Below are 72,089 nucleotides of genomic sequence, written 5' to 3' on the forward strand. Positions count from 1 at the left end.
CTGGAAGGACCTCCAGAATTATTCTGGCTAAGCAGGACCTGTTCCCTGGTGCTGGGATCAATCTTCTCTGAAGTACATTCCTTCATGGAGGAGGGAGAAAGCCAAAATGAAATTCTGTTTGAGAGGAATGGGGTGGGGAGATGGGGTTTGAGTGTGTTACAGCCTCTAATTGGATTCTCTTTTTGCTTCTATTTTTTCACTGCATATTTGACTTTGCTGCCATTCATCCAGAGAACATTTGTTGAGTATCTACTCTGTGCCAGTTACTGATGGATGAATTTTCCTAAGACGCAAATCTGAACATATTCTCATTCAGTCTGAAAGCTTCAGTGTTTCCACTTTGTTGCCTAATTAAAGATCCACTTGTAGCTTGTCATTCAAGGTCCTAATCCTGTATTCTTTCTGACTCACACTGTGTTCAGCCAAGATGCACTCAGTGTTTTCAGAGCCTTAACATTTTCTGATTCCACCTTTGCTTATCATGTTTCCCCTGCCTTGACCACTTCCATCTACCATGCCCATCTCCTCCTGTCAAAAGTTGAGTTCATCTTTCAAAGAGTAAAATGCCACCTACTACATAACAATCAACCAAATTTTTCACAGCAACAATATTGGCTATTCCCTATTTTGTCTGGTAGATTACTAGGTATTTTATATGTTGTCATTTATTCCACACAAAGAGCACAGGAAGTGAGTATAATTTTCTCCATTTTCTAACCAAGAAACAATCCAAGATGCTTACCTGAGACTCACATTCCCAGCAAGTTGGTGAGCTTGGACTTGCACCTGAGATGTTATTTGCAAACTAAAGTTATGTATCATAATGTTTAAACACACATACCTGAGAGGCAGACAGATCTAGTTTCCAAACTCCATTTTCCTTAGCTGGGTGGCTTTGAAAAATCACTGAACCCTGTTGCTTATCGGTAGCCCATTGGTTCTCTGTGCCCTAGCCAAACTGGAATTCTTTTTTTTTTTTTTTTTTTTTTTTTTTTTGAGAAAGGAGGATTTTATTTCCTTGCTTCATTCATATCTACTTGCTCTACATAAATTTTAAAAAATAACAAAGATTAAAAAAATAAAACATCTTAATAACAAAACATTGAAGTATATGGTTTGCTGTAATGGACATAGAAACACCTACTATGTGTATGTACTCAGTTTACAAACAAATGGGAGAGAGAAATGGGAACACACAGTATACGCATATGTTGTAAAGGTTGCAACAGACATGAGTTTGAGGGTATTTGGGAGAACTTGATAACATAAATCACTATGTTGAGAGACAGGCATACATTCTAAATCTTGTAAAACTCTAGAAATAGTCTCCAATAGATTTTCAGGATTTTCAGTTTTAAGAAAAAGAATATTAATGAACCAAGGGACTGAAAGGCATAGGAGATTACTTCAGGGACAAGTGCATGGTTCACTTATGCTTAGTGATACTGACGAGTCTCTAGGATTCTCAGGTATAGGTGTCAGGGAAGGAAAGATAAAAGATGGCTGAAGTAACTCAAAGTTTTAGGCCGGAATAACTGTAGTAAACATTGCTATAATGGAGCAAAAATAAGCATACATGAAGACTATGAATAAAAATCTATGACATACATGTATGTTTGACATAAATAAGAAAAAATTTGTATCTGCTCAATGGATAGCCTTATTGAATTAAAAATAGAGGAAAAACACTTCAGATTTATAAACAGTGATGCTTATTCTAAGTACCACCACCTTGATGATATATCTTCCCTATTGTGGTCTCTCTATAAGAGTATCCTAGAGTTCTTGAACTTGCAACTTTATGAATCATTGTGTAATGAGAATTTTATGCATTTCACTCACGTGTATTTATTAAATAAACTATGATAGTGCCTGAGTTTAGATATCAATCTCACTTTTCTTTCCACTAAACATAGTGTGATTCAATGCAGTTTTCCCTAACATCGCCTTATGGTAAGATTTAGTAAGGGTACTTTTTTTTTTTTTCACACACACACACTGTATTTTATTTTTACAAGAGATAAATAGACTGACACCAAGCATTGTAAATGGATGAACACAACAAAAGCAACAATGATTGCAATTACCAAACACGAAACACACTCATACTATTGTCATAATATTGACATTCAGTCCAGTAATCCTCCACTGTAACAGCTCCTTAACTTTGCAGTGAAAATTGATTTGTATATTTTTTGCCTCTGAGTCCTTGTGGGATTTTTTTTTTTTTAAACATCTTTATTGGAGTATAATTGCATTACAATGGTGTGTTAGTTTCTGCTTTATAACAAAGTGGGATTTTTTTTTTTATTCAAACAGAAAGTCACAAAAATTATAATCATCCTCATCAGTTCACTCAGTCCCACGTAATTAATTTTTTTTTTCATCTTGATCTTTTGTTAGCACTTTTATGACTTCATCAGTTTTCCGTTAGAGTTCTGAAAATGCTTATTCATTCAGTTCAGCAGTATAGTCAGTTACCAGAAACCTGTACTTGTCAGAGTCTTTTCCATGAATTCCTTGAAGATGAAACCCTTTTATAGGAACATATTTGCAAAAGCATCAGAGTACACCCAGAACTGTCTGTAAATGACAAAAGACTTAAAAATGACCACAGTTAAAGATTTGATGAAAGTTCATAATAATGCAATTGACAAGGAAATTCAGTTATTTCTGAGATATACATTATAAAGTAATAACTAGAATTATGACTTATAACATTATACCAGAACATATAAGATTTTTAGAAATTTCATGTAATGTCTGAAACATTTATATTAACATATTCCATACAAATAACACAAAGAAAGTTTAGTATTAGTTGTTTTGTTTGTTTGTTTTTTTATACTGCAGGTTCTTATTAGTCATCAATTTTATACACATCAGTGTATACATGTCAATCCCAATCGCCCAATTCAGCACACCACCATCCCCACCCCATCGCGGTTTTCCCCCCTTTGGTGTCCATATGTCTGTCCTCTACATCTGTGTCTCAACTTCTGCCCTGCAAACAGGCTCATCCGTACCACTTTTCTAGGTTCCACATACATGCGTTAATATATGATATTTGTTTTTCTCTTTCTGACTTACTTCACTCTGTATGACAGTCTCTAGATCCGTCCACGTCTCAACAAATGACTCAGTTTCATTCCTTTTTATGGCTGAGTAATATTCCATTGTATATATGTAACAGAACTTCTTTATCCATTCGTCTGTTGATGGGCATTTAGGTTGCTGCCAAGACTGGGCTATTGTATATAGTGCTGCAATGAGCATTGGGGTGCCTATGTCTTTTGGGATTATGGTTTTCTCTGGGTATATGCCCAGTAGTGGGATTGCTGAATCATATGGTAATTCTATTTTTAGTTTTTTAAGGAACCTCCATACTGTTCTCCATAGTGGCTGTATCAATTTACATTCCCACCAACAGTGCAAGAGGGTTCCCTTTTCTCCACACCCTCTCCAACATTTGTTGTTTGTAGATTTTCTGATGATGCCCATTCTAACTGGTGTGAGGTGATACCTCATTGTAGTTTTGATTTGCATTTCTCTAATAATTAGTGATGTTGAGCAGCTTTTCATGTGCCTCTTGGCCGTCTGTATGTCTTCTTTGGAGAAATGTCTATTTAGGTCTTTTGCCCATTTTTGGATTGGGTTGTTTGTTTCTTTAATATTGAGCTGCATGAACTGTTTATATATTTTGGAGATTAATCCTTTGTCCATTGATTTGTTGGCAAATATTTTCTCCCATTCTGAGGGTTTTCTTTTCGTCTTGTTTATGGTTTCCTTTGCTGTGCAAAAGCTTTGAAGTTTCATTAGGTCTCATTTGTTTATTTTTGTTTTTATTTCCGTTACTCTAGGAGGTGGATCAAAAAAGATCTTGCTGTGATTTATGTCAAAGAGTGTTCTTCCTATGTTTTCCTCTAAGAGTTTTATAGTGTCTGGTCTTACATTTAGGTCTCTAATCCATTTTGAGTTTATTTTTGTGTATGGTGTTAGGGAGTGTTCTAATTTCATTCTTTTACATGTAGCTGTCCAGTCTTCCCAGCACCACTTATTGAAGAACTGTCTTTTCTCCATTGTATATCTTTGCCTCCTGTGTCACGGATTAGTTGACCATAGGTGCATGGGTTTATCTCTGGGCTTTCTATCTTGTTCCATTGATCTATGTTTCTGTTTTTGTGCCAGTACCATATTGTCTTGATTACTGTAGCTTTGTAGTATAGTGTGAAGTCAGGGAGTCTGATTCCTCCAGCTCCGTTTTTTTCCCTCAAGACTGCTTTGCTATTCGGGGTCTTTTGTGTCTCCATAGAAATTTTAAGATGATTTGTTCTAGTTCCGTAAAAAATGCCATTGGTAACTTGATAGGGATTGCATTGAATCTGTAGATTGCTTTGGGTAGTATAGTCATTTTCACAGTGTTGATTCTTCCAATCCAAGAACATGGTATATCTCTCCACCTGTTGGTATCATCTTTAATTTCTTTCATCAGTGTCTTATAGTTTTCTGCATACAGGTCTTTTGTCTCCCTAGGTAGGTTTATTCCTAGGTATTTTATTCTTTTTGTTGCAATGGTAAATGAGAGTGTTTCCATAATTTCTCTTTCATATTTTTCATCATTAGTGTATAGGAATGCAAGAGATTTCTGTGCATTAATTTTGTATCCTGCAACTTTATCAAATTCATTGATTAGCTTTAGTAGTTTTCTGGTGGCATTTTTAGGATTCGCTATATATAGTATCATGTCATCTGCAAACAGTGACAGTTTTACTTCTTCTTTTCCAATTTGTATTCCTTTTATTTCTTTTTCTTCTCTGATTGCTGTGGCTAGCACTTCCAAAGCTATGTTGAATAATAGTGGTGAGAGTGGACATCCTTGTCTCGTTCCTGATCTTAGAGGAAATGCTTTCAGTTTTTCACCATTGAGAATGATGTTTGCTGTGGGTTTGTCGTATATGGCCTTTATTATGTTGAGGTAGGTTCCCTCTATGCCCACTGTCTGGAGAGTTTTTATCATAAATGGGTGTTGAATTTTGTCAAAAGTTTTTTCTGCATCTATTGAGATGATCATATGGTTTTTATTCTTCAATTTGTGAATATAGTGTATCACATTGATTGATTTGCATATACTGAAGAATCCTTGCATCCCTGGGATAAATCCCACTTGATCGTGGTGTATGATCCTTTTCATGTGTTGTTGGATTCTGTTTGCTAGTATTTTGTTGAGGATTTTTGCATCTATATTCATCAGTGATATTGGTCTGTAATTTTCTTTTTTCATAGTATCTTTGTCTGGTTTTGGTATCAGGGTAATGGTGGCCTCCTAGAATTAGTTTGGGAGTGTTCCTTCCTCTGCAATATTTTGGAAGAGTTTGAGAAGGATGGGTGTTAGCTCTTCTCTAAATGTTTGATAGAATTCACCTGTGAAGCCATCTGGTCCTGGACTTTTGTTTGTTGGAAGATTTTTAATCACAGTTTCAATTTCATTACTTGTGATTTGTCTGTTCATACTTTCTATTTCTTCCTGGTTCAGTCTTGGGAGGTTATACCTTTCTAAGAATTTGTCCATTTCTTCCAGGTTGTCCATTTTATTGGCATAGAGTTGCTTGTAGTAGTCTCTTAGGATGCTTTGTATTTCTGTGGTGTCTGTTGTAACTTCTCCTTTTTCATTTCTAATTTTATTGATTTGAGTCCTCTCCCTCTTTTTCTTGATGAGTCTGGCTAATGGTTTATCAATTTTGTTTATCTTCTCCAAGAACCAGCTTTTAGTTTTATTGATCTTTGCTATCGTTTTCTTTGTTTCTATTTCATTTATTTCTGCTCTGATCTTTATGATTTCTTTCCTTTTGCTAACTTTAGGTTTTATTTGTTCTTCTTTCTTCAGTTCCTTTAGGTGTAAGGTTAGACTGTTCACTTGAGATGTTTCTTGTTTCTTGAGGTAGGCTTGTATAGCTATAAACTTGCCTCTTAGAACTGCTTTTGCTGCATCCCATAGGTTTTGGATCGTCGTGTTTTCCTTGTCATTTGTCTCTAGGTATTTTTTGATTTCCTCTTTGATTTCTTCAGTGATCTTTTGGTTATTTAGTAACGTATTGTTTAGCCTCCATGTCTTTGTGTGTTTTACGTTTTTTTCCCTGTAATTGATTTCTAATCTCATAGCGTTGTGGTCAGAAAAGATGCTTGATATAATTTCAATTTTCTTAAATTTACTGAGGCTTGATTTGTGACCCAAGATGTGATCTATCCTGGAGAATGTTCCGTGTGCACTTGAGAAGAAAGTGTAATCTGCTGTTTTTGGATGGAATGCCCTATAAATATCAATTAAATCTATCTGGTCTGTTGTGTTATTTAAAGCTTCGGTTTCCATATTTATTTTCATTTTGGATGGTCTGTCCATTGGTGTAAGTGAGATGTTAAAGTCCCCCACTATTATTGTGTTACTGTCGATTTCCTCTTTTAGAGCTGTTAGCAGTTGCCTTATGTATTGAGGTGCTCCTATGTTGGGTGCATATATATTTGTAATTGTTATATTTTCTTCTTGGATTGATCCCTTGATCATTATGTAGTGTCCTTCCTTGTCTCTTGTAACATTCTTTATTTTAAAGTCTATTTTCTCTGATATGAGTGTAGCTACTCCAGCTTTCTTTTGATTTTCATTTGCATGGAATATCTTTTTCCATCCCTTCACTTTCAGTCTGTATGTGTCCCTAGGTCAGAAGTGGGTCTCTTGTTGACAGCATATAGATGGGTCTTGTTTTTGTATCCATTCAGCAAGCCTGTGTCTTTTGTTTGGAGCATTTAATCCATTCACGTTTAAGGTAATTATCGATATGTATTTTCCTATGACCATTTTCTTAATTGTTTTGGGTTTGTTTTTGTAGGTCCTTTTCTTCTCTTGTGTTTCCCACTTAGAGAAGTTCCTTTAGCATTTGTTGTAGAGCTGGTTTGGTGGTGCGGAATTCCCTTCACTTTTGCTTGTCTGTAAAGCTTTTGATTTCTCCATCGAATCTGAATGAGATCCTTGCTGGGTAGAGTCATCTTGGTTGTAGGTTCTTCCCTTTCATCACTTTAAGTATATCATGCCACTCCCTTCTGGCTTGTAGAGTTTCTGCTGAGAAATCAGCTGTTAACCTTATGGGAGTTCCCTTGTATGTTATTTGTTGTTTTTCCCTTGCTGCTTTTAATAATGTTTCTTTGTCTTTACTTTTTGCCAATTTGATTGCTGTGTGTCTCGGCGTGTTTCTCCTTGGGTTTATCCTGTATGGGACTCTCTGCGCTTCCTGGACTTGGGTGGCTATTTCCTTTCCCATGTTAGGGAAGTTTTCGACTATAATCTCTTCAAATATTTTCTCTGGTCCTTTCTCTCTCTCTTCTCCTTCTGGGACCCCTATAATGCGAATGTTTTTGCGTTTAATGTTGTCCCAGAGGTCTCTTAGGCTGTCTTCATTTCTTTTCATTATTTTTTCTTTAGTTTGTTCTGTAGCAGTGAATTCCACCATTCTGTCTTCCAGGTTACTTATCCGTTCTTCTGCGTCAGTTATTCTACTATTGATTCCGTCTAGTGTAGTTTTCATTTCGGTTATTGTATTGTTCATTTCTGTTTGTTTGTTCTTCAATTCTTCTAGGTCTTTGTTAAACATTTCTTGCATCTTCTCCATCTTTGCCTCCATTCTTTTTCCGAGGTCCTGGATCATGTTCACTATCATTATTCTGAATTCTTTTTCTGGAAGGTTGCCTATCTGCACTTCATTTCGTTGTTTTTCTGGGGTTTTATCTTGTTCCTTCATCTGGTATATAGCCCTCTGCCTTTTCATCTTGTCTGTCATTCTGTGAATGTGGTTTTTGTTCCATAGGCTGCAGGATTGTAGCTCTTCGTGCTTCTGCTGTCTGCCCTCTGGTGGATGAGGCTATCTAAGAGGCTTGATGGTGGGGACTGGTGGTGGGTAGAGCTGACTGGTGCTCTGGTGGGCAGAGCTCAGTAAAACTTTAATCCACTTGACTGTTGATGGGTGTGGCTGGGTTCCCTCCCTGTTGGTTGTTTGGCCTGAGGCAACCCAACACTGGAGCCTACCTGGGCTCTTTGGTGGGGCTAATGACAGACTCTGGGAGGGCTCACCCAAGGTGCACTTCCCAGAACTTCTGCTGCCAGTGTCCTTGTCCCCATGGTGAAACAGAACCACCCCCCGCCTCTGCAGGAGACCCTCCAACACTAGCAGGTAGGTCTGGTTTAGTCTCCCCTGAGGTCACCGCTCCTTCCCCTGCGTCCTCATGCGCACACTCCTTTGTGTGTGCCCTCCAAGAGTGGAGTCTCTGTTTCCCACAGTCCTGTCGAAGTCCTGCAGTCAATTCCCACTAGGCTTCAAAGTCTGATTCTCTAGGGATTCCTCCTCCCGTCCCGGACCCCCAGGTTGGGAAACCTGACGTGGGGCTGAGAACCTTCACTCCAGTAGGTGGACTTCTGTGGTATAAGTGTTCGCCAGTCTGTGAGTCACCCACCCACCAGTTATGGGATTTGATATTACTGTGATTGCGCCCTTCCTACCTTCTCATTGTGGCTTCTCCTTTGTCTTTGGATGTGCGGTATCTTTTTTGGTGAGTTCTAGTGTCTTCCTGTCGATGGTTGTCCAGCAGCTAGTTTTGATTCTGGTGTTCTCACAAGGGGGAGTGAGAGCACGTCCTTCTACTGGAATTCTTTTAATTCTTAACAAAGTGTTTTTCAGAGTACCAGGTCACAGCTCATTAGTTGGTCATGACCAATAATTGTTAACAGGTTTATTAAGATGTAATTCATATTCCACATAATTCACCCATTTAAAGTGTAAAATTCAGTGACTTTTAGGGTATTTGTAGAGCTGTGCAACCATCACCACCATGTAATTTAGAACATTTTATTACCTACAAAAGAAACCCTGTACCTTTTAGCTATCACTGCCCCATCCCCCCCTCATCTTCCCAACCATAGACAACCATTAATCTACTTTCAGTTTCTATAAATTTGACTATTCTGGGCATGTCATATATATGCTACCATATAAGGTGGAGCTTTTTGTGACTGGCTTCTTTCACTTAGCATAATTTTTCAAAGTTCATTCATGTTGTAGCACGTATCAGAACTTCATTCTTTTTCTTTTTTGGTCAAATAATATCCCATTGTATGGATGTTACCACTTTTTGTTGATCCAGTTATCAGTTGTTGGCCCTTTGAGTTGTTTCCACTTGTTCGTTATTATGGTAATCCTACTATGAACATCTATGTGCAAGTTTTGTGTGGACATGTGTTTTAATTTTTCTTGGGTATATAGCTAGGAGTGGAATACTGGGTGAAATGGTAACTCTATGTTTAACTCTTTGAGGGACTGCCTGACTATTTTCCAAAGCAACTGAATTGTTTTATATTTTCTACTAGTCGTGTATGAGGGTCTTGATTTCTCCATATTCTTGCCAATACTTGTTGTTGTCTTTTTGATTATAGCTGTCGTAGTATGTGTGAAGGGGTATTCTGTTGTAGTTCGATTTACATTCCCCTGATGACTAATGATTTTGAAAATCTTTGAAATACTTATAGGCCATTTGCATACCTCCTTTGGAAAAATTTGTATTCATTTCCTGTGCCTATATTTTAACTGGATTGTCTTTTTATTGTTGAGTTGTAAGAATTTTTTATATATTTTAGATTCAATTCCCTTACCAGGTATATGATTTACAAATATTTTCTCCTATTTTGCGATTTGTCCTTTCATATTCTTGATAGTGTCCTTTGAAGCACAAAAGTTTTAATTTTGGCAAGGTCATATTAATCTACTTTTTCTTTAGGATGTGCTTTGGTGTTAAAAGTAATAAATCATTGCCTAATCCAAGGTCATAAGGATCTAATTGTATGCATTATTCTAGAGTTTTGTAGTTTTAGCTCTTAGATTTATGTCTCTGATCCCTTTTGAGTTGAAATATTGTATGAGGTAGGAGTCCAACTTCATTCTTTTGCATGTAAATATCCAGTTGTCCCAGGATCATTTATTGAAAAGAATATTCTTTTCCTAATCAATGATTTTGATGCCCCTGTCAAAAATCAATTGAAAAAAATATGATATACATATTATATATATATAATATAAATAAAATAAATTGACTCTCAATTCCATTCTGTTTGTCTGTATGCCTATCTTATGTCAGCACCACAGTGTCTTAATTACTGTTGCTTTGTTGCTTTGTAATAAGTTTGGAAATCAGAAAGTATGAGTTTCAACTATATTCTTCATTTTCAAGCTTGTTTGAGCTATTTTGTGTCTCTTGAGTTTCCATATTAATTTTAGGATCAATTTGTCAGTTTCTACAAAATAAGCCAATTAGAATTCTGACAGAGATTATCCTGGGTCTGTAGATCAGGGAGTGTTGTCATTTTGACAATATTAAATCTTCCAATCCATAGACATGAGATGTTTTTCCACTTATTTAGAACCTCTTTAATTTTTTCTTTAATATATTTTAACAATGTTTTACAGTTTTCAGAGCATGATTTTTGCACTTTGTTAAATATGTTGCTATGCGTTTTGTTGTTTTTGATTCTGTAGTAAACAGATTATTTTCTTAGTTTCATTTTTGGATTTTTTATTGCAAGTGTATAGATATACAATTGCTTTTTGTGTTTTGATCTTCTCTCTTGTATCTTTTCTGATATTGCTTGTTAGTTCTAATAGGTGTTTAGTGGATTCCTTAAGATTTTTATATGCAAGATAATGTCATCTGTAAAGGGAGATAGCTTTACTTCTTTCTTTCCAAAATATATGACTCTTGTTTCATTTTCTCACCTAATTGTCGTGACTAGAACCTCCATCCAGCGCAGTGTTGAATATAAGTTATGAATGCAGACATCTTTGTTTTGTTCCTGATCTTAGAGTAAAAGCATTCAGTATTTTACCATTAAGTTTGATATTAACTGTGGATATTTCATAGATGCCCTTTATCAGGTTGAGGAAGTTTCCTTTTATTTTTATTTGTTTAGTGTTTTTATCATGAACAGGTATTGGATTTTGTCAAATGTGTCTATTGAGATGATTATGTAGTTGTTGTTTTTTTAATTCAGTTATTATGGTATATTATATTAATTGATTTTGAGATGTTAAGCCAACCTCGCATTCTTGGTAGAAATTCCACTTGGTTGTTTCATCTATCTACCTACCTATCTGTCTGTCTGTCTGTCTGTCTGTCTGTCTGTCTGTCTGTCTGTCTATCTATCTATCTATCTATCTATCTATCTATCTATCTATCTATCTATATGCTGGATTTGGTTTGCTGGTATTTTGTTGAGAATTTTTGCATATATATTCATAAGGTATATTGGTCTGGAGTTTTCTTGTAATGTTTTTGTTTGGTTTTGATCTTAGAGTCATACCGATATTAGAGTAATACTAGAATGAGTTGGAAAGTGTTTTTTCCTGTTCTGTTTTTTGAAAGAGTTTGTAAAGTATTGGCATTATTTTTTTTTTTAATAAATATTTGGTGAAATTCACCAGTGAAGCCATCTGGGCCTGAACTTTTCTTTGTGGGTAGATGTTTGGTGTTGTAGTAGTTGTTGTTTTTACTAATTCAGTCTCTTTACTTGTTATAGGTGCATTCAGATTATCTATTTCGTCTTGATTCAGATTTAGGAATTTTTCCATTTCATCTAACTTATCTAACTTACTAGTATATAATTCATATTATATGAGTATTCTCTTATAAAAAGTTTTATTTCTGTAAGTTTGGAAATAATGTCTCCTCTTTCATTTCTGATTTTGGTAATTTGCGCCTTCTCTTTTTTTCCCTTGGTCAGTTCTGCTAAAGGTTTGTCAATTTTGCTTATCTTTCCAAAGGACCACTTGGTTTTGTTGATTTTTTTCTCTTGTTTTTATATTCTCTATTTCATTAGTTTCTGCTCTAATATTTATTACTTCCTTCCTTGTTCTTGCTTTAGATTTAGTTTGCTCTTATTTTTTCAGTGTTCTAAAGTGAAAAGTTAGGTTATTGCCTTGAGATATTTCTCCTTCTTCTTCTTCTTTTTAATATAGGTATTTATAGCTCTAAATTGCCTTCTAAGAACTGCTTTAGTTGCCTTCCATATGTTTTGGTATAGTATGTCTTAATTTTTATTCCTTTCAAAGTATTTTATAGTTTCCCTTGTGATTTCTATTTTGAGCCATTGGTTAATAGGAGTGTGTTGTTTAATTTCCACATAGTTGTCAGTTTCCCACATTTCTTTATGTTACTGATTTCTAATTTCATTCCTTTGTTCTCAGAATGAAGTTTATATTTAATTACTTTTAAATTTATTGAGATCTATTTTATGGCCTAGGATATGGTCTTTCCTGGAGAATGTTTCATGTTCACTTGAAGAGGATGCATATTCTGATGTTGTTGGGTGACATGTCCTACAGATGTCTATTAGTGCTAGTTGATCTATTGTGTTGTGCTGCCTTCTGTTTCCTTACTGGTATTCTGCCTAGTTGTTCTGTACAATATTGAAAGTGGCGTATAGAAGTCCCCAAATGTTATTTGGATTTTTTATTTTTCCCTTCATTTTGGCCTGTTTTGCTTCAGGTATTTTGGTGCTTTGTTGTGAGGTGAGATCGGTAATTTTTAAATAAAAGAGGATAGAATAGAAAATAACAGAATTCATTTTTGCAGTAAGGTTAACAATATTTCAGTAAGTCTTTTTTCACGTGTGTCTGAGTCTTTGTATATGTTATGATATAAAATGTATTTCTTATTGTAAAGTTGTAGTCAAAAACATTTGAAAGCTGTGACTTTGCCAAGCCCCCGTCTTAGTGCCTTTGGACTTTTACAGGCTGGATTAAAATCCCACCCACTTCTCCCCTCTACTTGGCTAATCACCACTGTTTTTATCAGCTTAAGGTTAGATAATACTTCCTTGAAGGGGACCTTCCTGATTCTGTATGACAAGAGAAGTTACTTTTGCCGCATGTCCCTATAGTCCACTGTACTTCCTATATTGTAGATCTTATTGGAATGATTTATCTCCCTCTTCCTTCCTCTACTGTAAGGCTTGTAAGGGCATGGCTTGTACACATTTTATTCACTACTCCATCTATAGCAGCAAGCAGATGCTTGGAAAGTTGTCCATGTTCAAGAAATAATTACTGAGGGAAGAGATATGGGAACATATGTATATGTATAACTAATTCACTTTGTTATAAAGCAGAAACTAACACACCATTGTAAAGCAATTATACTCCAATAAAGATGTTAAAAAAAAAAAAAAAGAAATAATTACTGACCATATAATTAAAGCACAGTGGGACAGTGCTTTAAAGGACAGTGGGAAGTCATACCTAATATTATACCAAAGGCTTATAAATAAATATATCTATGAGAATTTACTGTGTATTAGACATGAGTGATGTACTATAGTGAATTCCATTATATAGAGCAGCAAACTGAGCCTCAAATAGAGAAAGTAACTTCCCCGGTGTTACACTGTCCTGTCTAAGTAAGGAACAAACAAAAGTGTTATAAGAATTTAGGAAAAAGAGATACTCGTAGACTGGAGAGGTCAGTGATGGCTTGTTACAGGAGAGGAAGCCACCCTAGGCCTTGAAAAATGCTGGAATCTGGGGCAAGGTTGATGAGTATGGCAGGCAGCCTCTGTTCAGAGGTGGGGAATGGGAAAATCAGAATTCATCTCATGGTTTGCATTTGAAAATACTCAAACTCTCACCACAGCATCAACAGAAAAAAAAAATTAGAAATCTCCCTTTCAAGTTAAAGCAAAGCAAAGATGTATTAGACTCAATTCCTTCTAAAAGATCATCAGCAAGTAAGGCAGGCAGCCAGAATGACAAATTAGGATAGCTATCCAGTAAGTGTCCCTTGTAAAGGACTAAATTCCCTTCTGGGTTTCAGCGTTAATGAAATGTGAACATATTGCGTCATCTAGTGGTTTTATTGAACACACATCTATATGAATCTGCTTTCTTGGCTGGTTGTTACTAATATTACCTGATACAATGGAGACTAGTTTGCTGAAGGTTTAGGATAAACTTTGTCTTTTAAGATTCTCAAGGACTGAGATCTGTTGATAAAATAGAGCAATGACTTTCAAGCACTATTGTGGATGGAGATGCCTTGAATGATCTGTTTTACTCCTCCAAACACTTGGAAAATCTTAGGTAGATTTAACAAGAAAAATAATTGGAAATGAATTCAAGAGAGAGAAAGTTTCCAAGTGTTAGAAACAAAGATATCTTAAAGCCAAAGTTGTGAGCCTCCACTCAAGTTAGATTCTCTCAGGTTATGGGAACAAATTTCATCATCTGTCATTTCTGGGTCAGTTTTGATTTATTGGTTTATGTTCTCTTTGTAGTTATTATGCTGCTTTTGCATGCCTGGTCATTTTTGCTTGGATGTCAAACATTGTGAATTTTGCTTTGTAGGGTCCTGATATTTTAGTATTCCTATAAATATTCTTGAGCTTTGTCCTAGGACCCAGTTAAGTTACTTAGAATTATCTTAGCCCTATTGAGTTTTGCTTTTAAGCTTAGTTAGGTGGTACCAAAGCAGTGTTTAGTTTAGGGCAGGGGCTTTTTTTGTACTACCTATAAGCCAATAATGGTTTTTACATTTTTAAATTGTAAAAGAAAAAAAGAATATGCAACAGAGACTGAATGTGGTCTGCAAAGCCTAAAATATTTCCTATCAACCTCTTCATAGAAGTTTACTAAGGTTAATTTTTCCCCAGTACTGAGGCAAGACCCTTCTTAGTATTCTAATTGATGCCTTATCTATTATGAGATTTTCCACTCTGGTTCTTGGTCAGAAATTCTGCTTCGGTGTGTTGTATGTCACATCCATTGGCCTGCCATTAACCAAAGCAAATTATAGGCTGTATTTGACAATGGGATGGAGCTATAAGTTCCCAACAAGGAAGCACTTGTTGTCATGTCACTGCATGTCAACAGATAGGATCATTTTTCTGGAAAAAAGAGTGCATGATTGTAAATCAAATCTAACATACACACCTAGACTAAATAAGGTAGATATTCTTTCAAGGCAGTACTAACTCTGAGCCTTTATATGTGATTGCAGAATTTCTCATATTACTAATGAGTTCTCAAGAAGGTTTTTTGTTTTCATTTGTGTATTTATTCAGTGAGTATTATAATCATTTATATAAGCTTATTTGAAAATATTAAGGAAAGTCTTGAATTTAACTATTATTAGGGAATTTCAGAGCCCACATTTACATTCACGTTTCCACAATTTTGATGAGAAGGGATGGAGGATACAAACAAACATACAAATGTATTTGGGTGTCTGTGATCTCACAAGCACTGTGTACAGTCTGTATATTTGCTCTCCCTTTTCATTGTCATCGAAACGCTCCATGGTAGGTATTAGTAACCCTAATTGATGGACAAGGAATTTGAGTTTTACAATAACTAAGTTGGTCATACTTCAGAATGTCAGGGATTAGAGCTCAGGTGTATCTGACCTCAAACCTGTCGTCTTATGCGTCATGATATATAGCTCCCCACAGCAATCGAGGAAATCAGCAGCCATGCACAGTCAGCAACTTATACCCCCAACAATTCTTCCCTGTTCATTCATGTGTGGTGGCCATTAGGAAAATGAGATCACTTTTGATGAGGAAGAAGTCCGAGACTCCTGGCCCACAGTAACTCATGATTTTCCTCTGAAGAGCAATCCAAATTTGATACTCACACTTCCTGATTTACTAAGGCTGAAAGCAATGATCCAGTCAAAGCAGTGCTTTGGGGATGGTCCCTTGATTAACACCAATGCCACTGTGAAAAATTAAATGCTCTGTGTTCTTAAATATTTGAAGATTCTCAGAAGGAATAATTGCTTATGAATATCTTAAACTGATCTAGTTAAATGGCAGTTGCTCTTGCTGTTAAAAAATTTAAGCATGAAGCATAATAATCCTTTGTGTAATTTGTCCATGGTTTATTCAATCAGTCCCCTATTGATGGACAGTTGAGTTGTTTCCAGTTACTTGCTATTTATTACAAATAATGCTTCCTTTGTGTCAGCTTTTGCTACAAAATGCCATGTAGTAAACAACCACCAAGACTTAGTTGAATATAAAAATAATCATTTATTGTTTACATCTCTTAAAGCTCAGTTTCGGGTCTGGCGCACTGTCACTTCCACTCACATACCATCATTCAAAGCAAGCCACCTGGTCAAACCCAACATCAATGGTGGAGAATTGCTTCGCCCATGATGAGGCCATGACAGAGTTGTGGGTGCAAGGAAGGCTGAAGAGTTGGAGAGAAATATATAATCTACTACAGCCTTGTGTAAAATTTTGTCAATGTATCTTTGAAATACATTCCTAGTAGTGGGATAGTTGGGACACGGATTAAGTACACATGTATTTTTTCTACATATCACCAAATTCTCCTTCATAGTGGTTTAAACATTTAAAAAATTTCTACAATCAATATATGATATTGCTTTCCCACAGTCTGTTTTGTCAGTCAGTATAGTTTTACCTTTTATTTCTCCTACTATAAGCAAGGTTAAGGATCTTTTAATGAATTTTAAAAGCAATTTGCATTTCTTTTTCTTCTGTGAACACTTTGTATCTGTTGGAGGAGATAATTGAGAGGATGTGACTGCCAGTTGACCTGAGTCCTGGACCAGGCAGTTGGAGGTGCCTTGCCCACCCCTGTCCTTGGCATGTACACTCTGCCCACTGTTCCCACAGTGAGAGGATATTTTCAAGGATGCAGCCTTGAGAAAGTGGGGTGTTGTTGAGACCCTCTGAAAAGTGTCCGTGACTGAACCCAGTTAAGGCCTCTATATAAACTTTTAAGATTCTGGTGGGCGGATGCCAAGATCTACTTGTCTTGTGTCTGCCCACAACAAGTCTGGTGTGTAGGTTCCCTTGCTTATTAAACCTGCCACCTACCAACTTGGAGTGGCTGCCCTTGTCTTTGTTTCTTCAGGCTCTCCTTACCCTGTATGGGGATAAGTTTCAGATTTTTACCCAGGAAGCTCCCGGGTTTGTGAACCAACAAGATCCCTGCCCACCCCCCGCCCCCAACCCCCCTTTTGGTAAGGATTTGGCCTTTTATTTCTCTGTCTTTAGAAGTTGTTTATACAACAGGGAAATTACAAGTTTGTAAATATTTTTTCCTGGTTTTTAACTTGGCTTATTGTGTTTTGGCATATAAATGTTTTAAATTTTTACTTAATCAAATTTACCAACCATTTTCCATTTCGCTTCTGGATTTGGAGGCATAGCTAGGAAATTTTCCCCCATTTGTGAAAGAAATTTACTCATGTTTTCTTCTTGAACTCATATAGTTTTTTTTTTTTTCCATACTTAACTCTTTTATACATTTATAATGTATCCTGTTGTAAGCAGTGAATCTAATTTTAACTTTTTTATACAGGCATACCTCATTTAATTGCACTTCATAAATATTACGTTTTTTACAAATTAAAGATTTATGGCAACCCTGTGTTGAGCAAGTCTGTCAGTGCCATTTTTTCAAGAGCATTTTCTCACTTCCTGTCTCTGTGTCACACTTTGGTAATTCTCACAATATTTCGAACTTTTTCATTATTATTATATTTGTTATGGTGATCTGTGATCAGTGATATTTGATGTTACTATTGTAATTTTTTGGGACGCCACAAACTGTGCCCATATAGGATGACAAACTTAATATGTGTGTGTTTTGACTGCTCCACTGACCAGCTGTTCCCCTGTCTCTCTTCCTTTCCTTGGACCTCCCTAGTCCCTGAGACCAAACAATTTTGATATTAGACCAATTATTAGGCCTCTGAGTGTTCAAGTGAAAGGAAGAGTCACATATTTCTCACTTTAAATCGAAAGCTAGAAGTGATTAAGCATAGTGAGGAAGGCATTTGAAAGCCGACACGGATTGAAAGCTTAGGCCTCTTGGGCAAGTCAGCCAAGTTGTGAATGCAAAGGAAAAGTTCTTAAAGGAAATTACAAGTGCTACTCCAGTGAACACACGGATGATAAGAAAGCAAAGCAGTCTTACTGCTAATATGGAAAAGGTTTTAGTGGTCTGGATGGAAGATCAAACCAGCCACAACATTCCCTTAAAGCCAAAGCCTTATCCAGAGCAAGGCCCCAACTGTCTTCAATTCTATGAAGGCTGAGAGAGGTGAGGAAGCTGCAGAAGAAAAGTTTGAAGCGAGCAGAGGTTGGTTCATGAGTTTTAGGAAAGAAGCCATCTTCATAACATAAAAGCGTTAGGTGAAACAGCAAGTGCTGATGTAGAAGCTGCAGCAAGTTACCCAGAAGATCTAGCTAAGATAATGAATGAAGGTGGCTACACTAAAAAAAAAAAAGATTTTCAGGGAAGGTCAAACAGCCTTATGTTGGAAGAAGATGCCATCTAGGACTTTCATAGCTAGAGAGGAGAAGTCAATGCTTGACACAAACCTTCAAAGGACAGACTGACTCTCTTGTTAGGGGCTAACACAACTGGTGATTTATGTTAAAGCCAATGCTTATTTACCATTCCAAAAATCCTAGAGCCCTTAGAATTTAGAATTATGCTAAATCTACTCTGCCTGTGCTTTATATGCAAATGGAACAACGAAGCCTGAATGATAGCACATCTGTTTACAACACGGTTTACTGAATATTTTAAGCTCACTGTTGAGACCTACTGCTCAGAAAGAAAAAAAAAAAGATTCCTTCGAAAATATTACTGTTCATTAACAATGCACCTAGTCACTCAAGAAATGTGATGGAGATATAGTAAGATTCATGTTGTTTTCATGCTTGCTAATACAACATCCATTCTGCAGCCCATGGATCCAGTAGTAATTCTGACTTTCAAGTCTTATTACTTAAGAAATATACTTCATAAGACAATAGCTGCTATAGACAGTGATTCTCTGTTGGATCTGGGCAAAGTAAATTGAAAACCTGGAAAGGATTCATCATTTTAGATGCCATTAAGAACATTCATGATTCATGGGAAGAGGTCAAAATATCAGCACACCCAGGAGTTTGGAAGAAATTTATTTCAACCCTCATGGATGACTTTGAGGGGCTCAAGACTTGAGTGGAGGGAATAACTACAGAGGTGGCAGAAACAGCAAGAGAACTAGAATTAGAAGTGAAGCCTGAAGATGTGACTGAATTCCTGCAATCTCATGATAAAAATTGAACAGATTAGAGGAGTTCCTTCTTATGGATGAGCAAAAGCACGCAGTTTCTTGAGATGGAAACTACTCCTGGTGAAGATGCTATGAAGGTTGTTAAAATGACAAAAAGAAATCTAGAATATTACATAAACTTAGCTGATAAAGCAGTGACAAGGTTTGAGAGGATTGACTCCAATTTTGAAAGAAATTCTGCTGTGGGTAAAAGGCCATCAATCAGAGAAATCGTTCGTGAAAGGAAAAGTCAATCGATGCAGCAAACTTCATGTTTTCTTATTTTAAGAAATGGCTGCAACCACCCCAACCTACAGGAACGACACCCGATCAGTTAGCAGCCACCAACATCAAAGCAAGACCCTCTGCTAGCAATGATTATGACTCGCTGAAGGCTCAGGTGATGGTTAGCATTTTTAAGCAATAAAGTATTTTTAAATTAAGGTACATACTTTTTTTTAGATATAATGCTATTGCACACTTAATAGACTATAGTATGGTGTAAACATAACTATTATATGCGCTGGGAAACCAAAAAATTCTTGCAACTCCATTTATTGTGATATTCACTTTATTGCTGCGTTCTGGAACTGAACCTGCAATATCTCTGAGGTCTGCCTGTATAGGTATTCAGTTATCGCCATACTACTAATTTGAGATGCTCCCTTTTATTATATTAAAAGTCACATGTAACTGGATCTATTTCTGGGTTCCCTATTCTCCGTTTATATGTTTGTCTATTCTGGTGTCTGAACAGCTTTTAATTATAGAGGCCTATTGTGTTTAAATTTCCAGTGGGCTAGTCTACCCAGTACTTACAATGCTTACTTATTTGTTCAGAGTTTACTGTATATTTGCATTAGTTTTCTATTATTGTGTAAAAATTACAACAAACTTAGTGACTTAAAACAGTACTCATTTATTTTCTCATAGTTTCTCATTTTTTATATATATATATAACATACTTTAGAGATATATATATATATATATATATATATATACCCATACATGTATTCTATTATATGTATATTTATGTTATATGTATACACACACATATATTCTACTTCATTGATTATGTGGTTATCTTTGTTTGGATTCCCCCAGAGCAGACCCTACGACAAGGGCTGGCATTGTCCAAGTTGTCTATTTACAAGATCACCTCTGGCAGCAGGAGTGAAGGAAGGAGGAACAGTCAGTATAAGAGTGTGTTATTGAGGGTACCACTTGGTGAAACTGGGGCCCGATGCTCACCCAGCCTCTCTGAGCATTTGTAATGCTTCTCACCGTTGTCCACTTTGGGTTGAGTGATGAAGCGCAGTTATCTCAAATGTTGAGGGCTGTCATTAGAGGCTTTTGTTCCCCTTTGCTTTGGGGCTGCACATATGTGCTTGCCAAGTGGGCTCTTGCCAGTGTCTAGATGTAGAATTTCTGCAGCAGAAAGTGAAAGATGGGTGGAGATAGAAGCCTGAAGCAAGGCCCTGTCAGCAGGAAGTGAGTCAAACCCCACCTGGAACTGCCTACCATGTGGCAAAAATCAGAGGTGAGGCCCAGAGCTTTGCACTGGGACACTGGCAACATCGGGTGCAGTTGCTTATGTCTTAAACATACTAGTTTTTGTTGGCTTCATCTCTCTTGAATTGAGATGTGTGCTAAAATCTCCAGTTATTAGTCTATGTATTTTCTCTTTTGTCTCATTTAGACAATGATTTATGAAAAGTGTTGCTATGTTATTAGATGAACAAATAGTAACATCTATAATTGCCTTGTTGTAAGTTGTTGCCTTCAGCCTTATAAAATGACTTTTAATAATTTGGGATCTAAATCGGTATTGTTAATCATAAAGGTTGTGACCCTTGCTTTCTTTTTTTAAAAAAATTCCTTAGTATTATCTTTACCTATCCTTTTGTTTATTTATTTATATTTTTAGTGGGCTATATTTAGAGCAGTTTTAGGTCCACAGCAAAATTGAGTGGAGAGTGCAGAGATTTCCCATATACTCCTGCCCCTGCACTCCCATAGCCTCCCCATTATCACCATAGTGTGCATTGGTTATAATCGATGCACCTACACTAACACATCATAATCATCCAACATCCATAGTTTACCTTAGGGTTTACTCTTGGCGTTATGCATTCTATGGATTTTGGGAAATTTATAATGACCTGTATCCATCATTACTCTGTTGTACAGAACAGTTTCACTGCCCTAGAAATCCTTTGTGCTCTGCTGATTCATTCCATCTCTTCTCAACCCCTGACAACCACAGATCATTTTACTGTCTCCATAGTTTTGCTTTTACCAGAATATCATGTAGTTGGAATCGTATAGTATATGCAGCCTTTTCAGATTGGCCTTTTTTTTTCACTTAGTAACATGTATTTAAGTTTCCTCCATGTCTTTTCATGGCTGATGGTTCATTCTCTTTTGGCACTGAATAATATTCCATTGTCGGGATGTACTATTCTTTAATTTTTAATCTTTCCGAATCTCTTTGTATAAAAATATGCCTCTTATACACAGTGTAATAGTGTATTTTGCTTTCTTACCCATTCTGAAAATCTTTTCCTTTTTATAGGTGATGTAAGTCCATATATATTTATTGATACAATTATAAAATGAAATGGTTGGTCTCAGTTCTGACATATATATATATATAATATATTCCATATATATTTGCCGTATGCATCTATATATATTTAAATATGTAATGTTACATATATAACGAATGTTATATATTTGTATATATTACATATAAAATACATTTATTATAAAGTAGATATTTTAGTTATTTTAATATGTAGGATATGTAATTATGTATAATTAAACAGAAACGATCCAATATTTTATATGTTTAATTAGCTCTCTCTTTCGATAAAGCTTTTGTTATTTAGGAAGATGTATGTATTTGTGATAATGATTACTTTTGTACTCATATATTTGTATAATGCCCTCAGTGTCTTCTTTTTCTTAGCTATTTATTGATTTTGTCCTATGGCACTATTTAAATTAGCTGGTACCATCTTATTCTCCTCAGCATCTGGATTGAAGTAATACTCTTTTACCCCAAATACTGTAGAAGGCTATCAGCAAGCTTAATCTACGTTCCATACATGCTCCCATTTCCTCTCATTTTCTGATAGTTGTACCGTATCTATGTTGCCAGAACATGTAGTCATTACATGCTCTACTGTCTCATTTAATTATGTAGTCTTACATCTACAAGCATTTATGTGTGTATGGTGTGTGTGTGTATAGATACACACACATATGTATGCACATACACAAATATACTGTATGTACATACACACACACACACACACACACCCATATACCATCTCTCAAATCCAAGCCTGTAAGGACCAATCTCTCTGTTCTTAAGCTCTGTCTTTAGCTTCATGATAGTGTATTGATATTTAATTTGGAGGGCCAAACTATGAAATTTTTTCTGTTTTCAGAAATTCCTTCTCTTTATCATATTGCCCAGACAGCACATTCCATTCCTGTCAGCTAAATCTCAGGGAATTCCTTCTAACCAACTGGGGTATGACCCCCTTTCTTGTCCTCCTCGCTCATTTAGCTGAAGTCCCCTGACTATCACCTTATTTAAAAAACCCAGAGAAAGTCCTTTGTTTGTCACATTTGCTGTTCAAGGTATCCTATTTCTTGCATTTTTGTCTGTAAAGCTAGGTAACTTTTGGATTACACAAGGATATCAAAGTTTTGTACAATTACTGGTTAAATTTAGTCATGGCCATTATAATTGCTAACTGTTAAACAAAATCATGATTGTGGCATCTGGAAACTCTAAAGGTTATGGGAGAGGAAAGAGAATTAAGTAATCTAGAAAAGAGCTAGCAGACAAGAAAGCAGTAGAATGTTTTAGAGGGAATAATAATTAATTTGGATAAGAATGGCAATGGACAATGCATATTTCCACATTCCTTTAGAGAGAAACTATCGTTGGGAGACTTGACATCTACTCTTCTGTAGAACTTTATTGTTTGAAAGAACAAGTTCAAATATTCAAATGTATAAAGAATCTTTAACATGCCCTCATCAAACAGATTTGATTGCCAAGTCTTATGATCTCAATGTCCCAACTTTGGAGTATTGAATTTACAGATTTATTTTTTAAATAAAAGACCATTAATACGAGAAGCGTTATTTGTATATGTGTGTGTTGAGTGATACAGAAATGTAAGAAAATGTTACTGTATCCAAACCATTATCTGTCCATTTCAGCACTTGTCAAAAGATAGAGCACAGAGAAAGTTGAAACATAAAAGCAGTTACTCTGGGTTTTACTACTCACTTGATTGAATGGCTATACCAAGTACCGTTTTCTTGACCACTGTTGAGAAATGCATGTATATTTTTAAACCAGTAATGTGATTTACTTAAGAGTTTAATTTCCAATGATGATAAGGGGGATGAAATAATTTTAGTTTGCCCCAAGGGGGATTTTCTTTTTACTTATAGGAAAAAAACTTTTGGATCAGATGAGGTTGATTGCACCCAAGGGTGAGAATACATTATAGAATGGACTTGCTCCACTTTTCAGACATAAACCTGGGAAGATCCAGAGAGCAATATGTTCTGTAGCTTATTAGAAGCTACAACTTCCCATTTTGCTCTCACTGAATCCAGGGTTGGATTCCCAGCTCACCTAAACCCAGACATCTGTCCATTCACCAGGCAGTGAACAAATCTTTCAAGGTCCACATGGAGGTTTTTCTTCTAAACCCACATAGGGCTTCTTGCTCTCTGCCATTCTTATCATCACAATTACTGTATGATGAAGGTACTATTATTATCTTCCTTTTCTGGTTGAAACAGTGGCTACAGGGAGGTTAAATGAGCTGGGATTTGAACCCAGACGGTCTGCCTTCTTTGCTCTTAACCACTATTCTGAACCACCATGGGAAAGTACCACACAGGGTACCTGGCATACAGAAGATAGCCAATAAACGTGCAGCTCCCAAAAGAGTAGTTTAAAAAGTACTGCTGAATAGCTAGAAAAGAAATCTGCATGCTGTCGTGCAGTATTTCTCAGAGTTTTGTCTGTGGGCCACACATGTCAGAGTATTGGACTTTATTTTACACCTAGAGAATCAGAAATGCAGGGACTGAGGTGCAAGAATGCTCATATTTGACTCTCCCCTCTGACAAATGTTTTGACCACCAAAGCTTGAAGGCTACTTAAAGTGGTTAAAGGAGTAGGATCTGGGAGGTAAAATATCTGGGACATTAATATAATATCTGGGGCATATTATGTTATTGATACAATCTGGGACAGCTGTCTCTAATTTACTACTTGTTTTTATGTGTGTATTCAAAGTCATTTAAAAATATGTGTGTGCATATTCAAAATTATTTAATAGAAAAATCACAGGGAAACAGCTTATAGCCAGCTTCTACATACAGTTGCTGCAATCAGAAGAATGGTTTATGGTGACAAGGAAGAAATAACCAAATGATACGTGACTGACAACCATCCTTTCTGCTGGACAGTAGCTTTGTGGGGCCATGGCCAGCCTCTCTTGCTCCCTGTGTATCCTATACTAAGAACAATATTTTATGCCCACGTATATCTGACATTTAATAAATTGAGGAAAACAATTCTGTACAATGGGGAAAGAGTTTTTTGACCAATACCCAATCTAACTATTACACTTTTCTTGCCTAAAGCCAGGAAGGTCTTTAAAATGCTTTTCATCAGAGCCAGCATTTTTATAGTGGCTTTCACAGGCAGAAGGAATTTATCAGAGCAAGTCAACACTGGAAGACCTCCATGCCTTCTAAAGTTTCTGAATTCATCCAGATTTTGCATTGCCAAATTAATACAAAGACAGAAGTGCACAGTTACACAAAGATTTCCAAGAGCTCCCTGTCATCAGCATGTTAGCTCTGAGATAAGGAAGTGACAGAACTGATGCTGGATTACGCAAAGAGAAAGAACGAGAAGAGAGGGCATTCAGTCGTTTTCCAGAAGAAGAAGGTGGTGTCCTAGTAAATTGGTCAGGAGGCTTGGTAGTTGACACCACATCTACGCTTCAGTTAGTCCTGAAGTTATATGGATTATAATTTGCTATAAATATGGGCACAAATCAGATGTGTGCAGGAGCAGTTATTTCTATAAGTTTAACTGAAGAGCTGCCCATGTTCTCTTTAGCCTAGCTCATAGAACAGTAAGTAAGGAGGGGAACCTATCAGCCCGGATAACTTGATTATCCCAACAACCTTGATGATCAGTAGGATGAAGATGACGTCAAAGAAAATAACTACCAAGTAAATAATATGTTTCAAAGAATGGTACTTTCTCAATCTCTTCAAAGCCGTCTGATCTTCATTATTGTCTTGTTGTAGAAGTGGGAAACCGAGACTTGGAGGGGGTCAATAACTTGCTCAAGGACGTACCTAGTAAGGAAATACATAGTATTCAAAAAAGAGGTTTCCTAACATGGCAGGGAGTCCTTGGACCACATGCAATTCCTGTTAACAAGCTAAATGACTTCACTGAGTGAGGCTCTTCATCCCCACCTTGTTCATCTTTAAATGAGTGGAGTGGAATAAATCAACTCTAACATTCAGTGCCCTTCCTATGTTACTGGTCTGAGTACCAGTTGCCAGCAGAGGGTGCTAGAGCCCTTTGAAAGTTGTTTTTTGTCCGTCGCAGTCCTGGCGTTGAAATTAGCCAGTGTGCATCAAATTATTGCTTGGGGGTTGGGGGTTGGGGGTTGGGGGTTGGAGCTGTTGTGGAGTTATCTGACTCCCTCTTTCACTTTCCTAAAGAGGGAAAAACAACCTTTTCATTAAATTGTAAGAGATATGCTGTTACAGCGTTACTTGTTAATCAAAACAGGCTTCCCAAATCCAAATGCAATTAAAACTGAGTTTTCAGACCTTTATCTCCTTCCTCCTGGGTGTGTAGCCTGCTCTGGGAACTCCTGCTGGGAATATTGCTTTGAAAACTCTAATGTGTATAGCAGGCCCGTGGGTATGGCACCAGGGAAAGGGGAGGAGGGAAGCTGTCCTGTCAATTAAAGTGAAAGGAATCTGAAAGATGAGGACAGACATAGGGGCATTCTGTGGTGACAGAAATCTCTGCAAGCCTGCCCCAGAGACCAATAGCAGAGTCATTCTCTCTTGGGCTGAAGAATTGCTACCCCAGATTCACATGCCAATTTCATGGAGAGTTTTTTTTTGGGGGGGAGAGGAGGAGGTGAGGTGAGGCACTATAAAAGAGAGGTGATGTGTAGGATGAATTAATGTCTGATTCCTTAGAAAACATCTACAGCAGCATTATTTGAGGAATTTACCTGAGACATTTCCAGTGACATAAATTACCCCATTGTAGAGCAATTATACTTGCAGCATCTTAGACCATCTTATTAGATATTTCTGACTCAATTGAGTATTTCTGAGAAGAATTGTTTGAGGAAATAAAAATGTCAGGCTCTTCAATCTTTGCTAATTTAAATGTTCTTCTTCTATTAGACTGAACTGGGAGACACGACCTCAAAATGAGTGCATTCTAGTTGTTCTGCTCTCCACCACGCTAGGTATAATTTGACATTTACAATACTATCCCTTTTCTTTCAAAGACTGGTTTTCAAGGATACTATGGGAGCAAGAAAGAATGTCATTGACCCAGCTTGGGGAACACAAAAGGGGCCCCAGGGAAGTGGTATCTAATCTGAAACTTGAAGGACGAGTCAGTTCTAGTCAGGTATGAAGGGCTTTGGGATGTGTGTTTTGGACAAGAGAAGGCTCAGAAGGGAGATCATGCTCTTAAAGCATGTTGCCCGTTTTTCCAGAAAGCAACACAATGGAAATTATCACTGTCCATAATACTGCTCTGACTTAAGAAGAATAATTAAATTCAATTCATTAACAATATCAAATATGAGCAATGGAAGAATTTTGTCAGGTAGAACTTGTTTATTCCAAATCAAGAATTGGATGTTGGATCAGGTCTAGAAAGAATTTTCTATTGCACTGAAATCTTGTGGGTACAAGAGACTTGTATCGGATCTGAAAAGAACAATATATATTTTATCCTATATTTCTGTGAAAGCTGGTAGAATGGAGAGAGGAGAAAGAACACTGACCTCAGTAGGTTTAATGGGGACATATTTGACTGAATTACCCACAATGCCAGCTCATTTCCAATGTAATTTGTTTAACTTGAGATGTTCCAGATCTGTTGTTTTATACATGAATGGCTATTGGATGATCTTCCCCAAGCCTAGGAGCATATGCCATGTTTGTGTTGAAATGTGCCTTTTCTTGTCACCTCAGTTTCCCAACAACACTTAGCAAAGACGTCAGTAGAAAAAAAATCCAAGTTTGAAATTCCTGTTTTATTTCTATTTTAATCACCTGGCTAAAGAGCAGTCTACAAAGCAGCTGAAAGGCCACTATCACCAAAGGGATGCAGTATCGAGAAAGACCTGATAAAAAGTCTCAGGAAAATAGAGCTACATACATTCATGTGGTTGTCACCTTTTGTGTTTGGAGTCTGAGGAATTGGTGTGGGGTGGAGGTGAGGAGGTTAAGGGCTATCTTCTAGGGGAATCTGGAGGAAGTGAGTTCTGGTAATGTGAATTCCCTGGCTCTAGAGTACAATATTTGAGGTTAAAAGGAAATGCAGGTGTCCTACAGTTCAAATCCTGAAAGTGGTAAAAGGGGAAATGAAAGCCCAGATAGGTTAACCAAGAGGGTTAAAGATGTTTCATCTATTATTTTCAATCTTAATTCCAAATATATCACTACCTCAGTCCCTAATATGTTCACAGCACAGATGCTTTGGAGACACAGTGATGTTTCAGACATGGCCACCATCTTCAAGGAGACAGTACACAGAAAATTCATGAGACTAGGAATCATTTGATGGCAGGAATTTTGTCTTATTCTATTCATCCTGAATTTGGCATTGCAAAAATGCTTCTTGAATGAATATACTGGGTAGTACAGAAGGACACAAGGAAGATATATCCGTGCTGGCGATTCAAAGATGGCATCAGAAATGGCTTCACAGGAGTTGTTTTAGCAGAACAGGAAAAGATAAGAAAAAATTTCCAGATAGACAGGGCAGGGAAGGGCATGTCAGAAGGAAGAATTCATATGTACATAGTGCTTGGAGCACTGTCAAGGTGCCTCACAGAAGAGGGCTAAGGTATAGGAGTCCAGAAGATGTTGGAAGAACCACAGATGCAGACCAGATAATGAAGGATTTGGGGTGAAGTCTTTGGACTTTATCCTGTAGCACTGGGCTTCTTAAACTATTTATGGTGAAAAACCAGTTGTTGGTTTTTATTCCCCAATCTTTCGCAGACCAAAAGGAGGATGGAGTTTGTGATACAAATGATTCACCACATGGGTTCAGCAGCACCCTGTATTTACCCTGTTCAGTGACACAAGTCCACTCATGACATGCTTGGATATCATGGCAATGTCAAATGTCTATAAAGTTTCCAAACACTTGCTCTCCCTTTCTGCACTTACCTTATCATGAACAGGAACAAAGATTGGCTCCCCTTGACTGTGGACCACATTTTTGAATGGCACAGTTGAGGATGAGGAACCACCAGGAATGATGTAATCAGGAAAATGCCTTGATCAAATTTGTGTCCTAGGAAGGTCATGCTGGCAGCATGGTGGAGAAAGGCCTACAAGTGGAGACTGAGTCAGGAAGATGATTCAGGAAGTTGGTCAGATAAGAGGTGGTAAAGATCTGAACTGGGGTCGTGCATATCCTAGTAGGAAATAGATCATGCATTTAAGAACCATTTCCAAAACAAAAATGCCAGGACTTGGTGACTGGAATATGTGAGGAGGCAGAGGGAGGGTTAGAGATTTCTGAAAAACTAGGGGTTGTTGGGATCCAGTTAAGAGAGGTTTGAGCCAAAAACTTTGAAAGGGGATCCTGAAGACTGTCCCAGGGAAGGGGACAGCTTCACTACATAAGGGAAGGGGTTTTTCTTAGGACAAAACAAAGATAACACTCAAACTTTAAGAATCAGAACCAGCTCTAAACAGGCAAATTGGCCTAAACACATATACGTAAAATTTAAACTTGGTTGTAGCAATGCAGTTTTGCAGCAGAACATTCCTCTCCTCTAAAGTCATGAACGAAATTACAGATTTGTCAGTGTAACCCTATCCCAACTTCCTGTTTGAAAGCTTCCTATCTTTCCACAGACACAAAAACAAGCTCCAGCTGGCCTGATAAAATTAAAATTGCTCTTTAGGTGCAAAGAGCCACCGGTTCTGCTATGCTGCACAGAATGTAGTTTTGCTGCTGTGATTCATGGGGCAGTTTGGTGGGGACATGGGGGTGGGGGGACTTGTAACCTGGGACACTAGCTTCACGTCTCCTATTTTTTACCTAATAATGGGGAGAAGTAATTCTGAAGTTCTTTCCAGTTTGCTGATATGTGCTCAAACCTACCACCCCTTTACCCCTCTATACTTCATACAACTCAGAGGCTTTACCCACTTGTTATTTTCCAGATGTATGTGTGTTTCTTTCCTGTGATAACTACCAGCCCCCCAGCCCTATTGCCAATACAAGGCCTGTTTTAGACAGACTGAATAGAGTCTGGCTTGAACTTCCAGTGCTATGTTGAATAAGAATGGTGAGAATTGGTATCTTCACCTTGTTCCTGATCTTAGGGGTAAAGTATTCAGCCTTTCACCTTTAAGTATGATGTTGGCTGCAGGGTTTTTTTTGTGTATTTTCTTTATCAAATTAAGGTAATTCTCCTCTATTCCTAATATGCTGAGAATTTTTATCATAAATAAGTGTTGGATTTTGTCAAATGCTTTTTCTGTATCAACTGATATGATCATATGATTTTCTTCTTTAGTCTGTTGTTACAGTGGATTATGTTAATTCATTTTTGAATATTGGACCAGGTCTTACATACCTGGAATACACTGCAGTTGGTCGTGACATATAATTCTTTTTATACATTGCTGGATTCAATTTACTAATATTTCACTGAAGATTTTTGCATCTAAATTTATGAGAGATATTGGTATGTCATTTTCCTTCTCTCGTACAGTCCTTTTTGTGATTTAATATCATGGTAATACCAAATAAAACGCATTGGGAAGGGTTCCTTTCTATTCTGTTTTCTGGAAGGGATTTTGTAAACTTAGTGTTAATTCTTCTTTAAATGTTTGGTAAATTTCTTCACTGAAACCATCTGGGTCTGAAGATTTCTTTTTGGGGAGCTTTATATTACAAATTAAATTTCTTTAGTGGTTATAGGACTCTTCAGCAGCCTATTAAATCTTGGTTGCGTGATAGTAGTTTGTGGGTTTTGAGGAATTGGTCCATTTCTTTAATGTTGTCAAATTTATAAGCACAAAGTTGCTTGTATTACTCTCATATTATCCTTTTAATGACTGCAGGATCTATAGTAATATCCCCTGTTTTATGCCTGATGTTGGTGATTTATGTATTTTCATCTTGTATCTTTGTCAGTACTGATAGAGGTTTATTAACTTTATTGAAGAAACCAGCTTTTTGTTTCACTGATTTTCCTCTATTGTCTTCTTGTTTTCCATTGTATTTATTTCTGCTCTTATCTTTGATATTTTATTTTTTCTTCTTGCTTTGTGTTTATATTGCTCTTATTTTTCTAGGGTTTTTTTTTTTTTTTTTTTGGTGAGAATCTAGATTATTGAGTTGAGACCTATTATCTTTTCTGATGTCTTAGGTGCTATAAATTACCTACAAAACTACAATGTGTATTTGTCTGTTTCTCCTTTCAGCTCTATCATTTTTTGTTTTGTATATTTTGAGGGTTTGTTGTTTGGTGCATATGTATTTAGGATTGCTATTTTCTTGGTAGATTGAGCCTTTTATCATCATGTAATACTCCAATCATTCACATATGTGTGTGTGTGTGTGTGTGTGTGTGTGTATATGTAAGAGTAAACGACCATATATATGTAAGAGTAAAATCAAAAGAGAATAGCTTACATATACTATTACTATATATAGTACTATTACTTATATAATTCTGTTTCGATTTTACTCTGCTAAAACTCTGTTTTCATTTAAGATACTATTATCATTAATGTTTCAGTTGATGTATGTCTATACAACAGGATTTTAAAAAGTGCTTTTGGTTGCAAGAGTCACACACTCAATGGAAGGTAACTTAAGCAACAAAGTCAGAGTTAATAAGTTTACATAACAAGAAGTTAAAGAGTGGCCATTCTAGTTTTGGGCATAGCTGAATTCAAGGGGGAGAAAAATGATTCTCTCTTGCTTTTTCTCCCCTGTCCCACCTCTGTTTTCTGTTTTAACTTTATTCTCACTCATACTTTTTCCACACAGTGTCTAAGATTACCACCCACAGTCCTTCACATGATGTTAGTTGTTTCCGATAATCTAGATAGTCTTTTTTTTCCCCAGTGGTTTCAGGAAAACATCCTAGGGTGGCTTTGATTTGTCTGGGGCCTGTGTCATGTTATCATGCCTAAATCAATCACTGTGACCAGGGAAATGAGATATTCTGGTTGAGCAGTTTGGATCATGGTCCTGACTCTGCGAGCCATATAATTGACCGACTCAAAAAGAGCAGGGTGGTGGTGGTGGAAAATATTGTGGTAGGTGAAGAGTAACCAAAATCTTTTACAGCATCCTGAAGTCAGAAGATACTGTCGCCCAAAATATATCTCCCCCACTGTATACTTCAAGTAGAAATGATTTGAGAATGTGATGAGGCAACAACAGTGCAAAGCCAAGTTGTTTCACAGCCCTGGACATGTGACTTCCCTGAAAATGTTTACCAGAAAAGTGAACCCCTTTTATATAGGCATTTTAACAGCCATATTTATTCTCTTGCTCATTGTTAAGCAAAAATTAATGGATGCAAACATCCTCGCCCCATGTGTTGAAAGATAAGTTTAAAGATAGGGAGTAAGAGGAAGATAGGATTTTAATGACGGGTGGATTAACATACTGAAAGGACTGGAGAGGGCATCCCATATGTCAGGAATGAAATAGGTACAGATGTGAATAGGCAGGAAGCCTATAGGAGGAAGGAGTAAAATAAGGATGGAATTGTTGAGAGGAAAAATAGGAAAAGGTTGGAAAAAATTCAGAAAGGGAACAGAGTACCAATTAGTATGTGTATAAGAAGCAATGAAGGACCACACAAGTACAAATGTAAAAAACTTGTGGCAAGGAGACCACTTTGCACCTTGGCAGCCTGACCTCGCTTTTTTTTATTGCTGCCCTCCATCCTCCCCTTCTTTATTCTCCATATTCAGCCCCAGTCTCATCCCTCCTCTCTTCAGTCTCAGTGTTCACAGTAGGCACAAACCTCCACTGTAGCACATACGCCACTGTATTGTAATTACCTGTTTTTGTGGCTCTCTCCACCTTGTTACTATTGAATTACTCAAGGTCAGTGACTGTACCTTATTTATCTTTGTGAATGTGGTGTAAAAAAGCCTTTGGAGCTGATCAGCACATTATGATAGGAGGGTTTCAATCTCATTAATTGTAATAGTAGAGGTGGTCATTTCTCCTGGTCATCTATTCCTTTTGATTAACAAATGTCTCAGTTTCAGAGGGAACTAAGCTTTCCCTTTGAAGAATAGTTTCTTTTAATTGGCTGATGTACAAAAATATGATCATGAAATCCTAGTCCAACATGTAGACCTCTAAATTAAGTGAGCATCAGAAATATGTGAGCATCAGGGACCTCCACAATCTACGTATCTCTTTGATTTGCTTTTTGGAAGAGGTTCTGTTGTTGGATATCATGCCTGTGGTGCAAGCAGTCAGGATGAGAACTGCTGGCCTCGTTGGAACGGCATTCTCCCCCAGAATTCATAAGTGACAGGCTCAACAGCTATACTACACCGCTGCCTGCATCTTTCAATATTTTAATGACTGTTTCCAGGGTTCCCTGGCCTGTGAATTGTCCCTCTCCTGTTACTCATCTCTCATGAGCAGTACGGACATTGTTTGAGTCCAGGCATTCCGGATCAGAAAGTGTCCCCAGTCCCATACTCCCTAGGCTGGTCTGCTGGGAGTTGGAAATCTTCTCCTATCTCATTCCATAAAGGAAGTGATATTCTCCCAGGAGCACTAGTCCTGGCCACCCTGGCTGCTGATAACAAGACTCCCTGTCATCCACGGGGCGAGGGCCCCTCCTGCCTCCTTTCTTAGTTTTTAGTAACAGCAGCAGCTGCCTCAAGTCATACAATTTCTCCTTGTTGTTCCTGATCTCTTTCTTTCTTCCTTCAAAAAAAATTTTTTTTAAATGGAATCTTTACCTTCCTCAAACTGCTTTCCCAATGTGAGGCCAAGAGATTAAATCGCCTCGGGGTTACTCGGACCCACCAGCTGTTGCTGCTGGCTTGCTGTGATTGTCAGTGAGTTCATTGAAAACGTATGTGTGATCTTTCAACACATCCACAAGTGAGGGGGGAAAAAACTTGCTGCTGGAAAAAAGTTTCCTGATGTGTCACTAAGTGCATACACATGATGAAACGGGATCTCAGGACAGTCATTTCAAATGGCTCCCTGGCCCCTCTGCTTTCCCTTCTTTTGATTTTAGCAGCCAGATTCCAAAGCTTTGCCACACAGAGAGTTGGGTCTTTTAGCTGTGCAAGCATGGGGTTCTGGAGGAAGGCAGGAAGTGTGAGCAAGGCCTGGCCACCCACTCAAGGCTCATGTCAGTGCTTTCAGCAGTTCAGTTACTGAGTTCCAAGCAACTCTGTGTCTAAGAGTAATCTCAGCCTGTTCAGGCATTCTTTTAGCAAACAGACACTGGGTTAGGTCCTGCAGATGGAGTGGCTTCTCTCAAGGAGCTTACAGTCTAGTGGGGGAATGGGATATTGCCCAGGTAAATATGACTGTGAAATGTAGAAGTGTTGGCTGCTATGGGGAATAAAACAGGATGACTTACCTCATCTGGGATGGAGGAGAGCCAGAAGTGCTCTTTGAGGAGAGGCTGACTCTGCAGTTAAATTGAGGGCATTCCTTCATTCACTCAACATTATTGAGTTTTTACAAAGCCAGTCCCTATACTATGTCTTATGAATACAAACATTAATGAGACATGGCACCTACCCTCCCAGCCTCTCCATGGTGCAGAGATACATAAATATTCAGTTAAAATATATTTCATGGTCCTATGGTAGAGATAAGCCAGGGGCTATGAACACACATAAGAAGAGGCAATTTCTCCAACCTTCCCAGACCTCCCAAAGTTATATTAACTGCTCTTCTTATGTGTGTTCATAACCCCTGGTTTATCTTTACCATAGGACTGAAACAACAGTAATAACAGCTAACAGTTATTGAGGCCTTGCATGTGTCAGACAGTGTTCCATTTGCTTTCTGTGTATTATCTCATTTAATCATGGCAACACCTCTATGATGTAGCTACTATTGTTAGCCACATTGAACAAGTGATGAAATTGTGACTTTGAGAGATTAAGTAATCTGCCCAGGTCATGCCTAGAGGTAAAGAGAGGATGGAGCCAGGATTCCAATCCAGCTTCTAACTGTTCTGTTCAATTGTCTTCCTGGAATTAGCCAGAAAAGAAGGGAGAAAAAGCGTTCTAGATACTATGATCAGACCAACAGCAAAGGTACAGAGCAATGAGAGGGCATGGCCACTCCAGGAGCTATAAGAGTTTGGTGTTTCTGAAACCCATGGTGCATCTGGGGAATGTGGGAAGGTATGAGGCTGAGGAGTGGGTGCATGATAGATTTTGATAAACCTCTTTTTCTGGGATTTTATTCATGATCATGGCTGCTATTCAAAAAAAATGTCAGGAGAAAAGAAAATGAAGAAAAGAAATTCCAAGCATTAAAACAAATCAAGAGAAAGAGTGAAAAAAAAACCAAAACTGCATGGACCAGAGAAAAGGGACTAACATAGTTTAAGTGGAGTGTAGCATAATATGGGGGATAAACCCACACAAAAATGGGAGCTCCATAAGTATTAAATAATAATAATACAAAATTGTTTTGTATTATTTTGAAAACAAAATTATTGAATAATTTTGTATTATTATTATTACTATTGTTATTATTTTGGTCTGTTTTATTCACTGATGGCTAGAAAGGTGGAGCGGTGCCGAATTATAGTAAGTACTCAAATATTTGTTGACTGACTGGGTGAATGAATGAATGAGGCTGATAGGATGAGCTAGTCCCACATCACTGAGGCATTTATGTACTGTCTTAGTAAAGATTTTAAATTTCTGTTTTCCTTTGAAGAAAGATTTTGATCAGTGATTTTTGAATGGGAATAATGATATATGTGAACCTAAGAAGAATGTCTTTGGTTATCATGGGCACTATGGATTATGGCCAATTTTGGCAAGACTCCAGAAATGGACCACTTAAGGGATCTTTGCAGAAGTAGCACAGAGTGCGATGAAAGCCATGCATTCCTCTTGAGATGTGTGTGAGGAGGCCATCTATATGGAGATGTCCAGTAACAGAAGGAAGGAGAAGAGAGAACAGACTTTTGGGGAATGCTTCCATAGGTGGTCAGGAGACCTGGATCCAGGGAAGAAAACGGTCAGAAATGCTTCAGAAAGTGCTCAGAATAAAATGACCAAAGGGGCAATCATATTTCAAGCAGCTGGGAGTCACCAGGGCTAAATGCTTCAGAAAGGAAAGAGAAGTAATGTGAAGACTGAGGAAGATTCCTAGAACTTGTCACTAAGATGGCCATTAGTGACCTTGGAGAGAGCTATTCATCTGAGGGGCTAAAATTAATTCCTGTGAGTCCAGGAGTGAATGGGAGAGGGTTTGAGAAGGTGTTAGATATGTTTGGGATGTTTAAAAAGAAGAGGGTAAAAAGAGTGAGAGAGAACAAAAGTAACAAAGTATTGGGTTGGCCAAAACGTTCGTTTTCTTCCATAAGATGGCTTTAGTAGCACTTAGTTGTCTTTAACTTCATTCAAAACAGTTTTGTTAGATTGTATTGTGACAGCTGTCACATCAGAGTGCATTTTTTAAGAGAAGTATCAAAATTGGTGAATTTTTGTGTAGCCATTTTAATACTGAATATGGAAGAAAAAACCCAGCATTTTCAGCATATTGTGCTTTATTATTTCAAGAGAGGTGAAAACGCAACTGAAATGCAAAAGATTTGTGCAGTGTATGGAGAAGGTGCTATGACTGATCAAACGTGTCCAAAGTGGTTTGCGAAGTTTCATGTTGGAGATTTCTCGCTGGATGATGCTACACGGTCGGGTAGACCAGCTGAAGTTGATAGCAATCAAATCAAGATATTAATTGAGAACAATCAACATTATACCACACGGGGGATAGCTGACATACTCAAAATATCCAAATCAAGCGTTGGAAATCATTTGCACCAGCTTGGTTATGTTAATCACTTTGATGTTTGGGTTCCACGTAAGTTAAGTGAAAAAAACTTTCTTGACCGTATTTCTGCATGCGATTCTCTACTTAAACGTAAGGAAAACGTTCCGTTTTTAAAACAAATTCTGACGGGCAATTAAAAAGTGGATACTATACAATAATGTGAAACAGAAGAGATCGTGGGACAAGTGAAATGAACCACCACCAACCACACCAAAGGCCAGTCTTCATCCAAAGAAGGTGATGGTGTGTATATGGTGGGAGTGGAAGGGAGTCCTCTATTATGAGCTCCTTCTGGAAAACCAAACGATTAATAGCAACAAGTACTGCTCTCAATTAGACCAACTGAAAGCAGCACTCAATGAAAAGCAACCGGAATTAGTCAACAGAAAATGCATAATCTTCCTTCAGGATAATGCAAGGCCACATATTTCTTTGATGACCAGGCAAAAACTGTTACAGCTTGGCTGGGAAGTTCTGATTCATCCGCTGTATTCACCAGACAATTGCACCTTCAGATTTCCATTTATTTTGGTCTTTACAAAATTCTCTTAATGGAAACAATTTCAATTCCCTGGAAGACTGTAAAAGGCATCTGGAACAGTTCTTTGCTCAAAGAGATAAAAAGTTTTGGGAAGATGGAATTATGAAGTTGCCTGAAAAATGGCAGAAGGTAGTGGAACAAAGTGGTGAATATGTTGTTCAATAAAGTTCTTGGTGAAAATGAAAAATGTGTCCCTTATTTTTACTTAAAAACCGAAGGAACTTTTTGGCCAACCCAATAAATATTAATGCGTGAGTTTATTTTTGTGTTTATTTTATTTTTTTGTTTGGTGTTACGGAGTGTTCTAATTTCATTCTTTTACATGTAGCTGTCCAGTTTTCCCAGCACCACTTATTGAAGAGGCTGTCTTTTCTCCACTGTATAGTCTTGCCTCCTTTATCAAAGATAAGGTGACCATATGTGCGTGGGTTTATCTCTGGGCTTTCTATCCTGTCCCATTGATCTATATTTCTGTTTTGTGAAGGATACTGTTTTGATTACTGTAGCTTTGTAGTATAGTCTGAAGTCAGGGAGCCTGATTCCTCCAACTCCATTTTTCTTTCTCAAGATTGCTTTGGCTGTTTGGGGTCTTTTGTATTTCCATACAAATTGTGAAATTTTTTGTTCTAGATCTGTGAAAAATGCCATTGGTAGTTTGATAGGGATTGCATTGAATCTGTAGATTGCTTTGGGTAGTATAGTCATTTTCACAATGTTGATTCTTCCAATCCAAGAACATGGTATATCTCTCCATCTATTTGTATCATCTTTAATTTCTTTCATCAGTGTCTTATAATTTTCTGCATACAGTTATTTTGTCTCCTTAGGTAGGTTTATTCCTAGATATTTTATTCTTTTTGTTGCAATGGTAAATGGAAGTGTTTTCTTAATTTCACTTTCAGATTTTTCATCATTAGTGTATAGGAATGCAAGAGATTCCTGTGCATTACTTTTGTATCCTGCTACTTTACCAAATTAATTGATTAGCTCTAGGAGTTTTCTGGTAGCATCTTTAGGATTCTCTATGTATAGTATCATGTCATCTGCAAACAGTGACAGCTTTACTTCTTCTTTTCCAATTTGGATTCCTTTTATTTCGTTTATCTTCTCTGTTGTGGCTAAAACTTCCAAAACTATGTTGAATAGTAGTGGTGACAGTGGGCAACCTTGTCTTGTTCCTGATCTTAGTGGAAATGGTTTCAGTTTTTCACCATTGAGGATGAAGTTGGCTGTGGGTTTGTCATATATGGCCTTTATTATGTTGAGGAAAGTTCCCTCTATGCCTGCTTTCTGGAGAGTTTTTATCATAAATGGGTGTTGAATTTTGTCGAAAGCTTTCTCTGCATCTATTGAGATGATCATATGGTTTTTCTTCAATTTGTTAATATGGTTTATCACATTGATTGATTTGCGTATATTGAAGAATCCTTGCATTCCTGGGATAAACCCCACTTGATCATGGTGTATGATCCTTTTAATGTGCTGTTGGATTCTGTTTGCTAGTATTTTGTTGAGGATTTTTGCATCTGTGTTCATCAGTGATGTGGGCCTGTAGTTTTCTTTCTTTGTGACATCTTTGTCTGGTTTTGGTATCAGAGTGATGGTGGTCTTGTAGAATGAGTTTGGGAGTGTTCCTCCCTCTGATATATTTTGGAAGAGTTTGAGAAGGATAGGTATTAGCTCTTCTCTAAATGTTTGATAGAATTCGCCTGTGAAGCCATCTGGTCTTGGGCTTTTGTTTGTTGGAATATTTTTAATCACAGTTTCAATTTCAGTGCTTGTGATTGGTCTGTTCATATTTTCTATTTCTTCCTGGTTCAGTCTTGGAAGGTTGTGCGTTTCTAAGAATTTGTCCATTTCTTCCAGGTTGTCCAGTTTATTGGCATATAGTTGCTTGTAGAGACCTAAGTGTAAGGCCAGACACTATAAAACTCTTAGAGGAAAACATAGGCAGAACACTCTATGACATAAATCACAGCAAGATCCTTCTTGACCCACCTCCTAGAGAAACGGTAATAAAAACAGAAATAAACAAATGGGACCTAATGAAACTTAAAAGCTTTTGCACAGCAAAGGAAACCATAAACAAGATGAAAAGACAGCCCTCAGAATGGGAAAAAATATTTGCAAATGAAGCAACTGACAAAGGATTAATCTCCAAAACTTACAAGCAGCTCATGCAGCTCAATATCAAAAAAACAAACAACCCAATCCAAAAATGGGCAGAAGACCTAAATAGACATTTCTCCAAAGAATATATACAGATTGCCAACAAACACATGAAAGAATGCTCAACATCATTAATCATTAGAGAAATGCAAATCAAAACTACAATGAGATATCATCTCACACCGGTCAGAATGGCCATCATCAAAAAATCTACAAACAATAAATGCTGGAGAGGGTGTGGAGAAAAGGGAACCCTCTTGCCCTGTTGGTGGGAATGTAAATTGATACAACCGCTATGGAGAACAGTATGGAGGTTCCTTAAAAAACTAAAAATAGAACTACCGTACGACCCAGCAATCCCACTACTGGGCATATACCCTGAGAAAACCATAATTCAAAGAGTCATGTACCACAATGTTCATTGCAGCTCTATTTACAATAACCAGGACATGGAAGCAACCTAAGTGTCCATTGACAGATGAATGGATAAAGAAGATTTGGCACAGATATACGATGGAATATTACTCAGCCATAAAAAGAAATGAAATTGAGTTATTTGTAGTGAGGTGGATGGACCTAGAGTCTGTCATACAGAGTGAAGTAGTCAGAAAGAGAAAAACAAATACCGTATGCTAACACATATATACGGAATCTAAAAAAAAAAAAAATGGTCATGAAGAACCTAGGGGCAAGACGGGAATAAAGACACAGACCTACTAGAGAATAGACTTGAGAATACGGGGAGGGAGAAGGGTAAGCTGGGACAAAGTGAGAGGGTGGCATGGACATATATACACTACCAAACGTAAAATAGATAGCTAGTGGGAAGCACCCGCGTAGCACAGGGAGATCAGCTCGGTGCTTTGTGACCACCTAGAGGGATGGGATAGGGTGTGTGAGAGGGAGGGAGACGCAAGAGGGAAGAGATATGGGGACATATGTATATGTATAACTGATTCACTTTGTTATAAAGCAGAAACTAACACACCATTGTAAAGTAATTATACTCCAATAAAGATGTTTAAAAAGAATTAATGTGTGTTTGTTTTTTGAATGCAAACTTTCAAAAAAATTGAACAGTAAAGGATTAGCCTAAGGGGAGAAAGGAAGAAGTGTGAAAATGGACATCAAATGAAAAGGATGAGACTGGAAAGGAATGCAGATGAAGGAACTAGACTTGCAAAGAAATAAGCTTTTCTTTCTTAGACATTAGTGGATTGAGTTTGGGAGAAAGTTTGAGGAAGGGAGAAAGGTAATAAAGATCTGGGTGTTCTTGTAAGATCATTTTGAATGAATGAATGAAGGAAGGAAGGAACGAACAAGTGAGTCTCAGGCTTCCCTTAGTGAGAGTAGCCTCCTTGGAAACTGTTAATGTAGCTTGTGGTAGAGAGTGAGTGAATATTTATTAACTGAGTGAATTAGGACATGTATGATGAAAATAATTCATTCATGCTGAGAGGGCATGATTGGCATAACAGCTTCGTATGTGGAAAGAGGGAACCTCACTGTGGAAAGTGGGAACTAGGTGTGACTAACAGAGGTACCGCTCAGCATTCTGATTCCAGCTGAGGCTGGATATGAATTTATGGTGTTGCTAAGTGTTTTTCTCCTATCAGTACTCGAGGGCCTGGAACTAGAGGGTGGAAATTGGAAAGGCAGATGACAATGGAAGGTCAAGAAGAGAGAGGAGGGGGCTCGCACGATTGCAGTTGAAACAGTTCCCCCATGGTCTCCAGCTAGCAGAGGACTCAAGAAAGATAGATCTGGGGAAGTGGGAGGGATTTAGGGATGTACAGTTGGAAATAAGGCTGAAGAGAAATTTTAGTGGAAGTGAAGAAGTGGAATGTGGAGGAATAAAAGTTTGCTTGCCTTTTTTTAAGGTAACATTTATCAATTGCTTATATTGCAGGATTTCTTGTACTTAATACTCCCATAAAGAGATAAATGTCCTGATCATTCCTAATATTGCAGAAGTGGAAACTGAGGTGTATCGAAGTTATTTGTTCAATGTCATACAGCTTATAAATTTCAGAATGGAACTAGCACCCTCAGCCATCCAGTTCCTGAATCTGAATTCTTTGCCTCAACATTATAAAAGCACCTCAGGTTGTATAAATGCATGACTTTCAGAATGAGATATTACAATTGGATTAGCGTTTGGTGATCGTGGTATCTCAGGGACTAGTCTTATGTGTTCGGTGATTGAAGGGCAGTGAATGTGAAAGTTAAAGACTTTATTTCTAGGTACTGGGTCAACAATAGGAACATTAAAATTTCCCTGGTCAACTGCCAGAAAAACCTGGGCATGTGGAGTTCTTTTAGACACGTTCCTTTCCCCTTGTAATCATGTGTGTGCACACACAGGTTGATTGAAATTTTCAGAAGATGAATTAGCATCTGTGTTTGGGAAAGTTGCACAAGATGCTGTGAAGTTCATTTTCCTTGCCTTCTGGGTCCTCAGTGGGTTCCCCAGAGAGAATCAGTTGTATTTCAATAGCACAAAAAGATTCATTTATACTCATGGCTGAACATGTTTTTGGAAAAATAAGGACTAATATAATTCTGTCTGATTTTTAAGTCAACTGCTAATTGGCAATTAACCTGGAGTTTAATGGACCTTGTTCTTCCTTATCATTAGCTCAGCCACACACTGATAGATTTGTCTTCTTACTGAAAGTGACATATCCTGGTCAGACATGTATTACCAAAAGATACCCAGGTTTTGCAGAGAGCTGTGAAGACACTTGGAGCCTAGGAATTGGAAAAAAAAAAAATCCTCTGCATAATCTACCCAAGTTAAATAGGTTTTAAAAAGAAATGAGATGGGTAACACCTCAGTAATCATGTCTTCATTTTACAATTGAAGAAACCAAGGCTCAGAGAGGCAGAAGTTTTCCTTCCCAAGTTTACGAAACTTAAAAATAACTTTTTTTTAGCTAATCCATTGATGACCATGACAGAGATTATCTATAGCTGAGCTCATAATCCATTCTCCCTTTTCATTTAACAACAGGCCCAAATATTTACCTGGGCATATTGCTGCCTGGCCAAATTTCCCACCTTTCCTTACAACAAGGTGTGGTCATGTGACTAAAATTTGACCAATGTTATGTCAGCAATAGTGTCATTGGGATCTTCCAGGAGTTTTCTTTAAAAGAGAGGAGGGGTGTCCTTAACTCTTTATTTCCCTTTAGTTCCTGGAATATGCAATAGCTAATTTCAGAAAGAAATTTGTATCATGTGGGTATTTTGGGAAATGAAAGACCAAATACCGCAGGGTCCTGGTTGCTGACAATGGGGAGCCCATGTATCAACTGTGAAATGCCTACCTCAAGACTTCTTAAATTTGAGAATGCAATTAGCTTTTTCTTTACTTAAGCAATAATTTTCTAGGTCTCTTTTACTCACAGCAGAGCTTAATCCTAATGAACTCAAATATGTATGATTTTCTATCTTGGAAACGCCATTCCAGTGCCACTTGGACCTCTGGTGTTTGAGTCAATCCAGAGGTACTTAGTGTTCCCACCTACCTTTCTTTTGGCATCAGTAATCTTGGGGCCCTGCAGCAGTGGCAGGTTGACATATTCTCTGCTCCTAAATCATTCATTGTGATGTTTGGGCCTCTCCCACTTCTGAGGAGTTAAAGAAAACCAGGATTCTTTGTGGCCAGGTAGATATTGAAAACCAAGATTCCCGTGATTTGGGGCCTCCCATTCTGTTCCAGGGATGTTAACAGTCAAGATTCCCTTGGGTCTCTGGGCTTTTCTGACTCATCCTAGCTTCAGTGGTGCCTCTGGAAACGCTAAGACTTGTTGGTGACCAAATTCAATCTAATCTTGACCAAAGGAGGCATTTTCCAGGAATGACACATCTTCACATATGGCTCTAGACTGGACCCCTTGCAAGAATGAGTGTGAGAAGGAATTTTGCAATGTTCTAGCTTCTTTATCTGGACATATCCCAATAACCATAAGTTATGTGGCAGAAGGGACTATGGCAGTGTTGTTCCATCAGTGCTTGGCACTGGGTACACCCTTTGATGAATGAGTTAAAAAGAGAGAGTAGGAAAAGAAAGAAAAAAGGAGTGAGAAAGAAAAGGAGAGTATATATAAAACAAATGAAGAGAGAATTTTATGCATAAATGTCAAAATGACATGTAAAGTGGGTGTGTGTGTGTGTTTAGTTTAGTTTTAGGTAAAACTCTTCCACACATGTCCTCAGAGCAGTTAGCTTTAACCTCTCCAACCTTTGTTTTCCCATTTGCTGCCCCCACGTGGTGGAGATTTCTGCAGCTTCCTTGACCTCTGCTGTAGGGAATCTTCTTGAGGAAATGGTTTTCCTGAGGAGACTTGGGAGATTTGTGAGTTTCTATGAACACCTGGCGAGCCCAAAGTAGCTGGCCCGTGACATGGAGATTCCTCTCTTTTAGACTGTCATTGTGAAGATCTTTGTTGAAGAAAGACAGGCTCCATCTAGGCCCCTGGGCTCCTGTGAAGTACTGGAGGTGATGAGCTCATGGAACTGAAGGAGGTGATGGGAGGTCACCAGCTGTCTCATGAGCAGGAAGGAACAAGGTTAATGGTAGGTTTATGTGTCTCCAACTTAACTGTAACCTATAGGCGTAAAGCTACTTCTCTGAGTCTTCCAGCAGCTATCCAGTGGTAACACTATGTACAAGATAAACCAATGAGGTTACACTTTAAAAATCATGTTATTGAGATATAATTCCCATTTAAAAGTGTATAATTCAGTGTATTTTTGTATATCACAACCAAATCATTCGAAGAACTGCTGATCACTATTAAAGATCTCATCCAGTTGAACCCTGATTCAGGGGGCATTGACACTGCTCAAAACGTGTTTGAACATTCCTGAGAACTGCCTTCGGGGCTTATAGCACATTCTTTTGAGTCTTCCCTAAGGTGGTGAATCTTTATCCTTTGAGGGTGGAGTCGATTCTTTGGAAACAGACAACTGTCATTTAGATCCAATTCTGTTGAATAAAGGCTCTGATCAAGCTGTGTAATAATGTTTGGGGTCAAAAACCAAAGGGTGGATTTAAAGTCTTTATTTACTTTCTTGTTTGGCTTGGAAGCAAGTCCTAAATGGAGTGAAGAAATTATTTGACTTTAATCTCTCTCGCTAGCGTTGTTCGATTAATTGGCCAATTTTCCTTTAAAAGGGATAAATTAATTTCTTTCCCTTATAGTCGCACTTGTGTGTGAAAATGGTATCTACACTAGAAAGAGGGGTGAACAGACACTGGACCAGGAAATAGAATATCAGAGGAAAAATTCAGGTCCCATCACTTACACACAAGTATGCTACTTAACTTCACCAGGTTTCCATTTCTGCCCTGTAATTGAGGCTAGTACTATCTACCTTGTATATTATGTGAAATTGTATATGTGAGTCTGCTTTGTGTACACTAAATTGAAAACTGCTGTACACATGAAAGGGAGAGTATGTAGTCTAAAAATGCTCAGTGTTACCACTTCAAGAAAAAAATATCTTCCAGAGTTGGAAGTCATGAGTATTAAGGATTGGGTGGAGATTTTGCTGGGAGGCATCAGCTTATAATAGGGCCAGGTCTGGGAGAGAGTAAATCTGAGTCTCTTTTTGTGGCTCAATAATCTTGATCACTTTGTCCTTGAGGAACCTTTAAAGTTCACTTAAGATAGATGTTTTTGTGTTTCTTCCTACTCTCCACCTAGTCAACTGCCATTCAGCCTTCATATTTCAGTTTAAATATCACTTCCTCATGTATTTCTTCCTGATCTCCTCTTCCTACAACCAGGCAATGTTCCCCTGACACATGGTTCCATAACATGCGTGCTTCTATTCTATGCAAATCTTTTCCTACTTACAATTATTTATCAGTATTTGTTGATGTCTCTGTTCAAGTCACCTCTGTATTCCCAGCACCTAGCACAGTACCTGGCATGAGTCAGGTACACAGCAACTATTGACTGAGTGTGTTTACAACCAGATTCTTCTTTCCTTAATATCCTTAAGCTTGACAGGATATTTCACATGGGAGCTCATGCTGTATTTTTCTATAAATTATCATGGGGTAGTAAATTTGTAGAGGAGATATTTATTTAATGCTCATATTCTGCTGAGGGGCAAAACTGAGGCTTTAAAAAGGAAGTGGTTTATTGAATGTCAGCAAACTAACTAGGGATAGAAGCTGGACCAGAGCTCACCCTCACTGTTATCAGTTACACTTTGCCCAATAACCATTTCCTAGTCCAGTGGTCATTTTCTATGAGCACATTGCACGAATAGTATTTCCAAGGTTTCCTAGTGTCAACTCTGTGTGAGTCAGGATTTACTTTGACTATGTGGGAAAAAAACACCAAAATACGGTTTTGGTTTTGTTTTTCAAATTGAGGTTTATTTCTCTTTTAGGTAAGGTCTGAAGGGACCCGTATTAGGGACCATCTTCCTATCTTTTACTTTTTACAAGTGTCTTCCATTTCTAAGTTCATCTCAATCTCCAAGATGGTTGTGTTTTCAGCTAGCACTTAAGAGGAAAGGGGAAAGGCCAGAACAGCCCCCTCTGGTTAAGGATATTTCCAGGAAGTTGCCCACATTCTGTTGTGAACTCGTCACATTCTATTGTGAGCTCATCACATGACCATACCTAGTTGCAGTGGAGGCCGGAAAATGTAGTGTTTGTCCTGTGCAGCCATGTGCCCAACTGAAAAAGCAGGCCTCTGTTACTGAGGAGGAGGGGTGAATGGATATTGGGGACAACTCCTACAAACACTTAGATTGCAGAGGAGTGCCGCCCTGCCTATCTATCTATCTATCCATCTAAAAGCTCGGAGTGGAATTTGCCAGTGCTAGAAGAAAAATAAGAAGTTTACAAAATACTTTGAGCATTCTCCTGTGGTTATGCGTTTAGAAATGTTATGAGAATAAAATATTCTGGAGTTTTTCCTTCAGGTAGACTAACTTGGGGAGTGAGGAGATATGTGGAAATTGAAAATTCCCAGAGGTGGTCTTAGAAAATAGTTCATTATTGTTGCTTTCTTTCATTTATACATTAATTCACTAATTCATCTATTCATTCACTGAACACTTATTGAAGGCCTGCTAGGAGTCAGGCACAAATTCAATTTCCAAATGTTGTCAAGACTAGGATAAACAATCTTGATTCTACAACTCTGCAAGCCCAATGCTTTAACTGAGGACTAATGGAGCCATGTAGCTACCATCTGATATATTCCAAAATCTCAAAGGTTTACCTCAAATCTTAAGAATAAGACAGTATTTCCCAAGAGAGGATCATTTTGTTTCTTTACATGCTGCCCCTACAAAAATGCTGTCTTCCTCTCATTGACCTTATTTCAGGATAAAGGACTTCAGGGTGATGTGTATTTCACCTAGAGCTGGGCACAAAGCTGACTCACGTTCAAAACCAGCATGTTGTTTTATTTCTCTAAACACATGCCAGGCACTTAGGCATATGGAATCACATTGAATTGTCAAAACAGCTCTGTGAATAATGACTGTGCTGTTGGGGTAACTTGAGGAGGCCTGAGTCCCACCACCTCATATAACCTACACCCATGCTCTCACTCTAGACTCCTTAAATAGATACACAATCTAAGCAAATGCACTGTGCTCGTGCTTGCTAACTTCACAGTCACAGGTTCAAGGCAAGCCCCTCAGGCCATCTTCCAATCAGATCAATTATATAGTCATAAAATTTCTAGACCCACCACTGCCTTTAAAGATGTACCATTGTGACAGATTTACAGAGAAAGTAAAAAGGCTCAGAGAGGTGACGTGTTTTTCTCAAGGCCACAGAGTGTATAAGTAACACAGTCAGGCTACTAGCCCTCTGCCCAGATCCAATTCTGTTCATGGTATAAGCCCCATGAAGACTGTGAATGAGTGAATGAGCTCTCGGAAAAGAATGTGAATGCTCAGGTCACACCATGGGAGCCCCCTTGAAGAGCTGTGTCCTGGTTCCTACAGAGCTAAGCTAAGTGCTCTTGGGGCAGGATGCTGATTGCTAACATCTATGCACAGCCAAATGTCTCTGGAACGAGGCAGTTGACCTGTTAGAACTTTAGAGCAGGACCTTCTTTCAAGAACTTTCTAAGTCCTTGATTTCACAGTTGAAGAAAGGGAGGTCCAGAGAGGTATGACTTCCCATGGTCACACACTGAGTTAATGACGGGAGTGAGACAAGAGTCCAGGTCCACTCCCCGCTGCTGCTGAAGACACTGTTTATACCTCACTACATGGGGAATGAGTAAAGAAGGCGGTGGGTTCTTAAGGCAAAGGATGTGTAATCATGGAGTGTAATGATCTTCTGTTCACTGTATTTAGAGCTTAATGTTTGAGAGCTGTGGAAAGATTGAATTAGGACTGACTGTTAAATGATGGGGGAAGGGATAACCACTTAAATCATTTTCCACCCCCTCTCAGAGTGTGTGGATGTGAATAAAGCCACTTACTCCATTCCCACTGGAAGAGGCTCATTCCTTACATGTTATCAGTTACACCTTAACTACCCTATCCAGTAAGCACTTAATAAGGATTAGTGGATAATCAGTTGAGTGGAGGTAGATGATGTCAGAAGGAGGATCATGGGGCCTTCTAACAGTGTACCTCATGATATTTCCTTGGTGCTGTTAATATTTCCCAAAAAATTCATTTGTGCCAATATCACATGGCAGAAAGTGCACTTAGATTAGAATCCTAGTTCCATTGTGTGCTACACTCACCCTAGGACTTGGGGCACGGGTTAAACACAGCTTCACCTACAGGAAACTGATGCCCCCTGTGAGATGTGTTATGATAGGGACCCCATCAATCTGTTCATTGATGTGTCCTCAACACTGAGTACATGCTGGATATAGTGAGCCTTTAAATGATAATTGCTGAATAAATTGAGACTTGTGAAAAGTACTCAGAATTAAAAGGGTACTAGGAGTTGCAGTGGGACTATTTAGAAGCTATTTTCAAAATAAGAATAAGGAAGGAAGAGGCTCATTGCCCAGGGCAGAAAACAGAATGTTAACAGTGAAGAGTGAAGAAACATTGCTGTTTAAGTTTTATAAAATTATGTCATCTCTGTCAAGGGCAATGATCTTCCAGCTGGAAAGGGCAGAACGTGGAGAGGAAGATACATAAGGAAATAACCATGGAAGCACAGAGGTCAAGATGCAGAAACAAAATAAGTGGATCACCACAGGGCAGGGACAGACCTTCATTAAAGGGCACGTCAGGCACTGCGTTAGGTGTTTTAGGTATGCTGTTGAATTCCTTTCTCATAGCAACTCTGGAAGACATATATCCATTTTACAGATAAAGAAACTGTGGAAAGAAAAGAAATCATTTGCTCAAGGTCACCACCTTGAATAAATGACTTAATAGAGAGAAGATTTGAGTACACAATCGTAACTCTAAGTAATCTTCTAGGAATTGCAGAGGACAATTCCAGAGGACTGAAAATGTGCAAATTATTCAATACTAAATAGGAAGAAAATGTAAGTGTTAGAATTTACATCTAAATTTGATATCTATCCCCAAGAAAACTCTATAACTGAGAAATGTATGTGTATGTATAAATATATATATGTATATATGTATATATATGTGTGTGTGTATATATGTGTGTACATGTATATGTGTGTATATATGTGTGTGTGTGTGTATATATATAGATACATACATATAATTTTTTCTCAGCACTTAGAGAAGAAAGCAGTGACCACTGGGAACTCGTATGGCTTACCTAAGAATAAGAGAGGTGATGACAAATTCCCTTCTTTTCTTCTCTGGTAGGATTGCTAGACTAGCAAAGCACTGGGTGCCCTGATGCCATGTGTGTCAATCTCAGCAAGGGACTTGGAAGTTTCCTTCAGAATATTTTGGAAGAAAAACTTGAGAAATGAAGACTGGATGATAGTAATTTTTGATAGCTACACACTGCTTGAAGAACAGAGTAATCTTTAGCTACCTGCATACCTGTCTGTCTTTGGCCTTCTCTGTAAACATTTAATTGATTGTTTAAAATGAAGACTGAGTTTGTTAAAATGTCTGATGCCATGGTGTCAGGAAATATTGCTGGTTAGGGACCTGGAATCAAGACTTCAGTCCAAGAAGAAACAAATGTTTCTTATTTAACCAGCCATTAAAGAAGGGTGGTTTTAAGATGGGGACACACTGAGGAAATGGCCAGAAGACCCAGCGATGAGCCGAGCTACAAGCTGGGAAAGTGGGCACAGGGCAAGGGGTGTGATTGTAATGATGCTGCATAAGTGCTGAGCTGGACATCAGCAAACTTAGCTTTAGAGGAAGTCTCCTGATCACTCCACACGTTAGTTAAGGACAACATCAGTCACAGCGTTTTAAAGGAGAGTTGAATCCACCAATTGGCAGTGTGTGTATGCATGTGTGCACATGTGTGTGTCTGGGGAGAGTCATGTGACTGGACATGGGGAATGGAGCTAGGCAGAAGTGGTATTTAAGCTGGATGGAGAAGAGAAGGATTAGAGGAATTTATTAGTCATCTTCAAATAATCAATGGGCTTTTTATGTGGAGAAGAATTCACGTGCTTCTTTATTTTACTTATATACATTTGCTTTTCATGTCTTTCTTCCAAAAATGTTTTGAAGTCACTAAACGGTATTCAAAATCAACTCTGAGTGACTGCAGAAGTCAGAACTAGGACAAATGGTAAATATCATAAGGAGCCCATCCTAACCACTTGAGTCACAAAACAGTGGAGTGACCTGCCTGGCCAAGTGGTGATCTCCCATTCCTGGAAATATGCGAGTGCTAGGGGACCAGAAGTGATGTGTGAACACATACACACACATACTCACAAACACATACACACATGAACACATACATGCACGCATACAAACACACACACACAGACAGACACACACACTCACACTGAGTTGGTTCAGTTGACTTGGTAAGGTGTCTTCCAGTGCAGTTTCTGTACTTATTTATTTAGTTAAGTTGGATCCTTCTCTTATATGTGTTGCTTTATTTTCAAAATTTTCTTTATAAAAACAAACACACCATAGTTGCAACAAACTTTAGGCTCTGGCTGCATTCATTATTGTCCCGCACAGCTAAAGCCAAGACTGTGAGGGTAAGTTCCCATTGGGAAGATAGTCTTTTGGGAATACAGCTAGTCAGACCTGTCTTCCTGAAATACATAATGATCATGAGTTTATTAATAAATCATTTCCAGTTAGTTTGGAAAGAGGACTAAAAACTGTGGTAGGGCTGGGGACAAAATATACAGCAAGACTTTGTCTCCAATTTCCAGCCCCTTGCTCTGTGGGCAACAGTATTCTGCATATACAGGCTTTTCACTTTCCCTCTTCTCTGCTCTTGTAGAGGCTTGCCTGCCCTTGACTACTATTTGGCTTCTTGGGAAGGGGGGACTATAAGAGACTATTTACATGACCAAAAGAGGCATTTCACATTTCATCAAGGGAGTTTATGTTCAAAGAAAGAAAAAAGAAATAGAACACGACTCCCTGCTCCCCACCAACCAAAGACAGATCAAGCAGGTATGAAATTAGAACCATCAGACTCTTTCTGTTGTCTTTAAAGTTATGGCCAGAGGAATATGGACTCTGCTATTTCTCCAAGAGTCAGGCTTGCAAACTCAAGAAAGCATATAGCACTTCCTAGGGAAGCCTTCTGTGGTCTCCCCCAGAAATTTATCCTTTCCTTCCTCTAACCATTCCATGTGCATCTTCTGTGTTGTCATTTATTGCCACATTTGTCTGCCTTTATGAGGCAAAGTAACAGAACGCTTGGAGCACACACCCTGGAGCAGCACTGCCTGGGTTTAGGTCCTGGGTCTGCCACGTACTGATTTTGTGGCCTTGGACAACTCACTCATTGGCACAATGAGAATATCAGTGTCTTATCTCATGGGGTTGTTTGAGCACATCCTGAGATCCTGAAGTGTGCAAAACCCTCAATAAAATTACTACTGTGATGGTGGTGGTTAGTAGAATGGGCTCTGGAACCAGACCTGCCTGGGTCCAAGTTCTTCAGGTTTGTTACAGTGCTCCGTCGTTAATCTCTTTTAGCTTTAGTCTTCCTCAGCTGTAAGATGGGAACAACCACAATCTCTGTCTCAAAGGGGTTGTTGTGAGGGAGATGCAGGGAAAGAGCCCAGCTCATAACACTCAGGAAAGGCTACACACCAGACTCAGATTTTTCCTGGCAGTGTCTTGTTCTCATTCATCTCTGTACTCTTAGCACCTGGCCTGAGGTTGGCACACAGTAGAGACTATTGAATCTATGGACCCTGGCTCTCTTGGCTAACCGTCCCCCTTATCCTGCCCTCTGCCAGCACACACACACACACACACACACACACACACACACACACACACACACACACACACACACCCTGATATATATATATATATAACATACACCACACCCACAGACACCACACCCACACATACACACTGCATGTACAATATACACAAACATCACACGTACCACACACACCCCACATCGAGCACAAAGGCACAAACACCAGACACCTTCCCCCCACTCACCCCACCATACCACACACACTCTCACATAGGTACCACACACACATCACAAACACATATACCACAGCCACACATCCACACACCTTTGCCTTCTCCCTCAGCTGCTCTATAGCTGAAGGGAGCTGTGTCAGCTTCAAGGATGTGATTCAGCTTCCAGGGCTTGTTGCTACAAGCACAAGTCCCTCATCAGCTGTGGCCGCCTCCCTGGGAAGGCATGCAGGGTGAGTTCCAGATTTGCATTTTGGCCTGAGGAAAAGGGTGTGGAGTTATTTTTTTTCCCCTTCTGATTGTCAAATACATCTGCCCAGGCCAAGAGACCATTTCTCCAAGCAGAGGTATAGTTGAGGCTGGTTATTCTTGCCGAAATTCCACACAGCTCTAATGAATGCCATATGTGTCACAGTTAACAGGCATTTCTTCCTGAGAAGTCAGCACTGCAGAAGATGATAGATTTAATACCACATTTCAGAAGCACAGGACGTCAGGGCTAGAAGGCTTATTGGAGAGTATCTTTCTTGTCTGGTGGTTCTCAAATTTTACTGTATCTTTAGAACCCCTGGAGCTCATGTTATTCATACATGTCACCAGGCTCCAACCCTCAGAGATGATAATTCAATGGGACTAGGGTGGTGTCCAGAAATTTGCCTTTTAAATGAGCAGCCTAAGTGATTCTGATGCAGATGGATGAGTACACAGATGAGAAACACTGGAATCTCTTATTTAATAGTTGGGGAAAACTTGAGCCCGATTATCAAATAACTGACTCGTACGGTTAGTTAGTGACGAGGTTAGGACTAGACCTCAGTCTTCCTTGCTTCTAGTCCAGTGGTTTTTAAGTATTTAACTTGAGTCCCTTAGTTCATCCTGTCTTTACATCTCCAAGCACTTTAGAGTTAAGCCTTTGCCAGAGAAAAACCCTGCATTTGTGTCAGAGGGAAACAAGGCTCCTCTGTGGCCGCAGTCTCTTTCTCCCTGGCAGACTGTTTCCCCAACAGAATCCCCTTCTTGGCTGTCAAGTGCACTGGTTATAACATCGTTCTTAACCAAGGCTGTCCAGATTCCAGTTGCTGAGTATGACAAGAAGGGGAAGTTAAGCTTCTGAGTTAAATTGGCCTAAGCCTCATCCTACTCAGAAGCCAAACTTATTCTCCAAAGCAACAGAGTTTGAATCCCTAGAGACTTCTTGATTCTTTAGGGCAGTTGTCAGAAAACTACAGCTTATAGGCCAAATCCGGCCCACCATCTCTTTCTGTAAATAGCCATGGACAGTCATTTATGTATTATCTATGGCTGTTTTTGTGTAAAATGGCAGAATTGCAGTAGAGACCATATGTCCTGAAAAGTCTAACAAATTTACCATCTGGCCTCTTACAGAAAAACTTTATTGACCCTGGGCTTAGATTGTTACTTGGGGCACTCCCAGGGGCCATGGAACATGTAATGTAAATTAAACCTGAACACTCACAACAAAGGACCTGCAATAAGCACTATGATATACTTCATAATGTTCCTCTGCACCTTACAGCTTAGCCTTCATTGAGGGTGAAATCACAGCACCTAAAGACTATCATGCTGAACAGTGTTGGTCGTTTCAGAAGCTTATTTGATAAGCAATGAGATTTTCAAGATAAAGTGATTTTTTACTTTCTGGAGTTTGTTGAAGAGTCTATTGTGTCAAAAAGTAACCTAAGTTAGGCGTGATAAGATGATGGCTTCTTTATTAAGTACCAGGCATCTCTTCTCCCCCTAATCTCCTTCATTCTTAACCACTACTAAACATGGTTAGTTTGATTCATGTTTGCATGGGTATGTCACTTCCTTCCTGGATCCAGCATCTTTGTGAAAGCAGGTCTAGATGGGATAGATCCAGAGCTGAGGGATGTTCACAGAAGCAATTTCTTTCCCATTTTTTGTTGTTGTTGCTTAGCAACAATTTGAGAGGGGGAAGAGAGATTTCAAGATGTGGTATAGGGCTTCCCTGGTGGCGCAGTGGTTGAGAATCTGCCTGCCAATGCAGGGGACACGGGTTCGTGCCCCGGTCCGGGAGGATCCCACATGCCACGGAGCAACTAGGCCCGTGAGCCACAACTACTGAGCCTGCGCGTCTGGAGCCTGTGCTCCGCAACGGGAGAGGCCGCGACAGTGAGAGGCCCGCGCACCGCGATGAAGAGTGGCCCCCGCTCGCCGCAACTGGAGAAAGCCCTTGCACAGAAACGAAGACCCAACACAGCCAAAAATAAATAAATAAATAAATAAATTTATTAAAAAAAAAAAAAAAAAGAGTAACCCTCACTCACCGCAACTAGAGAAAAGCCCATGCACAGCAACGAAGACCCAATGCAGCCAAAAATAAATAAATTAATTAATTAAAAAAAAAAAAAAAAAGAAAAGATGTGGTATAAAATGATTTGTGAGCCATGATTGAGAAATGATCCGTGAGTAGTATTTTTCACTTCGTGTCTCAAATTCATAAATGCTTGTATATTCACACATCTCTTAGCCATTCAAAAAATTTGCACCAGCAGAAGAGATTTGGGGCTTCCCTGGTGGCACAGTGGTTAAGAATCCGCCTGCTAATGCCGGGGACATGGGTTCGATCCCTGGTCCGGGAAGATCCCACATGCCGTAGAGCAGCTAAGCCCATGCGCCACAACTACTGAGCCCGTGTGCCACAACTACTGAAACCCGCGCGCCTGGAGCCCGTGCTCCGCAGCAAGAGAAGCCACCACAATGAGAAGCCCGTGTACCGCAACGAAGAGTAGCCCCCGCTCGCCATAACTAGAGAAAGCCCATGCGAAGCAACGAAGACCCAACACAGCCAAAAATAAAAACAAATAAATAAATTAATTAAAAAAAAAAGAGATATGGTGTATAAGCTCTTCACCAAAGACTTTTTACCAGGAGATAAGAACAAAGTGTAACAAAAGGCCATCATTATGATGTGTGTTCCTATAGGAGACAAAATGGCCAACTGCTTTTACAGAAGACTGGGCTCATGCTTATACCCATAGGATTTGGAGTGCGAGTGCCTGGCTTGAAATAATAATAGTATCTACTTTATAGGGTTGTGTGGATTAAATAAGAACATTTATATAAAGTCTAAGCACTGTAGTTGGTGGTCCATGAAACCTATTTTTTTGTTGTTGTTGATGATGATGATGTTATTCCCAACAGGGATAAAATTAAGTAGGGCATTACAGTTATACTCTCCTGAGGTCCACCAGTCAGATGGAGAGTTTGGAGAGTGGTAAATCAATTGCATTGATGGGCTTACTCAATGGCTTCTCATTATTCATGCTCTTTATTCTGTAACTAGAAGCCCATCTTCCTATGACCTTTGGACTAAGACCGTACATTACTTTAGCTACTAGGATGCTAGAAAACATGCCACAAGTAGAAGCTTGAAAAGCCCTTGAGTGTGTCCTCTTCTCTTGCATGATTGAGTTTTCTTGAATATGGAATCCTACCAACTGCATGGGACCAAGCCTGGATTAGCCTGCTAGAGGATGAGAGATCAGACAGAGCTGAACTGTCAAAAAATCATCTTGGACCAGTCCATCCTCAACCATGTGACATAGAAGCTCAGCCAAGATTAGCTGAGCTGCCTGCCTAACTCAGCTGACCACACATGCGTGAGTGAGCCCAGTCACGATCAACCAAGCTCAGCCCAGATCAGCAAAACGTCCCAGGTCATCTATAAGCTCATGAGAAAGAATACATGGCTTTCATTTAAAGCTACTAAATTATGGAGTGATTTGTTAAACAGCAATAAGTAACTGGTAGAGAGAGTATAGAATATTTACTCATTACTAGTAAATGATTAGTTCATGAAAGAAGTTGAAGTGTGAAATGTTCTGGGGTCATCAGATGCTTTCCTTCCCTACACAAATGGTGGTGGTCTAGAAGCCCCAAGATGAAAATCATGCTCAAATTAGCACCTATTTCCTATATTAAAATACCAACCCAGGCTGTAGAGATGGCTAAAAAATAATATAATTGCTAATAAGTTAAAATTGAGGATGCATGCTGAAGTATTTTCCACTGCTTGCAGAAAGGAAGTCTCCTGGAAAGAGACACACCTAATTCAGGTTAAAAATAACACAGCTAAATTTCTGGGAAAGAGGACAAGAATTTGGAGGGAAAAAAATTCACCAAAAAAAGTGTCTTTTTCTGTAGACATAATGGGCTTCCTGAATTCCTGTGTCAGCTTGTTCATGATAAGGGAGGCTGAGTGAGATACTATTATGGTTTAAAATACAGTAAGAGACAGAATTAGTTTACAAAGGGAGAGCAGAAAAGAGTAAAGAGAAGATCGTGGGTGGAGGGATGCTATCACCCAGCTCTGATGCCATGCTTAGTAGATCATTTGGCTCTGAGTGATAGGGTTGAACAGTTCTGCAGCTCCCTGGACAAATTTAAGTGTCATCAGCATTGGAAAATCAAAGCAGTGAGGAAGAGCTGCAAGTATTCTTCAACTGTAAGCCTGCAGCAAAATTCTGAGGTTCAGATTGCTCAAGCTTGTAGGCAACTTGTGTTAAGGAATCAGAGTTAGTTATGGAGAGTATACAAGTACATGTCATTCATTCATTTATTTATGCAATTCTAAGATATATTACAAGCCATATGTGTGGTATAGAGTTTTCATTTATCCATCCATTCAGTGAAGATATTCATTGAGCCAGATAATGTGATAGACACTGGAGATACAAAAATGAAAAAGAACGTCCCTGTCTTCCAGGAATGTACAGGCTAGGGAGAAGAGACAGAAAGAAACTGCTATTGGCCATACTGAAAACCATCATGAAGGAGGTATGAGGTACTGCTTGTTTCCTCTGTCAAGTTCTGAGTCAGTTGAGAGGCACAGGGGAGAAACACATGCACAGCGGCATGTCAGTTCTATTAGTGATAAAAAGTGGATTAGAGAATGTGATACCAGATATGTCACCCAGAGGTCTCACTAATAACACTCCAGACCAGAACTGAACTTATCCCTCTGGCTTCTGGTATAATGGTATAAGAGCCTAAGCTTTTCCCATAGAGAGAAGTTATTACCACCTAATGGAGAGCAGAACAGAATGCATGTCAAGCTTCAGGGGGTAGAGAAACAGGGAGAGAGAGAAGAAAAGCAGAGGTCAGGATAAACTTGCTCAGCCCCTTCTCCCAAATCCAGAAATCAGATACCTTACTCTTCCTTCAATGAGAATAAGTGAGTGAAGAATGAAAATAGAGAAACCAGGTATGTCTCTTTCCCAGTGGTGTCTATTTATGGAAGGAGGGAGCCAGAGATAGAAGAAGGTCCTCCCCTAAAACTTTGGGATAACACAGAAGGAACCCTTAACCTAACCTGGCCTGAGGATCAAAGAAAGTTTTTCCAAAGAGTTGACTCATTTGTATGGCTGAAGAGTAGCTGTATAGGTGAGGAACCTGTGTTACTGGGTTTCATGAAAGACAGCCATTCAAGAAACTGTTCACAAAGATGTATCTAAAATGGACCTTGGTTGGTCAGTATATTGCAATAAGTGGAGGGGTTTGACAAGCTCACTTGAGATAGAAGAAAACCCCCAAAAAACAAAACCTTAGCTGCCGTATAGCAACAGGAAAGCCCACATTCAAGGAGAATGAGCTGCCAACTTCAGCAGGTCTGTAAAGGATGAGTTGGAGTGCAGGAGATAAGACATGAAATGTGTTTGGGGCCAAGTATTGGAATGTCTAGGATGCCAGGATACCAAGATGGAATGTGAGCCCATTTTCTTTATACTCCATCACACCTACCTGACTTCATGCCCCAGTGAGAGGTAATGAGGTCCTGTATGAAGTAAGGCAGGGATAGAGAGAGCAATAAATAAGGATATCATGGAGACCAAGAAGGTAGAATCTGTGGGAACCAGCATGGCCAGGATTGGTGAGTGAAGACCCAAATATAATAATAAGATGTTTGAAGAAAGCATGATATGAATAGAAATTAGAAAGTCAATGCCATGGGGACCATTCAGTTCTCTGAATGTCCGGTTTGAGGAACCAGTGTTCTCCCAAGGTAGAAAGGCCCAACAACAGTTGGGAAAATGGGCAAGATAAGAAGAAAATGTTGAGTCTAGATTGAAAAATTCTGGCTAAATGCTGAGAGTAGATGAAATCACACACATATAAAAAAGTAGTGAAGAGAAAAAAAAATAAGGCAACCAAGGAAATAACTTTAGAGAAACACCTCTGTTTTAAGGGTCAGGAGCAAGAAGAGCATCCCTCAAAGAAAGAAACATAAGATACAATTATGTTGGAAAATTTCCAAAGTGTAGTGTCACTAAAGAGATGGATATTTAATGTGGGGTTAATTTTATTTCTGACTTTCTTCATTTTAGTCTTCTTACCTATAAAACGGGAAGCAAAAAATTGCTGGTCTAGCATTTGGTGACTGAGAATCTGGATATTTAAGGATAAAAAGAACATTATTTTAGATATATATTAATTGATTTTATTTTAGTTTTCCTGCTTCCTGATACCCTGCTTGCCAGTACAGCACAGGGAATGGGGGGATGGTTGAATGCCTTTGGGAAGGAAGGGAAAGGTTCTCTCTCTCTCTCTCTCTCTCTGAACCTAGAGAACCAAGAAAGAAGTCAGGGATGGGAGAGAAAGGCAACCAGGGATGTAACTGCACCTCCCACTCTGGAAGGGGGAAGGAGATGTGTTGGCTAGATTGGGGGACTATATAGGGCAAAGGGCTCTGGTCCACCTTCCTGCTGAGGACTCGAGGAGGACACCATAATGCAGAGCAGCCAAAAGCCAGTAAGAGGAGTCCCAGCATGGTTTAAGAGTATGGTATGGCATGGAGAGAGGGTTTTGTTGTCAGTCTTGAGATTTCCTTGATTCCAGTACAACAGATGAGACGCTAGGTTTAGAGCCCTTGAGCCTGCAATGGGACCAACTAAAATGGGGTTGAGGAGACCCTTCAACAGAAGCCAAGGGGTGGCTTCCTGAGCCAAGTCTGGAGAGAAGGAGTAGCACAGACTCAAAGAGGTCTGTAGTGTCAGTAAGAACTAAGGAGGTTCTTGGCGGGGACTTACGGGGTAGAGGCATCTGACTCAAGCAGACTGAGAAAAGTTTATAGAAGAGTTCATTATTCATGGATGTCAGCATCAGCGAGTGCCCACGGATGAAGCAAAATCAAGGATACTTGATGAGATGCTGCCCAGCATACACTCAAATATCCAACCTTAGGAAGGACCTTCCACACAGTTCCATGGGGTCATGTCAGCCATCCTCCCACATAGCCAGATGAGCAGAGTTGAGGAGAGGACCAAGAAAAACAGCAGTTATTTCAAAGAGATGGCCTTAAATACTGATTAGATTCATTTCTCAATTTGCATGGACTAAATTTTTTTTTTTTTTAAATAAATCTTTTATTTATTTTATTTATTTATTTTTGGCTGTGCTGGGTCTTCGTTGCTGCACGCGGGCTTTCTCTAGTTGCAGTGAGCGGGGGCTACTCTTCATTGCGGTGCGCGGGCTTCTCATTATGGTGGCTTCTCTTGTTGCAGAGCACAGGCTCTAGGTGCGCGGGCCTCAGTAGCTGTGGCTCGCGGGCTCTAGAGCACAGACTCAGTAGTTGTGGCGCACGGGCTTAGTTGCTCCACGGCATGTGGGATCTTCCCGGACCAGGGCTTGAACCCGTGTCCCTTGCATTGACAGGCGGATTCTTAACCACTGCGCCACCAAGGAAGTCCTGGACTAAATTTTTAAATATCATTTCCTTAAGTATTTAGCAAATTGCAGTTCATGTGAAGAGAAGTAAGCTAACAGATATGCTCTTTGTATATCAAAGTTTAATTCTGCATTGGATCTTCAATCTCTCTGACTTTCCATGATTCATTGACTGTTTGCCTAGCCTACCACAATCTTGTGACTAGGATGGTAAGCCCTGTTGAAGGTGGGTGCATTTTGTATTGCATGCTGCTTGACTTGTCTGGGGAATAGTAGGTATTTGATAAATACTATGAAAAATGAATGTTTCCTTCTATTGTTTACCATATCCAAATTGTAATCAAGGGTCTTTGCAAAAGTGTGAAAGGGTTGACATTTGGTTTGGGGTCATTTCCTCATTCCCTCTCCATTTCCCTCTCTCAGAATATATTTCTCAGTCTTCTCCAACTAATTTTAAATTGGAAGAAAGGATCAGAACCTCATTTACACTAACACATGGCAGATAACAATGAATGTAATATGTCATGTTTCTTACAGACATTGGTTTATTAACTGATTCTAATCCTTGGCCTTGGGATGGCTTTCCCGCAGTGGGGTACGACCTATGGGAACAGTTGGAAGAGAGATCTGAGGTTGAGAAACTCTTCACATTATAGCACTGGGTTATTCTGCTTAAGTGAATGCCCCTGCTGCAAGAGAAAGCTTTGCCTGTAATAACTAAACAGTAATGCAGAGATTTTCATGGGGGACAGAGACAACACTCTCTCTTCATCCCCAAAACGGAAAGAAAATCTAGGCTTGGAGTTTTAAAAATCCACCCAAAATGAGCTTTTTAAGTTTGTTTTCCTTTTTTTTTTTTAAAGTCCAATTTCATTGCTTCCTCCTTGTGAATGAAATATGAAACAGGCATGGGTATCTGAAGGTTATCTATAGCTTTTCCTAAAATGGTTATAATTGGAGAAATGAAATAGTGCTAACTGCACAGTCTGAATAACATTATAACATTATGCAAAATGAAGGCACTTTAGAAGAATAAAGGAACGATGACAATGCAAATCAGAGCCAGTGAAGGTCAGACGTTTTGCATAAAGTGCCTTGCAATCTAATTCATGTGAACTTAGCTGGAGGAGAGAAAAGTGACTTATTAAAACACAATACTTTTTCAAAGAGCATTACTGCAGAGCTCTGGATCTGCTTACAAGTCTCACAGGCTGCTGCAAGGATTGGGTGAGGAGCTGGGTACAGACATAGCCAAGCTGAAATTATAGAACCTTTGTTCAGAAATAAAATATCTCAACCTTGTGATTGCACTCAAGCTGGCTTTCTTAACCATCTGATGGCTGAACTGAATGGATGTTTCTTAGGGAACTAGGCAGTTGTTTACAGTTATTTATAGGCTATTATGTTTATTATCTCCTTTTATTCTCAGAGCTATTGGGAGCATAAGGTTTTATTCTTTTTACAGTTGAGGCTATTGAGGCTCAGAAAGTTAAAGGCATTAGCTTATGGGACCCTACTTATAAATTTGGAGCTGCCATGCAAACTCTGTTAGACTCTGAGTTCCAAAGTTAATTCACTGTATCATACTGCCTAGAAATAACTGTTGTCTGTGTCTTGAAAAGATCAAGTCCTTGTACATAGTGTGAGGTCTTACACATGGTAGGAAGATTCTTTAGCTTGACTTCATAGAATCATAAATCCCCTGACAGCTAATGGCTGCCTTTGTTTCTCCTTCTATATCAGATTCCCTTGCGCTAAGACAGAGGTACAGGCCAATCCTGGGCTGTAACTTCCCAGCCTCTTTTCTGGCTCAGTAGAGAGAATAATACTTCAAAATGCCATTGAGAGACTCCAATGTCTAGAACATGAAACACCACATAGAGAAAACGAGAGACCAAGGGTCAGACTTCCTGGATTGGACCCCTGGTTCCACCATTTACTAACTGTGTGACTTTAAGTAATTTCCCTTCTCTGTAAAATGGGGTAATGCAAATACCTAGCTCAAAGGGTAGTGTAAGGAAGAAAAGAATCAGTCATTAAAAGTTCTTAGCGTAGTGACTATCTTTGTAGTGGAGGTTCTATAAGAGGTTAGCTCTGTTATGTTTTACAAAAGCCCCTAACACACTTATGGCACACTCAAGCCTAGGACTGGAATAAATTCTCCATCATGACTGGAGCCAAGAAAGAATTTCTGCTCTTCCCTCAGAAAGGTCATGTAAGTGGCCAGTCTTGCACAGACCAGCCTGATCATCAGAATGGGCTGAAACTGCTGGGTGCACATGCGGAGACTCGGTCTCATCTTAGAACCGCAATCTGGGCTGCACATGAAAACTTAAGGAGGTTTTAAAAAGAATACTGGTGTCTGGGCTCTACCTAGGTCCCACCCTAGACCAGCTAAACTAGCTAGGATAGAGAACCGATGTATCATAATTTTGACAAACATTCCTTATTCCTTGATAAGGCAAGGGCACTAAGGTCAAGTCTTCACTGAGAAGCTTTTCTTATGCCCTGGATATAAAACCCTGTAAAGAAAGCTCACTTGGCTAATTATATATGGTTGGAAATAAAGGACAAGGACAACTTGAAGACCTTCCTGACCCTAGGAAGTAGAACTCCTTTTGTATAATTTACACAAATAAATAATTCATAGAGTAATATAGGAGAAAACAGGGGCTTTGGCAATGCTCTGAGTTCCATGGGAATTCAGTCGAGAAAAAGAGCACATACGTGAGAGGGGAGAGAGAGAAGGTCTTTGGCTCTGGATAGAGTTGAGTTCAGATCAATGCTTCACTCCATACTGATTGTGCTGATTGGGGAAAAATTACTATATGATGAGGGATGTAACTATTTGGTGGGATTATTTGAGAATTATCAAAAATATTTCAAATTTAGCCTGATGTTTGGCTTATACAGCAAATATTCAGTGATTTCTGTGGGATGGTTTCTGTGGGATAAAATCCTCAGAGGTGGCGTCCCCAAGGAGACCATTCAGGACAAATTAAACCGAGCTCTAAAAAATGAGAATGCTTTATATTCTATTTGTGTTAAAGGCAGAAGGGGGAAGAAGAGACAGAACACAAGGGACTGAAGGTGGAGGGTGGTCATCTGATGGGACAGAGGGGTCAGGTATCTGCTGAATGTCCACCTCCGTCTTACTCCTTGATACCAACAACCTCTGCAATGTGTACAGTCCCAGGCAGCAAATCATAATCGGTCGAATTCAGTCATGAACATGTTTTCCCTTTGCAAAAGGCATTTTTCTTGCCTTCCTTTAGCTAAGGGAGATGATGTAATCCAGTTCAGACCAATGAGAGTTAAGGGAAACTTGGGTTAAGGTTGAAGTGTTTTCTTTCCAGATAAAAGGGACAGATAGATAACTGCTCTCCTCTTTCTTTCTGCCTTTATTGAAATTTTGTTTCTTGGAGCTATGGGATCCATTTTGTAGCCATTAGACAAGGCAATGAGGAAGAAAGGTCGATTTATTAAGGATAGTGAAGTTGAAAGGTAGAAGGAATGGATGTTCTTGACCTTTCAAGGGTACCTTACCCTTGAGCTGCCATATTACTTTAGGATTATTCAACTATACATTTCTTGATGTATGATGGAGAAAAAGCTAATATTTGCTTAAGCCTCTGTTAGACTTTGTTTCTCTTATTTGCAACCCAAAGCATTCTTAACTGATATACATGGCTAAAGCAGTGAGAAATACAACTTCCTTTCCCCTCTCTAAAAAATATGGCCCGTTGATCCTTTTCATATAATTACACTTACAGATCTAAGAGAAGAAAGACCCCGAAGGAGCCTTTTTTTTTTTTTTTTTGGATAGCGAGATAGCTGAAAAGGAGATCTTGGTCACCTAGGGTTTTTCTTCCAGGGAATACTTCTTGAACATTTCTATTTATAGCACATATTTCTCCTGCAGCTTTTAGGAAAGGCCACCTGGTGCCCAGCCAAGTTGGCATGATCATTACCTGATTGGGACAAATGATTCATACAATTTCTGGAAATCACAACCATACCACCCAAAACAAGAGAGCCGGTCCATTGTTTCAGTACAATGTGAAGCATTCCCAACAGTTAGCTCAGTGTTTTTCATCAAACCATAAGAGTTAAATTCTTCCTGCTGAAACCTAAGTGCATTTGAGCACTCTGAGAGGACTGGAGTCACATTTTCTAAAGGTAGATGATTCCTTTGTCACTTCAGGTATAAACTGTTATACATGAGCCTGGCTATTAGTACAAAATCTGCTTCTATCAAGTTTTAGGGAATATAAGGATATAAATCATACCAAATTGTATATTTTCATGAAACCACCAATGTGTTTGGTATTACACAGTGCCTGTTTTGCTGATTAATGAAAACAGATTCAGCATAAGTTCCTGTTTCATTTAACCAGGGATTCACAATGTAAGGGAGACATCTTGTCATGGCTTCCACTCTGGAGCCTTGGATCCTGATCAGGTCCAAAAACTGAAGGTGACACTGTCTTCCCAGATTGGAGCCTGCCATGTTGAGAAAGCAGTATTGAGAATGTTCATTGGTGGGGAAGGACTTTATGACCCTAGAACCTTGGGGGAGGGAATTGCCTTTACTTTACCAACCTGGGCATTTCGGTTTAAGGGAGTATTTGCAAACTTTAGGCTCTCCTGGATGATGAACTGAACTCAGTATTAGGAAGGCGATATTCTCCTCATGCGGAGAAACAGAGTGAGCACCAAGGTGTCTTTCCAAAAGTAATATACCTGCATCCAGCTTTCCAGTGCTTCAGAAAGCTTATTTCCTCTCATTTCTCCCCTATCCCCCTCTCCACCCCACTACTATGCTTCTATCATTTTTTTTTTTATGGATGATTTCAGCATTGAATTTGGCCCAAGAGCACAAATCCATTTTCCTACTCACTTCCACTAAACTGTTAACGGTGGGAGGGGGAAGGGTGGGGATGGGAGCTGTTGGGGGAAGTGGACAGGGAGAGGGCAATCCATAGAGAGGGACTTTAACTTCTTACTCCTCGTAATTCCTGATGGTTGGAAGTTTTTGCAGTGAGTAAATATTCATGTATTAGTTGCCTGTGTGTTCTTTTTACCTAAAAAGAAAGGAGTTCTTATTTTCTTCATCATAGAATCTATCTTTGGTGGTTGACTTTTGGCTGGTCAAACAGAAAAACAAGAGGTGATGTTCCATAGCTCTTTTTAAATTGCAACAGAATAATTTTATTTCTTTAAAAATTTTTTCGAATGCAAATTTTTACATATGGAAAAGTAGACAGGATATTGTAATGGATACTTATACCTGGATTTAACACTTACTAACATTTTGCTGCATTTGATTTATCCTCCTTTAAAATTTGCTTAGTACTTTAAAGTAGTTTATGTTTTAAAGCAAATTACAGACGTCTTGGCATTTCACTCCCAAATATTCTATAGCACATCTCTAAAATTTAGGCTATTATCTTACATAACAATAATGCAATTACCATATCCATCAAAATTAACAGTCATTTCCTAGTGCCACATCATGCCCATCCAAATTCAAATGTCCTCAGTTGCCCCAGAAGTTTCTTTCATAGCTGATTTGTTCAGACCACACAGTGCATCACTGCACTGGGGAGTCTTTTGTAGCTTTTTGAAAGGCATTTGAAGGGCATCAGGATTAGGAAGCCTGCCTTGATACCCAGTTGGAAAGAGGCCATGATGGAGAATAGCCTTACCTTCCTTGGGGGATGGCTTTGCATGGCAGAGGCTACAGCACGCAGCGTTCTTGCTTGATGACCAAGAACTAGAACAGGAACTGGCCTGTGATTACCCACTGACATGAGTTTAAGATTGGGTGAGCAGTATGGAAATCACATGCAAATCTAAGCAAACTTTACTAACTTCTCACAAAGGGGTCAATGAGAAGAGTCAAGCATGAGGATTATTACATCTATTAGGAAAAGAGAATACGTTCTTAAATTTGTTGAATTGAGGCTTTGTTGCTTTATAGTGGTTTTTAACTCCATTTTCCCTCTTCAGAGAAGGGAATTTAGCCACTTATCCATAGCTTTCTGCTTAAACGTTGAAACTTGAATTATTTGTGTTGAGTGGCAGATCCCCTTAGCTGATCAGTTCATATGCTGCCCCTTGATTGCCCCAAGAGTCCCAAGTTCAAGTCCTCATTCTGCCAGTAACCCCATGTGATTTTCATTTCAGCTTTAAAAATCACTCAAATATGCTGGGAAATGGGGGACTTAACCCAGTATTCTTTAAGATGATTTTGGTTTTGAAGTTCCAGGTATCCCTGAAAAAGTCTGACTTTGTTGATTCCAAATTTCTCTTTCTGGCATTCTCTGGGGATTGAGATCATACATATTCCTTTAGCATGGGAAAAAAAAATCCCATTAATTTTATTAGCTGTCTTCTTATCTTGTAATTTTATTGCCCGGTTTCATATCTTATTTATTTATTTGTTTATTAGAGAGACTGTCAATAGGGCATTTATATGTCTTCATCTAAATTGGAGTTTTGCTTCCTTTGAAGGATCTTAAACAAGCAAAGGCTTTTTTGAAAAGGCTCGTGGGTGCTCTGTGAGAGAACTTGATAACTGGACCTTTGCTTAAGACATCAGAAAAGCCAAACATCTTCAGAGATGGAGGCTGAGTGAGGGGACCTGGGTGTTCAGAGATTGTATCTGGTTTCCCTGTACAACTGCCAGCTTCTAATTTTGAACACTGTAAAGGAGAAGGAGAAAATATTCCTTGAGCCCCTACTATGGGCCAGGTACCATACATGCATGGCTTATTTAATCTTCACTACAAGTATAAGAAGTACAGTATTATTATTCCTATTTTCCAGATAAGGAAACCGAGGTTTAGAAAACAGTTTTAAATAATCTTCTCAAGGTCACACAGAAAGGAGGAATCAGTGGATCCATGGCCAGACTCGATGCCAAAGCCCTCCGTCTTCTCCTTCTCATTGCCAGCTCCGCTGTCCTTCATTTGTACCTCTTAGAAGGATAGATATTGACAGTGGCCATGGCTAAAACCTGGGAATGCATATATGACAGAAATAGCATTCAAGAGGTTGTATCTGTGAGTGTATGTGTTGGTTGGAGAGCTTCAGTTCTCTTCAGGAATCGAGCACTATTCTTTCACTTAATATGAAATTAACTAAGTTCTCAATTAATCTCAGGTCTTCACCCCTAGGAAGACCTCTGCTGGAATGACCCCTCCCCTTCTTTACCTGAGTTCTCATCACCTCCTTCCCATCCTCCTTCTCTTCCCCTTCTCAGAGAGCCTTCTCTGACCCCTCAGACTAGGTTGGGGCCCCCCACTACACTCTTAGCTCTCTGGCCATCTCCTTTTGGAGCACATTATTTATATATATTTAGTTGTTGCATGTAGTGAGACAGGTTAGCATAGAGCTTAAGTAACTGGCCTCCAGAGCTGACCTGTCCGGGAACATAACCCTGTCCGCTTCTACTTATTAGCTGCACAGCTTTTAGCCAGGTTACTTATGTGCCTATGTGCCTCAGTTTCCTCATCTGTAAAATGGGGTAAGGATAGTACCTAGTAACCACTGAATAGCAGTGATGATCATCAGTCAATCCATGTAAAGTCCTTAGAACAGCACCTGGCACATAGCAAGCACTCAACCATTGTCTTTTTTTGTTTTGTTTTGTTTTTGTTTTTGTTTTTTTACTTTCTCAATGGATAGTAGTTCCAATGGGGACAGATGCTATATGTGTCTGATTTACTGTTGTTCTCCCAGTGTCTACTCACATTGTGGATACTCAAGAAGTATTTATTGCATGCTCTATTTACTACCTTTCTAAATCACACAGCTCTGAATCCTACTGAATACTTGCTGCATGCTGGGAATTTTCATATATATAATCTCTCATAACTCTGATAAGTTCATTATTATTGACATAACAATTTTACTGATGAGGAGAGTAAAACTCAGAGAGGTAAACTGCTCTGCTCCAGGTCATACAACTATTAAGTAGTTGAGGTAGTATTGAAACTCAGCTCTGGGGAACTCTGGGCCCAGGGCTCTTGCTCCTTTCTCTTCCCTAGGCTGCCTCTTTGTGCCACAGAAAGAACAATGAACCTTATGTAAACCCTATGTAAATAAGAGGTTCTGGTTTCATGAAACCGAAGCCAGAGCAAAGTAAGCAGAAGTTAACAAAAGAGTCACAGTCATCTGATATTTAAAAAAAAAACCCAAACCTCTTCCTTGTTTCCTAGATACCAAAATGGATGTTGATTCCTGAGTAGAAATTGAAAATCATAAAGGCTTCTTCCTGGAGGTCACAGATTTCTGTATGGAGGACTAAAGAACTACTTGCTAATGCTGATTTATAAGTAACCATTATGGTCCTCTTGGGCCACACTGAACTGTAATAATTCCCAGCATTGGACTACTAAGCTGGAAGTCTGTTGGGGAACTGTGACTATTTGTACTGAATTAAGGACAGTTGATGCCAGTGCTTCCTCAAAATGTAATGTGCACATGAATCACCTCGGAGGCCTTATCACAAAAAGCAGATTCTAAATGAGTAGGTCTGGGGAGGGGCCTGAGATTCTGCATTTCTAACAAATTTCCAGCTGATGCCAATGCTGCTGGGTAATGGACCACCCTTTGCAATGCAAGGGTTTATAGGACTCCCGTGGGCTATATTTTAGCCAAACATAGAGACTCCAGTAAAGGATGGCCTTTGCAGTCACAGAAAGAGCAGGAGTCTGTTGGGGGGAGCCACTGGCATTCAAGTCTAACTCTGCCACTCAATGGAAGTGGACCCGTGGGCCAGATTCTCTCTCTTGAGATTTGGGTGTCCTCACCTATAAATGGGCATGCTTAGTACTGGGAAGGAGCAATGATATGCTGCAGATTATCTCTAAGGCCCCTTTCAGTTCTAAGATTGTATGACTGCCTGACTCATTCTAATGCTGACATTGAAGTTGACTACTGTTCCCAGTGTCAGCCTTGAACCTCAGCCCCCTTGCCCCTATAGCCTAGCCCCCCTGCCCTTGATCTTCCTAACTTCTTACCTTGCTATTTGCTCTCCGTACTGTGTCACCCTGTCATTCCGTCTTCATGCTCAGAATGATGGTTCAGACTCTGCTCATCTTTCTCCTCCTTGACTTGTCAGGTTACATTCTCTTTCTGGCTATGCTATTCCAGGTCATCTGAATAAACTCTGTAAGTCACGACTATCCCTGGGAGCTCCCCCATTATATAACCTCAAGGGCCAGTGTATTAGTTTCCTCTTGCTGCTGGAACAAATTACTACAAACTCAGTGCCTTAAATCACAAATTAATTGTCTTACAGTTTGGAGATCAGACGTCCAAAATGGATTCACTAGGCTAAAATCAAGATGTCAGCAGGACTTTTGTAACTTCTAGGGGAGATTCTGTTTCCTTGCCTCTTCCAGCTTCTAGAAGCTGACCACGTTCCTTGGCCCAAGGCTCCCTTTCTCCATTTCCAAAACCAGCAATAGCCTGGTGAGTTTTTCTTATGATGTCATCTCTCTGGTTCTGATCCCTCTCCCTCCCGCTTCCCCGTCAAATTACTCTGTGATTACATTGGGCCACCTGCATGTTCCAGGATAATCTCCCCATCATAAATACAGCTTATCCAAAGCCTTTATTCCTCTTGCCACATAATATGACCTATTCACAGGATCCAACTTACACTTTGTTTCCTGGACTTGGGAGACTATACTACCTAGAGGTGGGCAGGTGATGGCTTGGGGAGACAATTGGTCAGAGAAGACAAAGAGGGCTCAGATACATTCTTGCCACTCTACTACACAGCTTGCTCTCACCTACCTCAAAATTTTGCCAAAAACCATCATATCTTGCTGAAATTGTGCTGTTATTAATCACCTTGAGACTACAACAGAAATTCAATATGTAGCTATTGTCATCAAAAAGACAAAACGAACAGGCATTAAATACTTAAATACCTAAGGAACATCTAATATTAAATGTAACATAAGTTATCAATGCAATAAATAATAATAGTCTCAGACATCTTTTAAGACAACTTTGTCAAACAATGAGCTGAATACTTTCCATGCAGGTTCTTTTAATTTCTGAAACAGCTCTATCAGGCAGGTGCTATTGATATGTGCATTTTAAAATAAGGAAATATAGGCTTAAAGAGGATGAGTATATTGCAGAAGGTCACACAGCTAGTATATGGAGTGGAGGGATTTGAATCCGGGTTGGATTCCATTTCCCAAACACAACCACTATGCGACACTGCCAATTTAGGTGTTCAGGGGAAGGGGCAATCACAGTGAGATGTGCAGTAGCTAAGAAATGCTTCCTGAAGGTGAGCATCTGTGAGCACACATTTAACAGTTTGCTCAGTGGGAATGCCCTTAAAATTCCTCTAAGACTGTAGGGGAAATCAGAACTTACTTATACTCTAGCTACGGAAACAAGTTTACGCCGAGGGTTTACCTGTGCTGTTAGGGCAACGTGCATTTATGACCCATTCTCCTTTTATTTTGCCTTCCCTTTCCCATTTTGGCAAGGTTATTAAAAGAGAAGTCAGCCTTGCTGCGTTTAGGTCTTAGCTTGTCCCCTTCCCTGTAGCCCCTGAGGGGACATTTTTTGGCACGGCCAGATGAGGGCATGCTTGGGTGTGGGGGAAGGACTGATGGAAGTACTGACTGTGGGGTGTACTCACCCGTGTGCTCTAGAGACTGTTTGAGGGACCACGAATCAATATGGTAGACTCCTATTAGAGACTGGAGACCACACATGTCATTCATTCATTCATTGATTCATTCCTTATCAAGTATTCAATTTGTATGCAATATGGATAAAGAAATGAGCAAGACATGGTATCTCCTTTTAAAGATCTAAGAATTCATAGGAGAAGATAAAAATCATTCTCTCTTAATAAATAAATTTGGACTCAGATGCAGCAAATGAGGATTAAGTGCAAAGTGTCCAGAGTCATATATATATATTACTGTATTCTAACATATTGCTATAAATATTATAACTTCTACTAGGGTGAGATCTCTTTGAGAACTAGGGCTGTTTTAGCCACGTTTGTTCCTTTAGAGGGCACCACATGAATTCTCACCCATAGGAAAGGCTTTAATAATGATAGTGTTGAAGCAGATGTAACCCACTTTAATACACCAAGGAGATTCCGTGGAGATGGCCATGCATATTTGTTTTGTTTTGCACCAAGTCACTGATTCTGAGACAGGGAAAGACATGATATTGCTCCTTGGCATGGTTTTTGAAAGGGCTGTCAAATTTCAGGGGTAGGTTAGTTTTCAGGCATCACAGCTCCTGGGCATGTGAAGTAAGACAGTCTGATGCGTAAGATCCTGAGCTTCAGAGACAGACAGATCTGGCTCCTAAATTTGCTTCTGACTCTTTTCTTTTCTGGGAGACCATGGTTCATAGGTTAAAATATATCCATGATGATAATGATGGTGTTTACGATGACAATGATGCAAAGTTCACATTCACCAAGTTCTTATTATGGACAGATACTACTAGTTCGAGAGCCCACACGTGTGAAATCGTTTCATTCTTGCACTAACTCCTAAAGATAAGCAATATTATCCCCAATTGTTAGATGGAAAAATTGAGGCAAAGAGAGGTTAAGTAATTTGCTCAGTCACCCAGGTAGGAATGGGATTCAAATCAGATAAGCTGGCTACAAAGCCTATACAGTATTATTATTAAAATGCTTATGATATTTGTGACTTCTCCGGGGGAATTTATATGAGGCATTGTGATTCCAATAGAACTGGGATGGAAGTTTTTCAAACCTGAGTTTGGAACCAATGATGGCTCTCTCTTTTATCTTTTCCTTCTAAAATTATAAGCACTATAATAGTAGAGACCACATCATCTGCTTGTGAATTTGTATTTGTATTTTTAATTCGTTGAACAGGTGGTTGGTGCTGCTAGCGAATTGAATTCCTCACCACACCTTTCTGGTCTTGCATTAGCAGATGTCTCCCTCTGGGCTCTCTGAGATTTGTTGTGCTATAATGGTTAAAAGGGGGTTGGGGGTAACAGCTGTGTGTTCAAGGGAGAGCATCCATCAGGGCAAGAAAATTTGAGACAGTGGCTGTATGCTGGTGGTTAGTGTGCAGAAGAGAAGACTCAGGGCCCATGCTGGCCGGCCCTCAACCACATGACAGATGTTTCCCTGAGGCCATAGAGCATCATGGTTAAGACCTTGAGGCATGGCGTGCTGTGGAGTGAGAATGATCTGGGTCTCACACCGAACTCCACACTTGTAGGCTGTGTGCGTCAGGGAAGCTAACTTACAAAGCCTCACTTTTTTTTAATTTGCAAAATGGAGATAGTATTACAAACCCAAAATGCCTCATTTGCATTTCTAAAATCCCCAAATATCTGAAGACAGAAAATATTTTCATAAGCCCGTGGCAAACTCATTTGACAGCTAAACGTGACCCAAACTGACATGGGGCTTGTTGGGGTCTTTCTTCATCCCACTTTTTGTCAATATGCATGTATTTTGCTGCCAAATATTAATGTGTTTGATTAAAGCACATTACCCCAAGACATGTTGATGGTGTT

This window comes from Eschrichtius robustus, chromosome 17, assembly GCF_028021215.1.
Source record: "Eschrichtius robustus isolate mEscRob2 chromosome 17, mEscRob2.pri, whole genome shotgun sequence".
In the NCBI taxonomy this organism is placed as follows: domain Eukaryota; kingdom Metazoa; phylum Chordata; class Mammalia; order Artiodactyla; family Eschrichtiidae; genus Eschrichtius; species Eschrichtius robustus.